Source organism: Dama dama, chromosome 12 (genome assembly GCF_033118175.1).
Source record: "Dama dama isolate Ldn47 chromosome 12, ASM3311817v1, whole genome shotgun sequence".
NCBI lineage: Eukaryota > Metazoa > Chordata > Mammalia > Artiodactyla > Cervidae > Dama > Dama dama.
In genome coordinates, this window is record NC_083692.1 from 69,622,032 (window position 1) to 69,694,120 (window position 72,089).

Here is a 72,089-nt window from a genome sequence, read left to right on the forward strand (position 1 = left end):
TTGTCCTAACTAGACAATAGGAAATGACACTACGCTGTTGTTTTCTATGCATTAAGATTTCCTTCTTAAACAAATGCAATTGAGGCGGTTTGTTTTCCGACAGCCCGGCATACACTGCCAGTGGCCAGAGTTTTGTCTCGTCTTCATCCAGAGGAGGATTAATCTTGGTGATGGTGCAAACAAAATGTATGTCTGGGGTCAAAGTGCAGACTGCCTTTTGGGATCTGCATTATATTAATGTCATTTTTGGGTTCCTGACGTTAATCAAAACCAACACCATAAAGCGTCACTTAGCTAATTTGTGTATTATTGTCAATGTTACCATTAATTATGCGTTTGTGAGGAAAAAGAGGATTAATGAGATGTCACAGGTAATTTACAATGATCAGGCTCCCCAGGACATTAAGAAAACACTAGCTGGGTAAGATTACCATGCAATCATAATAGTATTCAAGAAGAAAAAGTCTTTGTGGAGGGACCACACTAATAGTCCATCGTTATCAAAATCTCTCTTCACTAGAATAATACCCAGGATTTATAAATACCTGGCTTGAATTAAGCGTTTAGTTAGACTCTAATGTATTAACTGTGTGAATTACGTGGAGGTGTGTCTCTCTCCAAGTTCTGAGGATAAGCTAGTGTTTCTCTTGAAAGGTAGGCAAGTCACAGAGGATTAATTCTTTAGTGTGCCCCATGAACTTGAATTCACATGTGATAGGAAACCATTTTAGGTGGTTTGTGTAACTGTATTTAAATCAGGCTGGAAAAGGGATCTCTTAAATCACATCATTTTCTCTAGCGTCCTCACTCACAGCTATGTAAATAAATGGCTTCAGCTTTCTGCCATCCCGTTTCTGGAGTTCCCTCAGTGAGGAGAGACACAATAACTTGAGGGAAGAATTGTATCAGCGCAATACACCTGGGGACAGGGGCGCTGAGTGCAGTCCCCACTGAAGTCTGAAAGGCCGCAGAGCACAGGGCCCTGGGCCTCGGCTTCCCTCTGCTGCCCCCTCTTCGTGTGGTGGGGTAATCTGGGGGGGCTTTCTGCTCAGAGAACAATCTGGAGCTCCCAGCGAGGTATAAGAGAATGGGTTTTACAGCCTGTGAGTGAAGGATCAAGCCCAATACAGGTGCGCCCTGGGAGCCCGAGGGTCCAGTAGGGAGGCTCTGTGAGTTGAAGGTGAGGAAGGAGGCAGAGTTAGGAACCAGGATGTACCCTGAAGGAATCAGCAGACAGGAAGGTGAAGTGTTTTTTTTGAGAAAAGTGAAGTGTTCGTTGATCGGTGGTGTCGGACACTTTGCAATCCCCTGGTCTGTAGCCCGCCGGGCTCCTCTGTCCATTGAATTTTCCAGGCAAGAATACTGGAGTGGGTAACCATTCCCTCCAGGGATTGAACCTAGGTCCCCTGCATTGCAGGCAGATTCTTTACTGTCTGAGCCACCAAGAGAGCCCTCTTTCTGGTGATGTTTATTTATTTAATAGATATGTGGTGACGCCTCATCATGTCCTAGGCACCAAGACAGGGATGGGGAAAGACTGAGAAGCAAGATCCCAGGGAAGGCAGAGCTCAGGACCTGGGTAACTCAAATAGCTCACTGTTGAAACGATGACGTTTGCTGTAGGGTGGAGAGTAGATTGGGGAGGGTCAGAAGAGTTTCTAGTAGACCCTGCAGAGGGAGACTGTTTGGGAGTTCATGTGCTATTTTAATTATTTTAGTTTTGTCTTAGCCTTATTTTTATTTATTTGAAGAATTAGATAATAAAAATATACAATCACATATTTGCTTTCATACACATATATGCAATTTAGGTTTAAATCCCAGTTCTGGGAGACATTGAACAAGTTATTTAACCCTTTTATGTGTCAGTATCTTCACCTGTGAAATGGAAATAATTAAACTTACCCAACGGAGTTATGAAGATTCAATGAGTTGAGGAATATAAATCACTTAACTCAAGACTTAGCACACAGAAAGCATTTAATAAGGGGTTTTTAACCTTAAATTTGTGTCAGCAACAACTAAAACTTAAAAACAATAGTGTCCTGGGCCATCTTATATATGTCCTGGGCCCACATATCAAATCTGAATATCTGAGTACTATCTTGGTATAGCACAGATGAAAATTATTGCAATAAAATTCAATATTTATCACTGATTATTATCAGTTACTATTAACATTAACATATGCAGTGAAACAAAAAAAGTGTATCTGATTACCCTTAGTCTAGAGGCTATGTATGTGGGATAATGCTTTTTTTCAAGCATTTATATGTATAATTGTAATGTTTGGGGCTGTATGATTTGAATTGTGGTTTATAAAAATCTATGAAATAATGTTGTATTGCAATGGCTATTTGTGTGCATACACGTGTATGTGTGTATTTCCCTGGGGTGAATGCAGAAGTTTGAGATGGCTGGTATTATATGAAAGCTGTATTTAAGAAAAATTGTTCATGTACTAGAATAAGGTCAAACCACAAGTGAGCTGAACTTCACCATCTATTAACAAACGAAAATAAAACATTTATTACATTGTCCACTCTTGCTTTTTTTATATTTATGGTATATTCCAAGGAGATTTCCCTGTTGGGATAAAATTTCAGAAGCAGAGAGGGGAAAGCAGGGTGAAGTTTAAATAAAAAATGTTTTCTTATTGATTTGGTTGCTGCTGGAGATGACCATATAGATTGTGGAAATAATATAGCTTATTTTTTTCTTTTTTTATTGGCTCTACAAAGCAATAGCTTAGCATAGCTATTAGTTTATCCTGTAACTAACCTTTGAACTACTTTCTGAGTTGGTTGTTTTCCAGAAAGTACTATATTTGATAGAACAAACACTGAATGCATTTAAAATAACATTAAGTGCATTGAAGAAGATCCTAAAGAAAAGAACTGCTTTTCCTCTGGTCTATGACATTTTATGGATTTGAAATTTTTTACTTTATTATTGTAGTCCATGTAGTAACAAAATCCTCACTCTGACTAAAATTAGATATCTATCCATACATAGAGTTTATATTCTCAAATGGCTAGAGCGTTTTGTTTATTCATCATAATGGCATAGAAGGAAGAAAAAGCTTTATCAAAACAAAGTTTACAAAGGGATTAAATGTAATATGTAAAAGACTAGCCACTGTTATTTTTGTTTCTAATGTGAATTATGACATGTGGGACTGTGGATAAGATCCATTGAAATTACTTAAGACCACAGAAATGTGTATATGTTCATAGTCATATATTTTATATAAATGCATTATAGAGATCAGATAACTTGATAATAGGATTGCTAAGATATCCAAGTAAGGACTAGAAAATGTTCCTCAGGTGACCACAGAAAGTCTTCTTCAACTTAATTATGAACAAACTTCTTAGGATTGAGAAGTTTCCTTTTTCAGGTCAAAGAAAGTTGATTAAGTAACTGTCACAGCATTTCTATCTTCCCCACTGCTGATCAAAATATCATGGTAACCTTTTGGATCATTAGCGACCAATATTGTCAATCAAGCATCATCAAACCCATAATGTGTTTATGTAGTATAAAGTCCCACATGATTAACATTTCCAAAACAAGTTTTCCTTTAATACCAGTCCAAAAAAAGGAAGATGCTCTCACATTCAATGCCCTTGAAAAATAATGCATCTGTATTTTCCTTTTTGAGATTTATAATTTTTTTTGATTTATTAAAAGCTCTTCTTGTAAATAAAAATTAAAAAATTTTGAAATTGTTGAAAATAATTTATTCCAAGTAAAATATTAACATCACTCAAAATTTCCGCTCTACAGAACATACTCTGGTTCCTATGGAGCAAAATAATTACAGTGGCTCATGATATACACATAAGAAAAGGTATTTTATGGCTCCACCAGCTGGGCTAAGAAGAGCTCAGCAGGAGATGGGAATTTTTAGGAAGTGTGTGCAATCAAGTCAACTTGATATAGAAGAACCAGAGAAAACCCAGGGCTATAGCTGACTCATTGGTGCTTAGTGTCAGGCCTTCAGGGCTAGATGAAGGTCACAATGGGACAGTCAAAGGTGAGGGGATATATGTATACATCCAGCTGATTCACTTCTTGGTACAACAGAAACTAACATGACATTGTAAAGCAAATCTACCCCAATTAAAAAAAAAAAAAAAAAGAATGTGGCAAAACTTAGGAGTATTGAAGAGGTGGTGGTGGTGGTTTAGGCACTACACTGTGTTCAACTTTTGCGACCCCATGGACTGTAGCCCACCAGGCTCCTCTGTGGATTTCCCAGGCAAGCATACTGGGGTGGGCTGCCATTTCCTTCTCCAGGGGATCTTCCTGACCCAGGGATTGAACCTGTGTTTCCTGTATTGCAGGCAGTTTTGTTACCATTGAGCCACCAGGGAAGCCACAAGACTTAAATGTGGGAAACAGGAGTTGGTCAATTTTTAACAAGAAAAATCTCGCTGCAAGAGTGCTAGAAGGTCCTTTTTGATGTGATGTCTATTACTGAGTTTAGAAATGGTGTGGATAAAATCTTTAGGACTTAGCTGATAGAGCCTTACTTCACAAAGATTGAAGAAAATCATAGGAAATTGTGCTGTGATGTGTACATCCATGTCAACACCTCTAGTATTTCAAATTTTCAGTAGACAGAGGCTACGGTAGTTGCTGTGTAAGTTAGATGGCCCTAAGAAGTTCTCTAACACCTTTTGATGGCATGATTAGGGATCAAAATTGGTGGTGCTTCTGTTGCAATTTCCAAAGAATAAATAATATGATTGAAGTTAGTCAGTAGGTCTACAGAGTTATACTAGGAGACAGATAGGGTTGTGGAAGACTTTTGCAAAGTATGCCAACCAGAAAACTTTTAATAGAGCAAGGAACAGCAATGAAAATAGTCTAAATGGCTATCCATGAACTTCTATATAGTAGGAACAATGTTCTGAAGTATACATGCCAGGGTTACTGGAGATTTTCAACTGCTTTAACCAAGGGCAAAACTTCGTTGATGTTGGTATTTCATATATTTCAGAATGGCTCTGAAACAATAACTTAGTGATTATTTTCACTATCGGGAAATGGTCTGGACTTAAGGATATGATTTGGGTTCAGTTTATCTTTGCAGTCTCAGAATGTAACATTCTTAGCACATAATAGCCATAATCTAACATCAGTATATGTTTATGTGGATTAATGTTCAATTTATAAGGTTATCTGAAGTAATGCAATTTCGAGCAGGAAAGGTAAAATATTAATATGTGTTAGAATACCCTGAGATGTGTTTTAAACCTTATAACAAAACTGTGATTACTAAACAGTTCAGTTTGATAGATTTGTTGTATGCTTGTCAAAAACTTGTAGAGTTTTTTGACATCTGGCTTTGTTTCTGCGATCCTATACATATATATATCCTACATAAGATCCTATAAATAGTGACTATAACAACAAATTGAAGAGCAACCATAATGAGTTCACAATGTAATAAGACTGTTTTTAACCTTTTGATCTTTTCTATATATACATAAATTGGGTAGTTCCTTCTTTGAAAATGGAATACAGCAAGAAAGCAAATATATCCATAGCTTTCATGCATTAAGATGGCCTTTATGTAAGTGGGGATGAAAAGCCAGACTTTCAAATGTATGCATTCCCTTTTTAACCATATAGTCTCCTCCATTCAGAAATCTCTTTCTGTATCTTGAAACTCTGAATAAATAGGTGGCCTGGGTTGGAAGGATTTTAGCTGTGAACCACACTCATATGGAGACACCACCATAAACACAAAAAGCTGGTGCAGACAATTGTGTGTAAGACCTTCAGGCATTCCCTGACCCTTGGTGGGGCTGGAATCCCTGGGCACTCATTGTCCTATGCAACTTTTCCTTTTCTTTTGTCACTTGTCTTTTTTTGTTTGCTCGTTCTTGATCCTGGCTAGTCTTCATGTTCATTTTGGTTTTTCTTGTTTTTAGTTTCAGTCAGGAGTTTTGATTTTGATTTCTAATAGCTCTTTTATTGGATAGTTTGGTTTTATATTATTGACCATGAATTGGACTCAAATTTGACTGATGACTTTTTACCATGAAAATCTTTAATGCCTTTCCCTGAAAAGATTTCCTCACCCATCTGTAGAGTATCTCTCAGGAGAAAATATGGAGGAATTCACCCTTTTATTTCTTTCTATTGTCACTTCTTTCCATCATGGTATTCCTTCTTTCCCCCTTTCTCTGTCTCTTCCTTCTCATCCCCTGCTTCTTTCTCTCATTCTTCAAATCACTGGGGCTCCAAACTCACTACATTTTCAGTTTTTTATACTGAAGTGAATAAATCTGTTCTAAAATTAGTAGCCTCAGCTAACAGATCAAGGAACAAAAGAAGTACACAAGGAAGAAAAAGTCATCAGAGAAACAGATGGAGTTCTGAACATCATTCTATTTCTCTGCCTTTTTCTACATTAAACTCTTTCTTCCAGCATCTGGACCCTCACCCAGGCACAGCTAGCCACAGTATTCTTCAAGTAATGCTTTAAAAGTCATTTCTTCAGAGACATTTCCCCTTACCTTCTAGACTCTGACTTTTACATGACTGAATTACATTCTATAGATTGAATGCCTCAAATTCAATTAACAGTCTAGATGTATTGATAGAGAAAACAGTGGGCTCAAATGCCATTCTTCCAGAAATTTTGGGCAGTTCCCAGGCAATCAGAAATGTGTGGCAAGTTCCTTCAGTACAGAAGATGCTGTGGTAGGCAGCCTGTAAATCGGCTTCTAAGATCCTCGCCTTATGGAATTTGTGCCCCCACAAGCCTTGCGTGTGGGCTAGACATCGTGACTCACTTCTAAAGAATAGGATTCAGCAAAAGTGATGAGGTGTCTCTTCTGCAATTAGGTTACACAAAGACTGTGACTGTCATCTCACTGGCTCTCTCATGGTCTTCCTCTCATTATCTCTCCATGAGCCCTCGCCTTGAGGGAAGTCAGATGCTGTGAGAGGCCCTGTGGAGAGTGTGCACGACAGGAACTGATGTTTGTAGCCAACAGCGAGCAACATCTTGAGGCTTACCGCCAGCCACGTGAGTGGGCTTGAGAGACCTTCCCTTGGTTCATCCTTGAGATGCAACACTGTGAGAATCTTGAGCCATGGGACTCAGCTAAGCCAAGCCTGGATTTCTTAACCACAGAATCACTGAGATAAGAAGTGTTTGTTGTTTTAAGTCATGAAGTTTTGAGTTTGGGGATAAATTCTTACACAACTGTAGATAAACAATATAGATTTTTCTGGAAGTGGGTTGAAGCTGGAAGGATATTGAGAAGCAGGTTAGAGAAAGCCTAAGTTCCTTGAACACCCAGGACGATTTCATCTGTATCCTACAAATTACATCTAACAAGAAAGCATTAACAATAACCTCTATTAAATGTAACAAAGGACATTTGACAGTGTTTTCACACACACAAAAAATGCTGATATTAAGGGACCTTAAATATTGTGGATATTCAAGCTCGTGAATATCTGTGATTTCACATATTGGTAGCCTTTTATATATGTAATTTCATCCTTCTCAGACCATATAATGTACACCTCACATGACGGATGTGTATGGTGATTTGATGTAGGGCAGGATGCTCTTCTATAGCTTTTTATGAGGTTCTGAATCTTCCCATTAACTTTTTATGGATATATCTGGCTCAAATCTGTGCCTGTGAATAAATGATCACATTTTCTTTTCTCTCTAATGGAGGCAATGCAACTCACTTCAAATCTTGATTCTGTTTACTAAACAATTTCTATTATAAATAAATACCTTAGGTTATGCATAATGTTCTTGACAGTTTGACTATCTAATCATAGTACAAAGGTATATTCCTTTTGCAAAGTCTTGAACTAAATCCATCTAGTGTTTTTTCTTTACATTAGTGGGGGATAAAATTGTTACTTATCCTGAAGGAATTCTTACTCGTGGGTAAGGGAGAAAAGGACATTCATGGTTTAAGTGACTAAAGACATTTGAGTGGAGATATGATGTGTTATTTTATAGATGGCATTCCTTTGGAAGTAAGCATAATTAAATCTTTTAATGTATCATCAGGTAATGTATATATGTGTATATGTACATGTGTCTCTCTTTTTCTCTGTCCCCATCTCTCATATATATAGTAACATAATACATATCTAATAATATCTAGTTATTTAATCACATTTGGTGAAAAGAATAATGTTTTATCTAAATTTTGATATTTGAATAAGACATATTTATTTAGTATGACCTTTCCTTTTCCATGTGACTTGAGAAACAGAATCTCTGTAAATTGTTCAATTAAGGTCTAGTGGGACAAAAAGGTAAATATGAGGAAATGCTCTTGGTTCTACTGGCATGTGATTATTTAGTAGAATGTCAGTAACCTGGTAGCAACATGGTTCAACCTTCCAGCATCAATCATTCTGCTTCCATCACCACCAAGGACTTATATGTATACTTTAAAAATTACCTTTATGAAGGAAAATTACATACATAAACAATTTTACCAGTAGGTAAGGCAGAGTGCTATTTAGGTAATGTACTTTGAAGAAAAGTCTCTGATCAGAAATACCTTCCTCTATGGCATGCCACTAGTCCTAAATTTAAAATGTTTATGTAAACTTAAGGATCCTTCAAGAAACTGTACGTTTCAACTAGGTTAAGCTATCACTCTACAGGGAGTTATCCAACAATTAGCTTGTTGAAAGTGAATGTGAAAGCGAGGTCACTCAGTCATGTCTGACTCTTTGCGACCCCATGGACTGTAGCCTACCAGGTTCCTCTGTCCATGGCATTTTCCAGGCAAGAGTACTGGAATGGGTTGCCGTTTCCTTCTCCAGGGGATCGCCCCGACCCAGGGATCGAACCTGGGTCTCCTGCATTGCAGACAGATGCTTTACTGTCTGAGCCAGCAGGGAAGCCCAGTTAGCTTGTTAGCAGGAATTAATTAGTTTATGGGAACAATTGCTACTCATCGTTATGCTGTAGAAAAAGGACCTTGAGCAATTTGACGCAGACTGTCAAGTTTGATGGCAGTGGTTAGAACCAAGGAACTGTATTTAGGGTTACTGAGTCTTGTGACCCAGCTACCCCTGTTCTCCATTGCTCAGGGCCCTGGAAAGCTAGGAAGAGGACAATAATGGAGAACAAGGTGGTACTAAAAAAGTGGCATAGCATGTTTTAAAGACACAGTATCTTTTTATAAATCTTGCCTAGAGCTGAAATTTGTTACATTTTTCCTTTTGTGGTTAAATATAAACAACTTATAGATAAAGCCTTTATGAGGAAGGCCCCTGTAAGGAAAGACCCCATTGCCTTAATAAGTTAATTATAATGAAGAACTCATTTTTCAGATTAATTCTGATCATTTTCAAGTGCGTATTAAGTGGTTTCACTACTACTTTTAATGTTTTAGTAGACATCAAGTGCAAAAAGGGTTTCCCAGGTGGCTCAGTGGTAAAGAATTCACTTGCCAATGCAGATGACAGAGGAGACACAGTTTTGATCCCTGGGTCGAGAGGATCACCTGGAGGAGGAAATGGCAACCCACTCCAGTGCTCTTGCCTGGAGAATTCTATGGACAGGGGAGCCTGGTGGGCTACGGTCCATGGGGTGGCAAAGAACTGGACGTGACGAAGTGACAGAGCACACGTGTGCTCACACACATACACACAGGTGCATAAAACTGGATTATCCATAATCTTTGGTCACCTAGTGAATTCATGACTTCTTCTCTTCCTTCCTCTCTCCCTTCCTTCCTTTTTTCCTCCCTTTCTCCCTCCTCCCTGCCTTTCTCTCTCCCTCCCTCCTTCATTTATGTAATGAATTAGGCAACACAAAAGTTGAGACCTTGACAGCAACTCCTCTCTGGCTATGTGGTCATCTGCAGCATCCTCACTCTGTCTTTTCCTACCTAACATAATCACCATCCCAAGTCTTGTGTTTACTGTTTTCTTGCTTTGCTTTTTGTATCATTTTATCCCATTTAACTGTATTTCTAAAAAGAATATATCTATATTTTAATAATTTTAACTTTAAAGGGATCATGCTTTTATAGTCATTTGTGGCTTTTAAAATTTAATATAAAATTAAGATTATCCATATTGTTGCACTGTAAACAGCTGTAGAATGTAATCATTCATTTCGATTTCTGTATAATAGTTTGCAGATTAAAGAAATATCCAGTTGAATAATCTCCTTTCTCTACTCTTTGCCTCTTCTCCTTACCTCTCCTCTTGCTTTTCTTCTTTCTCTTGTTCTCCCTGTATTCCTGCTCTCTCTTCAATTCACAACTTTTTAATTGCAGCTGTTACATATTTCCATCTGCAAGTCCTGTAGACACCAACTACATTTCCAAAACAGATTTTCTCTTCACATTCCTTCTCTCCCCACAATTCCCCATCAGAGCCCTGAGACAAATGCCCAGCATTCCAAGAAAGAGAATTTGAAAATAACTGAATAAGGCAGTTACCAGATGCATGCATATATTAGAACTCTATTAGTTCACTTCAGTGGGTGTCAAACTTCATCAGAAACACCTGTGACTTGCTAAACCACAGGTTGCCAGACCCCACCCCAGAGTTTCTGATTCAGTGAATCTGGGGTGGAGTTTGATGATTTGCATTCCTAAGCTCCCAGGTGATGCTAATTTTGACAGGCTTCCCTGGTGGCTCAGACAGGAGACTCAGTTGGATCCCTGGGTTGGGAAGATCCCCTGGAGAAGGAAATGGCAACCCAGTCCAGTATTCTAGCCCAGAGACAGCCCAGGCAGTCAGTTACGACTAAAGTGTTAGCGTGCGTGTGTGTGTGTATATGCATGTATGTGTGCACCCTCATGCACGTGCACACACACACACACACTCTGTACATTTAAAACATTTTTTGAAGTGCTCCATGACCGAAACCTTGTATTAGTCTCATCGAATGATGCACCTTTCAGGATGGGTTTGAAAGCTGACCTCCAGTTGATCTGGCTAACAATCCAATAATCTTTCAATTATGCAAGACAAAATATATTGGTCCTTTCTTTGAACTTTATCAATTTAAATTTACACTTGCCTTTCTTGCATATTCATCAAAGATATTTCCTGAAACTAAAAAAAGAACAAGTTTTAAAACAGTGCCATTTATTTTCATACTTTTGTGGGACACATTCTGAATATCTTCTTTAAATTCTACCTACAGATATACCTCCCTAATTTACCTAACAGATATGATTCTGATGGATTGCATGTAGTACACAGTCCTATACACCTAAAAATATTTTAAATGCACTAAGCAAGCTACCTCTTTAAAAAACTTATGTTAAAAAGTCCTTCTGAATTGTGCATAATTATTCCTCAATTTTTATCTTCTGTAAATTTAGGATCTTGTGTATAATGTCTTCTTGAATGACAGCAAATATGCTCATGAGAAATACACCAATCTTATAGATGCATTAGGAAGGAATGTGGTAAGAGAAATAGTGACTCCCCTTAGATACCCATGTGCTGTTTTAATGACCAAAGTTGTCCATTTTCATTGTATGTCATGTGCAACTACAGGCCTATCTTTCCCCAGCTCATAAATGCTACTGATTTGCATCTTCCTGGCTGCTACAATATACCCATAAACCTCTCTTTGAAGAAACACAGCTTCCATCAAAACAAGTCTTTAAAAATATTTACCAAGCTGTAATAAACAACACTCCTCCAATGTGCTACATATAAAAAAATAACCTCTTGATGGACAATGTCAGTTTTATTTTCACTAATTAGGCTCTGCACATTTGCCAACACTAGTAAATTATATGGTCAACCCAGCTTATGCAAATAAAGCTTTTTTTTTTTTCAAATTTGAAGAGATGATCTATATTCTCTTCTTGGTTATTCTGATAGATAAAATATCATCTCTTCAAAACTGTTCCCTTGGCACTATGAGGATATATAGTTTAGTAAATAGAAATGTACCAGATCAAATTATATTGCCTTTAGCAAATAATAGCAATGTTAGCTTCTTGGTACAGACTAGGTCGTTCAATACATTTATTAATTTGTGCTATTCAAAGTAAGAATTCAAATAGCACAGTAAACATTTTGGCTGGAGTGGGAAATGGATTGCTGCTATACCAGGAATGAAGACAACGTGGGAAACTTGAGCAGTGTAGCCATGGGGCAGACATAGATTTGAGCCAGAATGAGTCTGCTAATAGCAATGGATGCATTGACTGTGTTTGGGAAATCCATCTTCTGATTGATCTATTTCATAAAAACAAAAGAAACAAACAACAGGAATAATCTTAATACAAATTAAGCATAAATAATAGAAATAACCATAGGGAACAATTTCTGATGATTTACCATACACGAGTAGGTGTTATTTCAATTATGGCTTTCTGAAAAATTCTTGATCTTTTCTAATTACCCACAAAAATATTTGTTGCCCTGTGTATTTTCCCCATGTATTTCTTTCTTGCTCATCTTTTCTTCTCTCTCATCTTTCTCACTTCTCTCTTTCTCCACTACATTTTCTCTTTTTTATCTTAAATTTCTTCTTTCCTTTCCCTTTTTACATCCCTCTCTGCACATCCCTTTTTATTGTTCTTCCCTTCATGTCAAGCATTGACCAAGTATTGAACAGAGGAAACAAAAGATGTGCTGGTTTCTGTCTTAGACTTCCTCAGTGAAGTATAACAAGAAAATATACAATAATGTTAAGGTAGAGAAACTATAAAAGAAATTCATTGTTGTTTAGTTATTAAGTTGTGTCTGATTCTTTTGTGACCCCATGGACTGTAGCCTACTAGGCCCCTCTGTCCATGGGATTTCCCAGGCAAGAACACTGGAGTGGGTTGCCATTTTTCCTTCTTCAGGGGATCTCCCTGACCCAGGGATTGAATCTGCATCTCCAGTCTTGGCAGGTGGATTCTTTACCGCTGAGTCACCAGGGAAGCCCATAAAGAACCAGGGGGACTGATATAATTCATCTTCAAGCGTGTGGCAGAGTAGTTGACTTAATTTTGTAGCTGGACTCACTCTTTCACAAAGCAGGCGTCACCACGTATTACCTGTGAAACAGTCTCCTAATGGTCTCTGCATAGACCCTACCAGTCCATGCTGTCCACGGCTGTTTGCACTTATCTTATTTCTCGCCAGGTTAATGTCCTTAATTTCAAGCAAATCACTCATTCATACCCCCAGTGATGAAAATATTGCTCTTTTCTGCCTGTGGGGGGAAGTTAAACTCTTAATGTAGCAAATATATCTATCACACTAGTCTACCCTGGCTTTCATTTTTAATCCCTTTTGTGCAGTGGCTTCCTCCTTTCACCTATTCATCTCTTGTTTATTCTTTGAATCACCTTAGATATTCTTTGTACTCTCCCTTTTAAGCCTTTTCTGATTTCTTGTTAATCTTCAATTTGTTGCTTCTTGCTCCTGAAGGTGTTTGATGTTTTTTTTTAAATTTTAATGTAATTTAACTTTGTTTAATGCTTTTTTTAAAGCACATTCTTGTCCTCAGTATAATGTAGTTATTTTATTTTGATTCAGTCTTCAGAAAATATTTTTCATCACAAAATTAATATATGCTTCTTATATCATTGTTCTAAAATGTTTTCTATGCATAAATTTTATAATTTATTACATCACTTTTAAAATAAACAAGCCTCTTCTTGAGAGATTTAATACATTTTAATATGTATATATATTTTAAGGTTCATATCTCTTTTCTTATTTTTTAACTTAAAATTTTTGTAATGCATATATTTTTCATAATATTCTATCTTTTTTATAGAGGTGAAATATATTTTAGATCCAAATTGATTATAGATTATAACTTCCAAAGAGCTAAACAATTCTGCTATAATATATGTTGATTTTTTCTTCATTGTCTGGGTATTGCACTATATTTTTCAAGTGGATTGCTTGGGATCCTTACAAAACCCTTCAAGACAGATGTTTTCAAGCTTATTGTACAGATGAGGAATCTCAAACTCTGAGAAGTTAACCATTTGTTCAAGGTCAAACAAGTTGTAGTGTTAAAATGGGGTTCATGTTTTATTACAGTGTCAATACTTATAGTTTCTTATTCACTAGGAAACCGATATGTAAGATTAGTCTTCTTTCCTTATTTCTTTCCAAAACTCTATTTTTGATTCTTACCTGATCTTTATTTCTTATCAACATTAGAAATATTGCTAAGTTTAAAAAAAAATCACAATATAATTCTGATTGGATTTTGTGTGTTATGTACATATGAATTAATTAGGGAAAGTAACTCGTTGCCTGCATATGAGAAGATACGGACTTTTAAATATATTTTTGTATACATGCTGAAGTTTTAGGAATCAAGTATCACAATATCTATAACACTCTTCTAAATGCCTTAACAAAAAATGGAAAAAATATACAATATATAGATGTAAGGACAAAATGAAAGAGAAAAATTGGGGCCAAAATTTTAAAATTGATGGACTTTGATTTAAAAAATGGAGATATTTATTGCATTATTCTGATAACTTTTTTTGTAGGTATAAAAGTTTCCAAAATGAACAGCTAAAAAAAGCTTATACTTGGTAATTTTATTGAGTTATCTTATGAATTCTAAGCTTTTGTGTTGAGTTTCTTTTGTGGTAAGATTCTAGGTATATAATCATATCAATTGTAAATCATCAAAATTTTGTCTTGTATCTTCTAATAGTAAATCTCTTATTACTGCTTTATATCTTTTTGAAATTAGACAAAAATTTTAAGAATGATGTTAAATGAAAACATCAGATATCATTTTAGTGCTATTCTTCCTAAGTTTAATTGACATACCTCTAAATTTACTTACAGTAAGATCTATTTATTCAGCTGTGTCTGTATCTATCATTTTTAAAATTTTGTTAAGCAACCTATTTCCTATTCTTTGTTCCCACTGAGGTTTCCTTCAGCATGGCTAATGAATTTTATCAATCTATTGATTAACACAGTTTTTTCTAAGTTACTAATATTTCATTTCCACTAGTTTCCCTTACCAGAGATTAGCACATGGTCACGGCAAAAATACTGGGGACAAATAAATGCACAATAAACTTTTGTTAAACAAGAGGAAGAAGCAAAGAGAAGCAATGAGAAGGATCACAAAAAAGAAAAGGAGAGTCAAAAATAATCTGCATTTTTCACTTTAGATGCTGTCACAGTTCTGATTTAAGGGGGATTTTGTTTGATAAGAATTTTAAATATTGCTTTCGTTGAACCATATTATGTACATGCTGGCACATGATGGGTACTCAATACACTTTCTTACCTTAACTTCTCTTCTGTTTTTCATATAGTTTCTTCTTCATAGGTAAATGCTCATTTAATCTGTCATAGGTAAAAATGACATGGTTACTGTTGAACAAAATGACAGCTAAAGAATCTGCCTTGGCTTTGCATAACTTTACAATCTCCTAGTCATCCATATAGAGCCCGTAAATAAAGCCTCAAGAGGTTGTCTAGTGGATTTCAACTACTTTTTCATTTCAATATACTTTAAAAAATGAGGTGGTACCTCTAACTCCCCAAAGACCCAAATTACATCCCCCCCCCCCCCCCCCCCCCCCCCCCCCCGGCCTTTAGTACACTTTTCATGATACACACTGTTGGAGGCAATTTAAGAGACCTTAATTTTTAGATAAGAAGTTAAAGCAAAATTAAAATGAGGACAAATAAAAATTAGATACAGGAATCTGAAAAACTGCATAGTTCCTGTAACATGGTGGATAATGAGGCTCTGTTTCCAAACACTGGAAAAGTAAGGAAGATGCCTTTTAATTTCTTTTTCCTTCCTTCCTCCCCCTTTCTCCTCCCTCCTTCCTCCCTCCTTCCTTTTCCTTTTAAATAAGCTGTATATTTTTCACAACCCCCTTCTCAGCAGCCCTTCTCTCCATCTTTTACAGGCTCTCCCCAGCAATAAGGAACAGGTGTGGCCTCCTACGCGTGCGCACCGAAGCGGTGTTGCACATGCGCAGAGCTCCCCGCCCCTGTGGCCGGCGCATCAGACCTGCTGAGCTATGGCGTGGGTGGCGCTGTTCACAGAGTGCAGATGAGAGTCTGTGACAGAGTTACGCAGGTTAATGCAGGACGCCTCTGTGAGGCTGGTGGTCATCCAGGGATCAGCACCCACTGGACGTCGGGCTCTCAGAAGGCTGCGTGGATCCAGTTAGGGAAGGTTCTAGGCCTGGAACGCCCACCACAGGAGTGGTTCCAGGGGCAGTGGCAAACTTCAGCCTGGCTTATGGGTCAGCATTGCTGGGGGATATGGCGCTGACCTCAGCAGTTTTCAAAGGCGACAATGGCAGGAACCTCCTTCAGAAGTTTCTTCCAGCTTCTCTTCAGGGTAATGAGGTAACGCTATCATTTTTCCCTTTGTAAATGAGTGTTGCTCTTGGAAATGAAGGTTGGTGCCACCTGAGTGGGTTCCAGCTGCTGCTAAGTCGCTTCAGTCGCGTCCGACTCTGTGCGACCCCATAGACGGCAGCCCACCAGGCCCCCCCGTCCCTGGGACTCTCCAGGCAAGAATTTACAAGAACACTAGAAATTACAGAAATTACTAGAAATTACAAGAACACTGGAGTGGGTTGCCATTTCCTTCTCCAATGCATTAAAGTGAAAGTGAAGTCGCTCAGTCGTGTCCGACTCTTAGCGACCCCATGGACTGCAGCCTACCAGGTTCCGCCGTCCTTGGGATTTTCCAGACAAGAGTACTGGAGTGGGGTGCCATTGTCTTCTCCGAGTGGGTTCCTACTGCAAGGCATTTGAGGACATCCTCTTCTTTCATTTGTAGGACATCAAGTGGTCTGTGCATTATCAATTTGCCCTTTAAATTATGATGGGAACACAGAACAACACCTTCCTGGGTAGGGTGGAAAGTCCTCTTTACTTTTGTCAGGTTTATTTTATTTGTCAAAGGAAAAGAGTAATTCTTTTAAAATTCATTTTTTGGGGTAGTGATTTGAAAGGGAATAAACAATATTTTACTGATAAGCTGATATCTAAAAATATAATTTCAGTTGAAATTATTTTTATTTAATATGTCAAGAATTATATTTGTAGAGAGTACAGTCTATTCTTAGAAACATTTATGTTAGTAAACATTGGAAAAAGACAATGCTGCCGTTAGATAGTATTCAGAATTAACTGATCAGTGCTGACTCTTCTAGCAAATATGTACTTTGATAAGACTTGCCAGGCAACTTACAAGTAAAACCTAATGAATGCAGGCCAAAGTACTGTTGATCAAAAAAAATAATACTGTAAACATTTTGGACATTATCTTTCATTCACCCCTCTATCCACTCCTCAATCTATCCATCCATGCAACCACTCATGCTTTCATAGTTCAAAAACAAATTATAAAATAATAATTTTCTACGCCTCTATTTTTACAACAATAAATCTACTTTTTCAGGCAAAGTTATTACTATTTTTTTTTCTGTTGAGAAATATACATGAGGCACAGGACAAAGTCCCTAACAAGTATTCTCTAAATATTGTATGAATAAATATCTAGGCAGTAGAAATGAGACAGATCAATTAGTTCATATTATCTACAAATAGCTATTTTAAAATGATTTTCATCTAAAATTTCCTTATATAGTTTCAAATTCCATATAATTGCTTACATCCATATAAAAATGAATCTACCTTGTGATAACATATTTTAGGAGGAATTTTACCATCTTGATGATACAGAGACATGAAGACTGAATGATGGTGTAGTTAGAGAATTTTCAGCTATTTCAACAGTGTTTTCAGAGTTTTGATTAATGGACCAATATCAGCCTAGAGATTGTATTTCCAGTGACAAGCCATCACAATATTGTAATTATCCTGCAATAAAATAAATAAAATTTAAAATGTCTATCATAGATTCTTCTTTCTCAAAGTTTATTTAGATAGTTGGAATGAAGACTTAGATACATTGTGTTCATAGAAGATACAGAATTGAGAGATATATATGTAAACATTGGACCCATGAAATCACTTTGGGATAAGACCAACACAATGAAGTTTAATAGTTACACACACAAAATGCAAAGTAAGATTTGTAAGTATGCAGTCTTGCATTTTGGTTAACAGTATCAACTAGAAGTATACACCTTAAGATTATCTCTTTTTTAAAAAAATCTGAGCTCTGTGCTAATAAAAATTGAAAACAAATATTTATTAATAAACATGTTTGTTATACAGTCATTTATAAAAGTCAATATTCAAAAGAGAAAAGTACTCTAATCATGATACAGTCACTTAATGAAATACCATGCATCATTAAAATGAAACTTACAAGGAGAGTTTCCAATAACATGGTAAGATGCTAATGTATATTAATAATACTAAAAACCCAGATTGCCAATTGGATGTCTTAACCTAAAGAAACAATTAAGATGCTGTGCAAATTAAAAATTGAACAAATATGCACCAAATACTGTCTTTGTCTTTCTAATATGCACTGTCTCTTAGTTCTACTTTTTGCCTCAATTTTTATACTGGATATATATTATTTATTACAATTATATGAAAATTTTAAAATCAGTTACAGAAGTAGCAGATTGAGGATACCTGGCTTGAAAGCAGTTAATTCTGATGGCTAATGACAGTCACAGTTTGTTGAAAATCCTGTGCTTTTCGTGCTTTAGCTAACTTAATCCTTACAACAAATGTGAATCCACTTAAGCCTCACAACAACTATATGAAGTATATATCATCTTCTTCATTTTAAAATTCAAGCTTAAAGGCCAAATTATTAATATATGGTAAAAATCATCCTCTGAAAGTTAAACATGAGCCCACAGTGAAATTAATAATAACATCATAAATTATGATGAGATAATATATGTAAAGTACTTGCCTCAGTACTAACAAGTATTAATAGAAAGTTCTTATGATTACATTGGACGCACACACACATAGGTGTTGGTGGTAGTGAGGTCTGACATACTCACTTTACAATATTTTAAAGAGTTGTATGGTAAAGAAAGAATATTTTTTGTGTGTGGTAGTTTCAAAAAATTGTACTGGGAGAAATGTGGAAATTAAAATTTCCATTCAATATAAAAATCCTAAGATATTGGCTTACTTAGCTCTTTTTTTCTTAGAAATATTAAAGCACAGTCTAAATGATCATGTATCAGAATATTACATAAAAGAAATTTTATGTTGTATAAAGGTTTTTGTGACTCCTATTTAAAAATTCTAGAGTTTTTTTAATCCCAACATCCTATAATTCAGTTATATTTTATCTTTCTTAATTCTTCATTATTTTCCACATTCTTCATATGTCCTGTCAAGAAGTGCATCTATTCCTCTACTGCTTTATTTCAATGTAGGCACTTGTTATAGGAACTAAATGAATATCCTCTTCACATTCACGGCTAGAAAGTTTTAAACCTTATTGCAGACTAGGTTTCAAATACCCATTACAAGCAAATCTGAGTTTTGGATGAACCTGATAAGATGGATGTTGTCCAAAGAAATCAAACATGATCTCCTTTCCATGTGATGGGGCAGGTGGTGTCTCAGAGGCCTGCTCTTGGGCAATGATTTGGATTTGGAGCCAAAGCAGGCGGAGACAATTAGCAGAGGCAAATCTTAGGGGTTTCCAAGGTCAGTACACAAGGTAAACAGTCTGGGAATAGCTGCCAAAGCCAAATGGAACAAAACAAGGAGGGTGAACCACTCTCAAAGCCAAGAGGGAAGAAAGCAAGAGCAGATAATTTCTGAAATGGCTTAGCGCAAAGGAATAAAGACAAGAGTGGAGAACTTCTCCAATCTGGATTTCAGATTATGTCGTATCCACAACCTTAGGAACTGTGGTAATGGCTGGGAGAGGCAGACACCAGAGTGCACACTAAATTTATACCATCAGGGAACATTAATTTATTAAAAAATATTTAATGAATGTGTCTTATGAGTAAGGCACTTTGCTAAGTACAGTGAAGAAAAAAAAAGCATAGATTTTGTCTCAAAGAGCTTAGTTTCTAAAGGAGTGGAAAGTGTGAAAATAGGTGTCATTCCTAAATTAAGTGGTAAGAGAAAAAAGGATTTATTATTGCCTGGTTGTGTAAATAGGTAAGTGGGCAAATATGGGGGAAGAATGCAAATAATTTGGGAAGAAAATTTCCAAAAGATGTTACATCATTTTAAAACTTGGTAGTTCAGTATAATTCTACTCTTAAAATGAATTTAATTTATGAAAGCAGATGCACTAAATAATAATCCAAAAGCATTAGTGTGAGAAGCGTACTGGCAACCAACCAATCCATGCCCTCTGTGTGAAGTTGCTAAGATCAGAGTGGTTGAAGGACTTGCCCAAATCACACAGCAGTTCTATTTGTGGGAGTTCTACTTGTCTGATAAATATTCTCAGAAAATGATTGTTCGTGTAAGTCTATATTAACTAGTGGTAAACCACTTTTTGTTAAGCATTTTTATATCCTCATTAAATTGCACATGACATAGTTTGATAAGTCTGTTGTTTGATGACTGAAAGCACCACCATGACTGATAAACTTACTCAAACTGATGCATGAAAATTTATACAACCCCCAAACCATGTGATGGCTGAGTGATGTACATGCTAACACTGCGTGAAAATGCATTTTGGATTCTATATTATTTCTTCTGGTTGTTCCCTCTGATGTAGTATTAGAACTTGCTTTATTACAAATGCTATATCCTTCTAATCAAACACTGGTATGGATCATGATAGCCAACTCCTTTCTACTGCCTTTACACCATGTTGTTAAGTGTTCTCCTGTGACTCAGTACTGATGCCACACAATGATGCTGAAGCTTTCATTCATCTGTGATGCTCTTTACATAGCTTTTTAAGAATCACTGAGGAACTAAAAACGAAAAATATGATCTACCTTTGGATATATCATGGCTTCCCTGGTGGCTCAGAGGTTAAAGCGTCTTCCTTCAATGCAAGAGACCCGGGTTCGATCCTTGGGTCGGGAAGATCCCCTGGAGAAGGTAATGGCAACCCCCTCCAGTATCCTTGCCTGGAGAATCTCATGGACAGTGGAGCTTGGTAGGCTACAGTCCACGGGGGTCACAAAGAGTCGGACATGACTGAATGACTTCACTTTCTTTCTTTCACACTTTGGATATATCATAGTTTTTGTTTTACAATATCTAATTTTATTTATAACTATTTTAAAAATTGAACTAAGAGGGCAAATAGCACCATTTTATCTGGGATTGTAAGAGAAATCTCAGACACAGAAAGGTCAGAGTGAGTTAATAACAGAAACACCAAAAAAATATGGCTTTTCCCCCCATAAGCTCCTTCTTTCCCAATAAGTATGAAATTTATAAAGTTCAATAAAGACATAAATTCTTTGTAGCCTTCATTTTAGTTAGTATAAATAACTATTTGCAGAACCAGCAAGGTTAGTTAAAGGAAAGGGGTTGTTAAAATGTCCAAATCTGCCAGTTCAAAATAATCTTGGGATTGAAGTTTTTTTTTTTCAGTAATTTTCGTAGACAACACTTGAATACTCAAAAACATATGGTGTTTACAGTTTTACCCACAGGCTATTTTTCCAAAATGACTTCAATGATGGGCACTCACAGGGTTTTCAGAATAGGTTTCATTTCTTAATTTTATTTCCTATATCCCTTTTCTCACTCTTAACTCTTTGCTACTATCATCGTACCATCTATCGCCAAGATAAGTTAATAAATTTATTAGGTTGTAGGAGTAGTAAAATTGCATGTTTTCTTCCACAATCTATATAAAGTGGAAGTGAGCTAATTATTTTATTCATACATATAAATACATAAACATATATATGCATATTATTATATATGAAGAATAGTTCTCTCTCCATCTGTATCTGTATTCCACATGAATCTATAAATGGATACTCGTTCGAGGATGTAGGACCAATTTTACTGAGTGTGAAAAATCTGGCACAACATTTTAGCTGTAACTACTTGCAACAATGGAGGGGTTTAACATAATAGTTCCACTTTCATATATTTTGAGCAATAGGTCACCTACCACACCAGTCTGCAGTACAAAGCATTATAATTAGCTAATGGACATGGGCTGAATGCCTTGCTGACAACTGAGGAGGAGTAGTTTCTAGCTATGATTTTGTGAGCACATACTATATGTCAGACACTTGAAATACATCTTCATTAAGGCCCTTTTGTATATTCTGCCGGCTCTTCATGTTGGACATTGATGGGAACTAAGTCACATGGAAGTAAAGCATTTGTCTGACATCATACAGATATGAAGTGCTTGGCCAGATTTTAAACCCTGATCTTTTTTGCTCCAAAGATCCAATATAGGAGACTGAAAGTGATAAGTTTGAAATGGTGTGTAGTAGTCTATTATGGCAAGATGTCGATCATTTCTTCTAAACCACAGTTGATTATTAGAGTGCTGCCATAACTTATTGGTGATTAAAGAGTTGGCAGATCATGTAATCTGTCCAGTTGCCTATAAAAGGAGAAGGGCATGCTCAGTCACTAAATCATTGACTCTTTGCGATCCCAAGGATTGTAGTCAGCCAGGCTCCTCTGTCCCTGGGATTTTTCAGGCGAGAATATTGGAGTGGGTTGCCATTTCCTTCTCCAAATGGAAGGGATTACAGTGCAATTGTGGAGTGCTAGTTCTAGAGTTATTCAGATCTAGACTGGGGCACAGGTCATATTGTATTTTAGTTATACAATCATGGGCAAGTTACTTTCTCCAGGTTTCAATTTTTCTCATCAGTAAAATAGGCTTAGTAATAGTACCTAACAAGTATAATTATTGAACTTTATGGAGATAACACATGTGAAGTCTGCTGTATATATTGGTTAGTATATATTAAGCACTCAATAGTGTGCTGCTTATTATTATTGATATAAAATTAAAAAGTTAGAATTTTTTCTTTATTATAGCATAGAAATTGTTGATCTAAAATATTCCTGAATGGTATAGGAACCCATTAGATTATCATAAAAGTTAATGATCATCAAAGATAAATGGGTGTTCAGGGTGGGAATACCAAAATGGCAAGTGATAGAGCAGAGCTTAAAATTCACATTTTGTGCTTTATTTTGTGCAAATGGCAAGTAGACTTCTGCTTTTAGAAGCCCTGACTAGTGAACTGGCACAATGGAAAATTACTTGATATTATATTTTAAGATTTTTATAGTGTTTGTGCAAAACATTTACAGTTTACTTCCATTTTTGATGAAAAACTGGAGTGCGAGGTTAACCTAATAGCCTGCCCAAAGTTTTGTAGGTGGCAGAGGCGTGGTTCACCCTCAGGTCTAACCTGCTTCTAAGCCTATGTTCTCTCCATGCCTTGAAGGTTACCTGAACATCTCTACCCAGGGCAGTTTGCAGAAGTGCTGAGTTGCTTAGGGATCCAGTGTCAGTAAGTTATGGAGAAGAAAATGGCAACCCACTCCAGTATTCTTGCCTGGAAGATTCCATGGACAAAGAGCCTGGTGGGTCACAGTCCATGGGGTCCAAAAGAGTCAGACAAGACCAAGTGAGCATGCACGCATGCACACAATAGTAAGTTAATATTCCACAATAGACCCTCAGTCACTGTGGTACAAGAGTTGGTGGATAAATAGTCCACCTTTCTCACAGGCTCACTGCAGTGAAGAGATTTTAGGATGTATTCCACAGTCTCTCAGACGGTTCCCATCCAAGTGGATCCCCATTTGTTTACAGACATCCTCCACACTGGCACACCTTTGTAAGTGTTCCTTCTCCCATTTTTTCTGCTCCCTCACAGTACTTCCTGGTTCATCTCTCAAATAAAATACTTGCATACAAATCCTAGTTTTCTTCTGGAGGGATCTAACCTGAGACCCACTATAGGAAGCAAATGAAAATGGCTCTGCTTTGGTGCAAGCAGCCGTGCATGCTCTGCGTCCTTTTTCTGCCCAATGAGGCTCCTCTGAACCACTGCTGCACTGATCATTCCATTGTATGTGACGTGGAAATCCCTGGGATACACCTGACTCTAATGGTATCACTTTATGGGTTTTTAGTATTTATCTCAGTTCTTAGAACTTGTCCTTGGTTACCAGAAGAAACTTGAAAGCTGTGGTGTGTGAGTAGAGGCCTTTGAAGTAGCACGTTCAGGCTTTCTTATGATAAGTAAATTGTATTTTCTTTTTCAGTTAAAAGAATAGGTGGAATCTTCAAACTCTTTGCTTAGATAAATCAATTAAGGTCTCTGGGCTTCATCTGAAAAACACATTAACTTTTAATAAAAAAAAAAAACTAGGCCAGATGGGATTTTTTTTTTTTTAGTTCCAAGATGCATGCTTTTTAAATTCTTCAGGATATTCAATTTAAAAAATTTTAACATACTTTTTTATATTTATTTTTTTCTAATTTTAACATCAATCTGTGTTCATTGTAGAAAATTTCAGAATAACAGGCAATATTAAAGTAGAGAACAAAATTAATATTTTTTCTTTCTCTCTTAGATTCTACTTGTATATATAGATATAAATCAGCATGTACATGTAAACACACACATATATAAATGGATACTTAAAACATTAAGATCAAGTTTATAGCTTGTATCATTTGAAAAACTGACCTCTCACAGTATTTTCCAATATTAATAAACATTCCTGAAACCATTTTATCCCATAATTGACATGATCTGTTTTTTCTCCTTTTGAACACTGACTCTGTTTCTTATGTGTCACCATTACATTCAAAAGTGGCAGAAATCTTTATATCTCTAATTTGGAATAAATCCCTGGACATAGGTTTGCTGTTTACAAGGTTAGAAGCAACTTTATTTCTCAAAACATTTTGTCTTCCAGAAAATCAGCATATTCCAACTATTATTAGAAGCATATGAGTGGACTTTAAAAAAAATCATTCTAATAGCTTTGAAGATAAAGATTAAAAAGTAAGCCCCGTAATTAATTGAGTTTTAGAAACTATGCCCAGTGCTTTCAGGAACTACCTATTCTAAAACAGTCACTGGAAATGCTGCTCAGAGCTGACTTTGCTTTGCTTTTGCTGTTGATGGAGGCCACAATTTAAATTTAGTGTTCTTTCCTGGAGAGGACCCAATTAGACTACACATCTTAAAAACATTCTGGGCCGATAAAACTGTGGTGAAGGGTTTCTTGTTCACAGGATTTTGTTCATGTAGGAGGAGACTGAGTTGGCATGCATTCTCCTTGACATAGAGAAAGAGAAATGGAAGGGTGACCCTTTGCTTTTGGGCAAAAGAAAAAAGAAACCTTAGTGTTTCAATAGCAGGTGGCTGAACATAAACCACAAATATGGAGTTAGAAATATTTCCTTCACTCTGTAGAAAAAATACTGTTATCTCATTTGGATGTTTTCTTTTTTTATTGCAGCATTATGCAAGGAAAGTGGTACTTGAAAAGCCATAATCCATTGCTAAAGGCATTAGTTTCCTCTTACAGTTCAGGTGCACATGCAGTATGCTGTGGAAGACATGCTACATTCTTTAATGTTTCTTCTAATAAATAGGGTAGGATTGTGGTCCACATGAATTTCAAATCCTAGAAATTTTCAGCTGAGACCTGCCGTGAAGATAGAGATTTAAAACTATGCCAGGAACTCAAAACCCAGCAAACACAGTCCATTATTAGAGACACTTTCCTACATGAGAATAAACTTACTAAATGAGTCTTTCCTTTCAGTTAGGTATTAAGAAACAGCTTAAGTGCATGAAAAAATATTTTGTGGTATAAAAAAACGTTTGAATGTTTCGGCTGAGACATTTAATAGTCACCTTTTCACAGACACTCAGGGATTTTCAGCATTTGGGGGAGAACCTATAGGTGCATGTCATGTGGTTACATAGACTCTGCAGGCCTCAAGCACTACCCTCTAAACCTCAGTATTTTGTTTCTCTGCCCTCCTTCCCGGGTCTGCTCTGTTTATGTATGTGGGAGAGGCCTGTTGAGTGTGGCTGATCTGTCCCAGCTGTGGCCTCTCCACTCACCCTAATTTCTTTCTCCATAGCTCATTTGGACCCAAGCAGTGGTGAAATTGCTGACTGGTGAGTGTGTCCTGCCACAAAAGACACAGGCAAGACACAGCCGCAACCAAAGGAGCATGAAGGATGGAAAACATCATCTGGACCGTGCAATTTAAAGAGCATAAACCCTTCTGGTTTTTTTTTTTTTCATTTAAGAAAAATCAGCCATGCAGCCTTTTGTTGCTTTCTGCTGTGGCCAGAAACCACTTTGGTTTCAATCCTCTGTCAGTGAAAGAAAAAGTCCGAAGGGACTACAGGATGTGCATTGCCCTCTTTTCAAGTTTTATGCACAGCTTTTTTTGGCTCACATCTCTGTGGACCTTTCCTCTGCTCAGAGCATAGAAAGTGGCTCCTGACTGTACATCTGTCATCGATCACCCTGAGAGTGCTCACTGTGCTCCTTGGGGATTTGTTTTCCAGTTGTTGGTAGACAGGAGAGTTTATTATTTTCTGTTTATATGCAGCCAGTATCTCCAAAATGAGCAGACCACTCCAGAGAGTCCGTGTTCTTGTACATTTAGGGAAAGAAGTACAAAAATGCCTCTTTTGGATTCTTAACAAAATTTAGTGATTCTTTGGCTTTTACTCAGTAATGAAGATCAGAGAGTTATGTTGTTACATTTGAATAACAGTATTTTATAACAGACAGCGATCTGGTTGCATTTATTTTAATTGACTATCAAGACTTACTCTCTAGCCATGAGGGAAACTAAATAGTAGTTTTCTGAGTGATGTAGGTTCACTACAAATAGTATTTGTCTATGTTAAGGGAGGTCAGTATAGTATGTACCATGCTATATCTGCTAGGGATAATGTGAGACTAGATCCAGCTCTGTCATTGATTAGCTCTGTGACTTTAGGCAAGCCACCTAGTCTCTCCAGCCTCAATGTCCTCATCTGTGAAAGGAGAATTGAGTTGCTCTGTATCTCTGCAAATCCAAACTTCTTCCTGAATCTTTAGAATGCAAGTGGAGGAGGAAAATAGAATTAAAAAGCTGTCAGTTAATGGTGCTTACTAAGTGCTAACAACAGGGAAGAATACATGAAATACTCTACATGTTCTGTTCATTGCAATAATTTGAAGAAGTTGTTCAGTTGCAAATTTGTGTCCAACTCTTTGTGACCCCATGGACCGCAGCATGCCAGGCTCCTCTATCCTCCACTGTCTTCCGGAGTTTGCTCAAATTCATGTCTGCTGAGTTGATGATGCTATCTAACCATTTCATCCTCTGTCACCCCCTTCTCCTGCCCTCAATCTTTCCCAAAATCAGAGTCTTTTCCATTTTGAGTCAGCTCTTTGTATCAGGTGGCCAAAGTATTGGAGCTTCAGCTTCAGCATCAGCCCTTCTAATGAATATTCAGGACTGATTTCCTTCAGGATGGACTGGTTGGATCTCCTTGGAGTCCAAGGCACTCTTAAGAGTCTGACCTCCAGCATCACAATTTGAAAGCATCAATTCTTTGGTGCTTAGCTTTCTTAATGGTCCAACTTTCATGTCTATACATGACTACTGGAAAAACCATAGTTTTGACTATACGTACCTTTGTTGGCAAAGAGATGTTTCTTTTTAATACGCAGTCTAGGTTTGTCATAGCTTTTCTTCCAAGGAGCAAGTGCCTTTTAATTTCATGGCTGTAGTCAAGTAGGTACTACTATTATGTCCATGTTATAGGTGATGAAATTGAGACTTAGAATATTTATGGAATTTCCCAATGCTGCAAGAGATAGAGCTGGAATGAAAGTTCAAGTTTCCCTGATACCAAAGTCTGAGTCTTCATAATTGTTGAGCTCTTGTTAAGTATACAGCAGTTTCTGTACATTATCCCATTTAATCTTCAATATAACACTGTAAAGCTGCTACCGTCATTCCCACTCTGCAGATAGAATTGTAGCTTAAAAATCTTTGAATCCTACCAAGGGTTACATGAGAGATGCTGAGCAGGAAAGCCAAGATTCATTCCTTAATCAGCTTAATTCCAGAAACCAAGTCCTTTCTACCACACCAGCTGGATGCCTGGATATACCTAACTGTTGGATAATTAAGTAGCACTTTGTTTAACATCAAAATTTTAGATTTGACTCTAGATTGGCACATTAGAATTCATTAGGCCAAATGTTAGATAATGATATGCAAAATGTTTATTTTCATAATCTTTGGATAAGGCAATAGAACAAGTTTGGGTTAAGCTCCAGATCCCAAACAAAATCTTGGAGGACCTGTAGGATTGATGGGGGAGAGTCACTAATATCAGATCCATACTGCTAATTTTTATAAAGTAGCCTTTTAAAAGATAATTTTACAGTTCAAAATTCTCTTTGGAAAAGAAGACACTATCTTGAAATCTGGAGAATATCATAAAACATCTGATTTCCCTTTTTTTAACAACATTTTTTGATAAAGTCATGAATATAAGTGGGTAGTGCATATTAGGATCTTTTCAACTGATTATTATCAAAGAGAGGTTGAAGATGAGGATAGAGTCCGTTAGTATCAAGTTGAACATGGCTAGTTTGTCAGTAAGTGGAGTGACACTTGACTAGTATTGTCCAGTGTTAAGTCACTTCAGTTGTGTCTGACTCTTTGTGACCTTATGGACTGTAGCTAACCACGCTCATCTGTCCATGGGTGATTTCCAAACCTGGTTGATCAGAATGATTTGGGAAGTGTTAGAAAAAATTCAGATTTCCTAGCCTCCCTCTAGTTGTATTAAGAATTGCTAGGATGTGTGTCCAGGGCATCTATATTTTTCAAAAGCTTCCCAGATAATACTGAGGTGAAGGCAGGTTTGGAGAACCACTGAGTTAGGTTAGAATCTGAGCTTTCAGCACTCTTTTGAAGAAAGTCTATGACTAGGAATAGTGATGCTATTTCTGGTTGTGTTCCTAGAACTTTGATGTTCTACGAAGGTAAAAGGAGAAAATTCACCAGGAAATGTTAAGATGCCACTTTGTAAAATGGAGGCCTGGGTCACAGAAAATCTCTGAAAGTTACTTATGATTTTCTTTTTTGCTTTACTGAAAAGCATAATTCTTCTCCCATTATTTTTTCTTTTGAGGGAATAGACACTATAACGATTTAGTCACTGCTTTATATTTTCTGTGTTTAAAGGAGAACTGGAACAAAGTAAATGTCTTGCTTTTCAATCTGAAAGTTTGGAGGATGCCTTTTATGAAAAAACTTGGGTCAAATGTACTGTAAGGAAAATAAAACATTAGTTTTCATGAATTCTCTTGAGAAATATGTTTTAGAAATGTGTGCACCATATATCAGGATATTTTAGTTCCTTTAAAATCATACCACATATTTTGACATGCTCTTAATGTAACAAAGCACATTGGTTCTAAAGGATAAACATTTTGGTATTATTAATTTGCTTTAGATTTATAATGTCTTTTCAATTATGAATTTAAGTTGGATTTTTTCCAATATTCTTCTCTTAGTTGCAATTAAATAGTTTTGCATGTGAATTTTTTTTTTCATTTTTGAAATGATGGGAAGGTCAAGAATTATACTTGGATCAGTGTGTGAAAAGAAAAAAATAAGAATTTCCCGTGGGCTACAAAAGAATGAATAAGTTTTAACAAAATGGAAGAGACCAATTGTATAGATATTTAGGATAAAATCAATTTCTGGAGAAAACCTTAAAGATTGTAAGTTCTATATATTTTTAAAAATAATAGTGCATTTCATTTGCAATAAAACTCTTTTACTCTCTAACTAGTTGTTTCTAAGATTACTTCTTATCAATTAAATTAGTCAAGAAAGTACCAAAGGCAGCTCTAAGACTTTTTGCCCACCACTTTTCTTGATGTGAAGAATTTGATTTAGTTGATATGTGGGTAGTTTTCTAATATCTATATATTCTAAGATTAGCATCTAATTTATGTGTGAGAAATGTACATTAGGCTTTTCTTTTTGTTTGTTTGTTTTAAGGCAAAGAGAAAATCAGAACGTTGTGAGTCTATTCCATTGATTTCAGGAAAAGAAACATACCTGCAGCCCACAATGCCCCCAGAAGGGTGTGGGCTAATGACTGTGGGTCTGTTTGCTTTTGGTCATTTAAGTTCCATCATGAAAGACTTTACTGGAAGGAGTATTAAAATCCGAACTGAAATTGTCATTTAAAATCAGGTTCTTGGGTAAGGTGGAAGGGTAGAGATCGAACTAAAAGTTGTGTATAATGTAACGTTGGTTTAAGGTTGAACTGTATTTTATGCTTTCCGTGAGGCCATTTGAATCAGAGCATTTCTTTGGATGGACTGTCCTTTGTTTCCAAGGCCTGCATCTGCTCACACTTGGTTTGTGTGGCAAGCACAGCACCGCTTCAGGCATTCTTCGGTATGTGTGTGAGAAATGTTGTCACTAGTCTGCTCCTGTCTTTCCAGTTCATTCACAAATGACCTCACTGCAGGGCCCTGAGTCAGGAAAGGAACTTTTACTCTGTTGGAGCCATTCTTGTCTCTATTCCTGAGCAAAGTGACCCAACGATAATGTTCTCCTTTGGCTCAACAAATTACGTCCCTTTGCATTATATAAGTTTCTTTCTCCAACCTTAAAATAATTTTTGATATGAGTTCCCGTGCAAACCAACTGGCCTCACTTTGTTCTAGGGTCACATGCACAAATACCATTACTAGCATTTTTGAAAATATTTAGGAAAATATTTACTAGTATTTTAAAAAATATTTACCAAGGGTTCGTAGTGTGTTCGTCTAAGAGAAAATTCATCTTAGCTACGAGTAAAATAACTTACTAATCTATGTTCTATGACTGCAAATAATATTTTCATATTTGGGGACAACCTGGAAAAAGAAATGATGCCTAATAAATTCTGATCAAACTTATAATAGTTTGATATAATATAATATAGTGAATTACTCACTGTAAGGAAGAGCACTGAATGAAATGAATGTAGGGTTACTTGGACTTTTCAAGGACAGTCTTTCCTGTGTGTTGTCTGGATGACCAGGCACCTTCTAATCTGTATACAAATTTCAGCCACAAGTGAGGAACCAGCACTTTCTTAACTCTCACCCTTTGGATATGTTCTAAGTCCCTATTGAGGACATGGTTATTAAGCTAATATCTCAGTGAAGTAAAACAAGCCTATAGATTGTGGGAATGACAAAATTAACAAGGGCACAATCCATCCAACTTTGAGTTGAGCTTGTTTTATTGAGTCATTTTGCACATGAAGAATCTTCTGGGCTGCAGTTACAGTAGTAGCATTTTGGTTTTCTATGAATTAATATTCCAACAAAATAAATAAAATTTCACTTTTTCTGGAAATATCACACATGTAAAAGGTCAAACCACTACCAGAAATATATATTGATAGAAGCTTACAGAGCTCTCTGCAGAGAGAAGTATTTGTCAGAAAAAAAAAAGATGAAAAAGGAACCTCAATGTTGTCTGTTACTTAGAACTCTGAGGAGGAGTTCAGGCAACAATTCAGGCAGTAGAACATTTTATTTTCTTACTTTATTCTTTATTTTCCCTTCCAGTTTCATTCAGATATAATTGATATACAACACTGTATAAGTTTAAAGTATACAGCATAGTGATTTTGACTTACATGGGTTATGAAATGATGATCACATTAAGTTTAGTGAACATCTATCTTATATAGATTCAAAGTAAAAGAAAAAGAAAAAAATTTCTTCCCCATGATTGGAACTCTTAGGATTTACTTTCTTAACAACTTTCACGTATAACATACAGCAGTGTTAATTATATTTATCATGTCATACATTACATCCCTAGTGCTTATAAGTGGGGGTTTATACCTTTTGACTGTCTGCTTCCAATTCCATCTACCCTTATCCCCACCTCTGGTAACCACAAATTTCATCTTTTTCTATGGGTTTGTTTATTTGTTTCTGAAGTATAATTGGGTGATTTGCTATTTATATGCATTACAAAATGATCACCACCATAAATCTGTCCTTTTATAATTGTGGTCTTGGTACATTCTAAATTATGTATCCTTTTCTTTATCTGCAAGAATAGACTTCAAGGGAGTTACTGTGTACATATATATATGTGTGTATGTGTGAATCTGTGTGTGTATTCATGCATCCCTGAGTATGTGTATTTAATTAGGTCTATTAAGAAGGGAGTCATCCTATACTAACTATAGAGTTATTAGGCAGTGAATGAGTCTGGAAAGTGGCTCTTAGACTTAATGGTTAGAAAAAGTTTTAAAAATTGTAAATCACCACAGAAATAAAAGTAGAGCATTGAGATGATTTGAAGTTTGTGAAAAATGTAGAAATTAATAAGTGTTAGGGAATCCTACCTCTTTAATGGAAACAAAGCAGATGGATAATGTGGCCAAAGATTCAGAACTCTATTTTTCACTTTCAGCATTTGATTTTCTTGTTTTTAGTGTAGCAAATTGTCGTGGTTGATGCTGGAGTGTTGATATTAATGTTTAATGAAACATTTTTTTTCTCCTTTAAGTATGTGATTTTAGAAGATTTACTACATGCTTAGGTATTATTGTACTTCATTGAGAAGCCAAAATTTTTTCCAACAGAATGCACCTGTGAATATTGTATAATGGGAAAAGAGTTTATTGGAAAAATTGTGTTCTTCAATAGGCCTTTACTGAACAGAACTTGTTGCTTGTATAGGTTCTTCTTTGGTAGAAGTTTTAGTGGGAAATCAACCATACTTTACTTGGCCTACTTATTTGAGCAAAAATATATTTTTTTAAATTATTACTGCTAAGAGGAAAACTTCTATAAATAGTGACCCTACTTGAAATTATATTCATAAATGTCATATATATATATATATATGAAAGAAAGTAGATGTTAAATACATTTCCAATCTGTTTCTGGAGGTGCTTGCCATATATATTATACCATATTCATATGATCCAACCCACAATAATCATAACTTCCCTTGTACTCACAGCAACAATGGATTTGTTTGGAAATCACAACCCACTCCATTCTTCTTGCCTGGAGAACCCCATGAAAAGAGAAGCCTAGTGGGCTATAGTCCATAGGATCACAAAAAGTTGAACACTTTGAGCAACTAACACTTTCACACTTTCAAAGGAAAGTTACAAAAAATTAACTTTCTCTTTGGGGCCTTGTACATTTGGTAATGTTCTTCAAGTCTGCTTTAGGTTTTGTGAAAGCATACCCTACTCTGCTTCTAAGTGATCACTTTCTCTTCTTGCTCCACAAAGCTCCACAAAACAGTTTAGTTTCCAAAACACTCTGAAATTAAAAATCAGATTGAAAATGAAATAATTATGGTCACCTTGTACAGGGCATTGGTTCTGAGGAGAAATAGCATGTAATTCTTTTAGGGGATTTAAACCAAAAATTTATATCTCCTTTTGAGGAGCAAATAGAAACACCAGAATACATGCCTAAACCTTGAGAGCTATAGTAGGCAAAGTCATGGACCCTAGCAATGTCCGTGTCCTAATTTCTACAAATTGTGAATGAGTTACCTTACATTGTGAAGGCACATTCAGGTTGCAAATAAAAGTAAAATTATTAGTCAGCTGGCCTTAAAAGAGGAAGAGTATTCTAGATTATCCATGTAGGTCCAAAGTAATCAAAGCAATTCTTACAAGTGGAAGGAGGAAGAAGAGGAGGTCAGAGTGATGTAATGTGGGAACTTGACCCACTGTTGCTGGCTTTGAAGATATAGAGGGAAGGGGCAAAAGCCAAGAAATGTGAGCAGCCTCTAGAAGCTGGAAAAGGCAAGGAAACAGACTCTCTTTTAAAGGAAATGAATTCTCTCTTAGCACCTCAAGAGGAACAGAATCCTGTTGACACAAATTTTAGCCCAGTTGGACCCATTTTAAACCTCTGACCTACAGAACTGTAAGATAATAAATCTGTGTTTCTTTATGCATTGTTCTTCATAATTTCTTACAGCAACAATAGAAAAAACATGTGAGGTGTTAGATTTCAGATCTGACTTTGTTGATTCATTTCTCTCAGGTGTGATATGAGTGGATTATGGTTTAGCCAAAAGCAAGGGTGCTAGAGTTCATCTTCACCACTCCAATAAACAGCACATTCTTAGCACAGAGGCATTCAGAGCTGATGAATATGTCTTTGAGATTTATGTGAGTTTTTCCTTAGCTACATGCTCATAAGATCGGTGGAACTGCATGTTCAATTTCTTAATAACTTTTGGAACTGTGTTTGGTAGTTTCACTTATACCAAATGGTAGGGACTAAGTGAATTATCAAAAAATGTATTTTAATTTTAAACAATGTTACCCTATTTTGTAAACTTACGGGTGGCTAATTGAAGATTAAAAGCAACTCACTTACAAGACCAGTAAGCTCTCTTTTTGTTGTGAGCTGTGTAAACATAATAAGGGAGGGAGAGAGAAGGAAAGAGAAAGAAACACTTTTTATAAGATTTGTCATTTAATGTCCTAACCCAGTCAATGTTAGTGGAAAAAGACTCAATCTTGCAGTATTGGTTGAAGAATAGTTTTGCTGTCAGAAACTTATATTTGTTCTCACTGACTGGTTTGGGTAACCCCAGTGGGAAGGTAAAGTCAGATAAAGTTGAGATTTGACTGGTTTTGCATGACCAATAATCTTTCCAATTTAATAAAATAAATAGTGTCTCTATGTGTGGTTAATATATTGACATTATCTATACCAGAATGAATTATTTTTGAAGGAACTGCAACATTATTCTGACATCATGGTAAGGAAGATTTGTGGGAAAAAAGCAGCATGTTATCATCTGGATTCATTATATTAAATGCATAGTGTAAAAAGCTGCCAGGATTAGCCCAGGTTGGGATGATAGTCCTGTCTTGCTGTTCTTGTATGATAACGATATCTCACTGTAAGCTTATGAAAGGAATCTAATGTAAAACTGTAAGGGTGTAGAAAAGCATGGTCCTTTAAAATTTTCTGAATTTTTAAGTCATTAGTTCATTATGTGCATCTAAATATATCTAAATAATTTTCTTATGGTAGTTTTGTAAATAAATAATATCAGACTTTTTAAAGTAGCTTTACAGAAAATGAAATAATTTTCAAGTTTTTCAAAGTTATATTTAGGAAAGTGTGTCAAGACCGTCAACAGTGGTGACTTGACATATGTCAGTATTTTAAAATATTTTTTTAAACATTGCAAACTACAAATTAAGAAAAAGAAAAAGATATATATTAATACTTGCCAAGAATTTTAGCTTTTTTAAATAGGCAAAGAAATACACCTGGGGCACTGACTATCTAGAGGGAATATGACTAATAGATCAGACAATTTACTTTGATACTTTGTGGCTCACTGACCTCTTAGAAATTTTAATGAAATCTATGGTACCTTTCTTGTAGCTTCCCAGTGGCTCAGCAGTAAAGAATCTGCCTGCCAGTGCAGGAGACGTGAGTTTGATCCTTGAGTTGGGAAGATCTCCTAGAGAAGGAAATGTCAACCCACACTAGTTTTCTTGCCTGGGAAATCCCAAGGACAAGGAAGCCTGTCCATGCTGGGCTATAGTCCATGAAGTCTCAGAGAGTCGGACGTGACTTAGTGACTAAACAACAACAATGGTATATTTCTTGGAAAAATGTAAATACACGCCCTCCATTTGTATATAATATACTATCTCAGAGAGTTTATAGAATCCATGAAGTCCATTCATGAACCTTCCAAGGTTAAGAACCTGTTCTTTAAAATATTGTGGCTTTCTTGTCTGGACTTAACACTAATACAGCCAACTTGAACTTTGATTTCTCAAGAGACTTCAAGAGGAGTGGCAGGGCGGGTGGGCAGGGGATGGATAAAAAGGGGAGAAACGGTAACTGTGAAGTAATGGATGCTAATTAGCTTGAATATGTTGATCATTTCACAATGTATATTTATATGAAATCATCATTTTCCCAACCAGATTCATGAGTGAAATTCGAAGTAGGTATGAAAGAGCAAGAGGAGTACCCAGTGGTATTTATTGCTGTGTCATCAAGGCTGGTGGGGTTACATGTACAGAGAATCTGGCAGGAGATTCCAGAGGTGCAGGAAGAGGTCTTGAGGACCTGAGTACTGAAGTACTGGGCAGTGGATCTAGAAGATGATTGGTCAAGTGGGGAGGGTGGGGAATAACTCAGTAATAGGCACTGTGGCTGACTTGATCTTGAACCTTGATTTTTGGAGGTAGGCAACTTTCATGCATTTTCACTAGCATTGGGACAAAAGGCAAGCTAGATTGAGCTCACAAGTGGGAACAAGCCTGCAATCTGGTACAGGTACAAGAGCAGTGTAATATAAGCCCCAAAGCATGGTAAATTTTTTAAGAAAATCACATGTATTTCTCTATGTAGTCTACGTGTATGTGCTGTGCTTAGTCACTCAGTCGTGTCAGTTCTTTGCAACCTCATGGAGTAGAGGTTGCCATCCAGAGTAGCCCTCCAGGCTCCTCTGTCCATGGGATCCTCCAGGCAAAAATACTAGAGTGGGTTGCTATGCCCTTCTCCAGGGGATCTTCCCAACCCAGGGATCAAACCGAGGTCTCCTGCATTGCAGATAGATTCTTTACCATCTGAGCCACCAGGGAAGCCCTAGTAGACAAGAGGTACCAAGAGATAAACAAGAGGAACCAAAATACATCTATATTAGCAGGCAAATTCTAGCATGATCTAAAGTCACTCTGTAGAAGTCTTCCAGATCACTCCTCTTTCCCTAATCAAAATCTTTAGTAATGTGATTGAGAAAGATTAGTTTGAATCCTGGTAAAATTTCTGATGGCTTTTCTAAATCTTTGAAGAAGATTTTCTGTGAATTCCTCAGAAGTTTCTTCAGGGATTCATGTTCTCAACTCTAAGACTTTGTGGCTGTCCTTTGATCTTATTCTGGCATCAACCCAAATGTGGAACTTCACCCATTTTTTTTTTAACTTCACATGGACGTGCTCACACATGCACACTCTAATATTCATAGAAGTCCACATATCAAACAAGGCTTTGTGGTATAGAGTTAACTTTACTGATGGTTTGGGGATATGAAGGTTTAATATACTTTAGCTATTCAGTTGAAAGCAAAAAATGTTCAAAGGTCGGTATGAGAGAGACAAATGAGCACTGAATCTAGTCATTTTGCTCATTAACCAGGCCACAGACTGGGACATGGGCTTGTGCTTGCCCACAGGAAGGGTCACCTTTTAAAACTCATACAGACACAATGCACCATTTACTTACCAACACTGTTACTGAGCTTATCTAGAAGAAGTATCTTTTCTGACATTATTAAGCCTTCATATAAGCTACTGGGCTTCCCAGGTGGTAAAGAATCTGCCTGCCAATGCAGGAGATGCAAGAGAGACAGGCTTGATCCCTAGGTCAAGAAGCTCTCCTAGAGAAGGAAATGGTGACCACTCCAATATTCTTGCCTGGAAAATTCCATGGAAAGAGAAGAGCCTGGCAGGCAGGCAGGCTACAATCCATGAGGTCAAAAAGTGTCAGATACAACTGAGCATGCATGCAAGCATACAGCAAGTAGCAGCGCTGCCTGTCTTAGAGTCCTTAGGCCACTCTGCCAAACTGCTCAGCCATTCTTGTGAAGAGTCCCAGAGGCAGACTGCCTGTATTTGAATCCTGTATCGGCCACATACAGGGCTTCCCTGGTGGCTCAGAGGTAAAGAATCTGCCAGCCATGCACGAGACCCAGGTTCTATCATTGGGTCAAGAAGATCCCCTGGAGAAGGGAATGGCTACCCACTCCAGTATTCTTGCTTGGAGAATTCCATGGACAAAGGAGCTGGGTGGGCTACAGTACATGGGGTCGCGAAGAGTCAGATACAACCAAGGTCTAACATTTTCTGCCACATACTTGTTGTGTGATGATGGGGAAGTTATTTAAACTATCTGTATCTTATTTTCCTCATTTGTAAAATAAGTATAATAAAGGTCCTACTTACTTTATAGGTTCATTATAAGGACTAAATGACACATACGCATGTAAAGTGCTTGGAAACATGTCTAGCACATAGTGCTCAATAAATGCTCATCACTAATATTCTCCTAAATATGTCATTTTATGCAATAAATGATAATATTTTATTCACATAGTAAAATTTCTGGTAGTTTCATGTTACTGACAGAATAAAGTTCCCATACCTCAACCTGACATTTAAAGTCCACTTACCACATCCATTTAGTGATATACCCTTTTTGACATATGATAAAGCCTTCACTTTAGCCACAGTGGTTTGCTCACAGACAGCCCTATCTTCCTATGTTCATTCACAACTCTAAGTCCCATCTCGTGTTGCTGAACACACCCAATAGTACAATTCAAAGATTCATTTGTCTGAAAAGACACTTGATAGATGCATATGAAGGTCAAAGAAACTCACTCCTCAGTGGTGAGTGAAAAAGTGAAGGAATAAAAGGGAGATCCACAACTTCTTTAACTGGTAGTAAATGAGAATTTAAATAAAAGATTTTTATTGGGACATTTATCACCCTTGAATACAATACATAGTATGTCTACTTGTAAATGAAACTACCTGGCAGATACCATATCCAGTTCCCTTTTCTAAACACTTTTCACCTAAATTAAAGTATCAATGTCTTTCCCAGAGATACATGATTAAAATGAGGATTAAAGCATCTAAAATATAAGATGTTACAAAGAGTGACATTTTAGGCTGTAACTGAGGTAGATTGTATAATTTTTTTCCAAGTTGCCTTCAAATATCACCCTTTGGGCTGTTGCTTAATTTGTCAGAATTTGAGTATAGTTTGAATATTAATTAATGAAAGAAGAAAATGTAAAAGATAAAAGGGGAAGGGCACCCTGACCCCTAGTGTTTATTTTTCTGCTCATCTTCACTGGTGGTGGTCACACTGCTACTTCCAACTATTTAATTGGTCTCTTTTCCATCATTATGACCTAGTTCTTTCTGCTTTGTAGGGAGGCTAAATGCCATTGATTTCTTTCTTTAATTTTGGTGATTATTTCCACGCCCAGAGGAAAAAGATCATCAGAGAAGCAAACTTAAAACTGCTAATAATCTCACAAGGTACTTACATGGAGATACAGCAATGGAGAAGGTTTTAGGTGCCCATGGGTAAATGAAATAGTTGGTTTAGCTGACCTTTTGCTTCTGAAGTTGGCATCCCAGCAAAGTGTCATAGAACTAAGCAGAAGGTCTTTTTGTTCTGATGGGAGAAATGCAAAGTTGTGCCACTCCTTGAAAAACACGGAGCTGGAGGGAGGAGATCTACTTTCCACTCTGAGCTCTATCATTAAGTCTCTATGGTGCTCTGCATCTTAGTTTATCATCTGTAAAATGAAGGGTCGTTCATTGAAATAGTTGCTGAACATGAGGCATGGTTTTAGGTGCTGGGGGTATAGCAGTGAGCCAAACTGACAAGATTCCTTCTCTTGGGGTGCTGAGATAGGAAGCATGCAAGAAACGGAGGCAGTCGAAAAACTCTTCATTTGATTCAATAGAAGATTCCAGCTACTGATAGTGGCTGTGAAGAGAATGAAACTGAGTGGAGTGTTAGAACGTGATTGAGGGTGGATTGAGGGAGGTCTCTCCATGGAGACTGGCATGTATGCTGTGTTTGAAGAATGAGGATGAGTTATGATATAGGGAAGCAGTTTTCAGAGAGAAGTCACAGTTGGTGCAAAGAAAGACTTGAAGGCCAAAGTTAGCTTAGTGTCTTTGAGAGACTGGTAAAATACCAGAGTGAAGAGAGAGTGGCAGAGAGATGGGATTAAAGAGATGCACAGGGGCCAAGGAAGGCCTTGTTGACACTGTAAGGTATTTGAATTTATTCTTATCATATAAACCCATTGAAGAAGGCTGTCCAATAGAAATATAATGCAAGACACATGTAATTTTAAATTGTCTAGTAACCACACTGAGTAAAAAGAAATAGATTCAATAATGTATTATTTAGCAGAATATATTAAAAAGACTATCAGTTAAACATCTAGCCACTTAAAATTATTAAAGAAATATTTGACACTCTCTTTTTGGATTAAGTCTTTGAAATTCAGTGTGTATGTTACATTTATAGTGCATCTCAGTTTGGATGCCAAATTTTCATTGCAGATAATTGATCTGCATTGAGATTTTACGAAATCTACAATTGAAATAGCAGATTCACATATCCAAGTTGTTCCAAACATACTTAAATGCTTTCCAATAATTGAATCAAGCACCAGTTTTTAAATTTAGAATGATTGAACTTAAATTAAAAATTCATTCTTCAGTTGCACTAGACACTAGTGATTAATAGATGTGTGTGGCTAGTGGCTGCAATATTGTACAGCTCAGCATTGGAGAGTTTTAAGCAGGGGGTGACAAGATATGCTTTGCTTTAAAAGGATCATTGGTTGCTATGTGAAGAACTGACTGTGGCAGAGAAAGCGTTGGTATAGGGAACCAATTACACAGAGGTCAGCAGACATTTTCCATGAAGGGCTCGATGGTAAAAACTGGCCACATAGGATAAATGTTTTAGACTTTGTGGGGCACATAGGCTCTGTGAGAGGGTTGTATAACTGCCATTGTGACATCAAAGCAGTCATGGGCTACACATAAAAGAAAGAGCATGACAGTGTTCCAATAAAACTTTATTGATGGACACCAGATTATGAATTTTATATAACTTTGTGTTATGAGGTATTATCAGTCTTACTTTTTATAATCATTTAAAGATGTGAAAACTATTCTTAGGTTGTAGGACATACAGAAAGAAGTGGCAAGTAGAATGTGAGTTGCAGTTTGCTGACCCTCAGCTCAGGGTTCTTTGGCAGAACCCAGGTGAGAGGGGTTGGTGCTTGGAAGCTGAAGGCGCAGCGGTGGGAGGAATATGGTTCCCATGGTTTTGGACTGGACTTTCTGATAGCTTGGATGTTGGGGAAAGGAAAGGGAAAAGTCTTAAGAATGAAGGCACCGGGCTTCATTTTGAGCCTGACCAGATGATTTCTAAAGTTCTCTTTAATTCCAACAACTTGTGATCTATGATTTTTAGGTGGAATCCTTTTTTGACCAGAGTTTGGAACGATATTCTTCCTCCTCCTTGAGTGGATGCATTCCAGTGTCTGGAAATTGTAAACCTGGGGATTTTCTGTGCTAAAGGAGTGTTAAATATTTTAGCTCTTCACTGACAGCCCCATTAAGCCATTTTATAACTTTTAATTTTTGTGTTGTGGAATTTCATGGATCTTAAGACTCACTTTTGTATGCATCAGCAGTATGTAGAGCTATGATCCTGTTTAAATGCATTAAACTTGCTTGTTTTAAAACAGGTTCTATGGGAATTCTAGATCACTTAGGTCCTTCCCTCTCCTCTTTTTGTTTCATCCTATTATAGTTATCTCCTAGTGAGGGTAGGTTTCATGGATTAAAACAGCAATTGATTTTGTTTTTAACTTTTATTTGAATGTATCCTTTCTCCTCAAACACATTGTGCATCTCCAAAGAAACTCATAAATTATAAACTAAGCAAAAGTTAAAATTAGATCTGAGTGTGGTATAATGCCCAAAGGAAACTATTTGAAAAGGTTACAAGCTGTCAAAAAACAATTTGTATGGTTAAAAGCCACACCGTTAGATGCTGTTAATGGAGTATCTGAAATGATTATTTAGGCATTGGTTGCTTATTATGTCTCTGTGGCAACTAATCAGTGTGTTTCTTTGGAAGCCTGAGAGACTCGGAATTCGGCACCTATAATACCAGGGAAGTGTGTGGTAGAATGTGTTTTTCCACATCAAACAAACCGCACCTCTTGTTTCTCCAGATTTTAATAATTCTCCACCCCTCCCAAATTGTCATTGGTGCTGATTGCAAGAATAAAGACTAGTTCCGTCAGTGAAAGGATCATAAAGTCAATCATGTGGATAAAATTACTGAGCCATCCAGCCAGCTGGTCTCTATTTCGCTCCACTTTGGTTCGTTAGTTTATGGGGTGAATTCACTCCATATTTAAGGAAAGCAAAAACGGCATCAAAACTAGTTTGTAATTAATTGCAGCTTTTTAGAAAGGAATGCATTGGCAAATGGAGAATATGCACTGTCAGATCCTGATTTCTGATTATGTTATGAATCTGTTTGAAATGTAGCTTTCTTTTGTGTTTATGTTAACGCTGGGTACAGGTTAGGCACTTTTTCAGACCCTTACCACTATAATCTGTGTTTTAAGAGTTTCTCTGCACAACTTCAAAAACTTAAAAATAACACATTATTGGTTAGATGGAGCCTGTACATTTCCAAACAATGTTAAGAGTCATTTGGTTGCCAGGCCATATAATCTTGGCACCTGTCTCATTGTATTGTCATTGAGGTGATTAGATGGGCTTGTGCAACTGTAAGCTGACATTGAAATGACTATACATCACAAAAACATCATGGTTTCCATGCTTTGTTAATGGCAAAATGGCTAATGTTAATTACTCAGGCATTTAATGGACCCAGAAATAACACATACATGATCCTCTTGATTTGGAAACCTTTTGTAAAAGGACATAAAAGCAGTCAAGCAACTCTGGAGCTGTGCCTCTGTGCTTCTAACTCCTTGTAATAATGGTCAAAGTAAGTGCAAAAGACACAGATGCTTTTAAACAAAGGGAACCCAGTAGGACAGAGCACTAATATTTAATGCTATCTCTCATAAACACAGAAAGGAAAAATCTGTTGGAATGAAGAAGCCAAATGTCATAAATATGCCTCCCCATGTCAAAGACTGGACTTAGTTCTCATACAGCACAACAGGCAAAGGCAAAACAGAACTTCACTTGGCTACTTATGGTGGAAACAATCCACTCCAGAGTAAGTCAAGCCACTGACAAGAGCATTGCTTTGGAAGTGATGGATATTCAGGATGTAAGCCCGAAGTGCATCAAGAGCATGAGCTCAGAATGTGTTTGGGGAGATGTCCAACCATGCAAATCTCTACCAGATGTCATGAGACCCAGGACTACAGAATTCACCAGGATCCTTGGACCTCCTTTGGAGCATCTCATCCCCTTTATCTCTCCAAATCCTACTCCATCTGAACTTGCAAAAAACAACCCATAAATTGAAAGTTAAAGAAAAAGTCAGTAACTTGGAAGCAAGCACTAGAAAAATGAATTTGTTATAAATGAGTTTTCAATTCCTTTGTCTGAGATCAGGAGACTGAGGTCTAGAAAAATGAAAATGGTGAAGTAAGTTGCTCAAATTATGTATTTACTTGGTTGGTTGGGGTCAACAGCAGAACATTTTACAAAATGCCTTTAATGAGTTTTAACTAACTCTCAAAAAAATTTTGCCAAGTAATTAGGAAAGGTGTTATCTTCAAAATATTACAGGTAAAAGGACTGAAATTCCAAGAGGTAAAATGATTTGCCCAAGACCATGTAGCTAGGAAGTCATGATTCCTTAGAATTAGCTCTTTTTGACTCTGTGAACTTTCCATCATTCCAGATTGTCTCCAGATTTAAGTTCCTTTTTCTTCCCAAGTAGAAACCAAACATAATAGAAAGCTGAAATTAAAAAAAAAAAATGAAGAAAGAGGAATGAAATAAAAAAAAAGGAAAGAGTAGAATTAGCTTTGTGTCTGATTCCTCAGATGATAGTTTTCTCAATTAGAGTTGATACATTGAATCCCACCTGAATAGACCAGTGGAGGAGAAAAGCCTAGGATTTGGGCAACAATACTTCATAGAGGGGCTACTGTTTATACTCTTAGAACTTATTTTTCTTCTCTTCTATTTCCTCAAAATTTCCCCTCAAAATTAATGGAGGCTCAAATAAAGTAAAAAATGAATTGTTGCTTTTAAAAAATGACGTAGATCCCTAAGAAATGTATCATGTCAGAATGCAATTTTAATGGCCTAAGTTATATAAATGACACATAATAAAACATTATAATTACCTGTTATTTACATATGTGGTCTAAGAATTACTTTAATTGGGAGCAGGATTAACAATTTTAATCACTTTATGAAATATTCATGAGCATTCATAAATCTCACAAGGTGTTTCTTTAAAGAATTAATGATATTTAATGTCTTTCCACAGAATTTAAGGACAGAAAAACCTGATTAGGTAGGTCAGTATAAGTTTTCTGAAGTTACTGTCATTCTCCCTAAAGAAATGCCTACTACACATTGCTTTTAACTGTCAGCTCTGTCTGTTGTTACACATGTGATTTTTTTCCCCTGCTTTTAATAATGAACCAGATTCTCCCATCATAGTCTATTGGACATGACAACAACAGTAACAAGAATATCTTTACAGATGGACAGCACTTATACTTTCCAAACATTGACTCTGAAATCAAGGGCAGGAAATGCACTGGTTGCTTTTCACAGCCACTGACTAGGCCACTCTGTGCTCCAGGTGGGGGGGACATGTAGAATCTTAGGGCAAGATTTGAAACTACTTCTCTCTGTAATGGAAGAATCAGGATGAAATAGTTGGAGTTAGAAACTTGCATGATGAGCGTGCCCCACACGTATGCAGTTGTGCTGAAGGATCTTCTTAAGTCTTAATTGTTTGTGTGTTTCACCCACCTGCCCCGCCCCTACAACTTCTCTGGAACCCAGGAGATACTGATTGAAATGACGACTAAAGTAAAATAAATGAGATAATTAAATTTTAACATGTTGTCAAGGAGGTATTACTAACAAAATGGGGAGAGGTAATAGATAGGGAATCTTAAGGATGGAGTAAAAGAAATGGTAAAGATGATCTAATGTATCCAATTAGGTACACAGGGTGCTCAACAAATATCAACTTTTATTATTCTTTTCAGCATATTTACAGACCTACTCAATGAAAGGTATTTGGTTCTGCTTTTGGAAACTTTGGCAGTTCTATTTTTGGAAGTACTGTTGCTTTGGATAATCTAGACCACTCTTGCTAGGCTAATAGGAATTGGTTACTTAGAATCCTGTTACTCCTGAGTGAGCTGGGAAATTGGATTCCCAAGTATATAAAGTAGAGGACAACAACTTGGACTAGTAAGGGCAGATACTTAATGAAACACTAGAGTGGTTGTTGTTCAGTTGCTCAGTCATGTCCGACTCTGCGACCCCATGGGCTGCAGCACACCAGGCTTCCCTGTCCTTCACCATATCCCAGAGCTTGCTCAAACTCATGTCCATTGAGTCGGTGATGCCATCCAACCATCTTGGCCTCTGTTATCCTCTTCTCCTCCTGCCTCTAATCTTTCCCAGCATCAGGGTCTTTTCCAGAGTCAGTTCTTTGCATCAGGTCGCCAAAGTATTGGAGTTGCAGCTTCAGCATCAGTCCTTCCAGTGAATATTCAGGACTGATTTCCTTTAGGATTGACTGGTTTGATCTCTTTGCTGTGCAAGGGACTCTTAAGAATCTTCTGCAACACCACAGTTTGAAGGTGTCAATTCTTTGGCGCTCAGTGTTCTTTATGGTCCAACTCTCACATCCATACATGACTGCTGGAAAAACCAAAGCTTTGACTAAATGGACTTTTGTTGGCAATGTAATGTCTCTGCTTTTTAATAGGCTGTCTAGGTTTGTCATAGCTTTTCTTCCAAGGAGCAAACGTCTTTTAATTTCATGGCTGCAGTCACCATCTGCAGTGATTTTGGAGCCCAAGAAAATAACTCTGTCACTCTTTCTATTGTTTCTCCATCTATTTGCCTTGAAGTGGTGGGACCAGATGTCATGATCTTAGTTTTTTGAATGTTGAGTTTTAAGCCAGCTTTTCCACTCTCCTCTTTCACCTTCATCAAGAGGTCAAGTAGGAACCACTAAGAGGAGATATTTAAACACCTGAGTGGACAGGGCTATTATTGGCTATTGCTGCTGATAAGTCACTTCAGTCATGTCTGACTCTGTGCGACCCCATAGACGGCAGCCCACTCTGTTCTGCCGTCCCTGGGATTCTCCAGGCAAGAACATTGGAGTGGGTTGCCATTTCCTTCTCCAATGCATGAAAGTGAAAAGAGAAAGTGAAGTAGCTCAGTCGTGTCCGACTCTTCGCCACCCCATGAACTGCAGCCTCCCAGGCTTCTCCGCCCATGGGATTTTTCCAGGCGAGAGTACTGGAGTGGGTTGCCATTGCCTTCTCCGATTATTGGCTATTAGTGGTAAAGAATCTACCTGCTAATGCAGGAGCTGCAGGAGCTGCAGGTTTTATCCCTGTGTCAGTAAGATCTCCTGGAGGAGGAAATGGCAACCCACTCCAGTATTCTTGTCTGGAAAATTCAATGGACAGAGGAGGCTGGCATGCTGCAGTCAATGGGGTTGCAAAGAGCTGGATGTGACTGAGCAAATGAACATGCATGTTCTATTACCTTTATGGTGGACAGAGACACTTTCTTTTGCTGCAGAGTTGGGGCATATGTAAACAGATACATTTTTGGAAAAACTTGTATGATTTATCCCAATTTCTTGCGGTCATGACCTTCAAAGTGCAAGTAAAAGATACATAAATCTATAAATCTTTGTATATATATATGTATAAAATATTACTGATTTTGAATTTTTAAAACCATGTTAGATGACTTTATCAGAGATTTAAAAATTAAAATTAGTGTATGCTTTCTGAAGAATATACAGGACATTTGGAAACCAGCAAAATATGAAAAAGTGATATGAAAAATTATCCAGAATTTCTCCCATTGAGAAAAAGGTCACTATTAATTTTATTGTGTTTTTCTGTTATGCTTTTTATGTTCTAAAATATGTTAAATTTTATAAAAAAGTTAAAATAATATCTAGACTATTGACTGAAATCCAACCCAGTTAGGTTTAGAATGGAAAGGATGGATCTCTTTTCGTATTGCAAGTTAAAAAAGCAAAACAAAAACTTGAACTGGTTCCATTTTTTGGTTATTTGGATAGTTATCATTATAAATGTTAAGTAATATATTTTGTCAATTTCTTTCTATCTTTATCAACTTTAAAAATACCTGATGACTCATCGGTATATTTTACCTCTGTGCTTGCTTTCTGGTAATTTGTGCTGTAATATTATATTTATAGCTTTTTTTGTGATTTACTAACTTCAGGCTTTGTCTAAGGAGACAAAATTTTGTAGCTTTTTTGGCTATATTATTACTTTTACCTTTGTAAGATTTATTACATTTATATTTTATTGTATGACATGAAAGTGAAAGTGTTAGTTGCTCAATTGTGTGCGACTCTGCGACCCCACAGGCTTTATCCTCTGTTCATGGAATTCTCCAGGCAAGAATACTGGAATGAGTTGCTATTCCTTTCTCAGGGGATCTTCCTCACCCAGGGATCACACCTGGGTCTCCCGCATTGCAGGAAGATTCTTTACCATCTGAGCTACCAGGGAAGCCCTTTCTATTTTACAGTTAACTGTTACTATGACTTCATGGTTTGTTTATAAGTTGAGACTAAGACTTTAACATTAATAAAACAGCCTTTATAATGTTATCATTATGTGAATATTACTCATTGTAAAATCAAATGATATAAATGGATGCATAGAAGAAGAAATTCAGTGAGTGTTAAAGTCATCAAACTCCTGTGAAGGAAAATGTTCTTAGCATAATTCAAGAATGGGCAGCAGAATCTCTTATAACACTTTTGAATTTTCTTCACTTCCTCTCATTCATACTCATTTGCTTCTGTTTCTTTTTATCTTGGGTAATCAGTTTGTATTCCTTTTCATTTTCCTGGGATATGCTTCTCAGTATATAGTTTTTATGGGAGTGGTTTGGGTAGTAAGTTTTCCTAGTTGTTGCCAGAGTTACAGTGTTTTTTTTTTTTTTAATTTTTTGTTTTGCTTTTATACTTGAGAATAAAATTATGGGTTCATTTCTTCTCAGACCGTTAGAAGAATTGCTCCATTGTTTTACAGCATTCAAAGAGAATTTGAACTATCATACTTTCATGCTGTTTTTTTTTTTAAGTCTCTTTGGTTCATAGAATTTTCTCTCTTTCTAAAAAGCTGCTTCCTTTACCCCTTTGCTCTTCTCTGCCTCTCAGTTTCCTGCTAGGTAGATGTCAGAAAGTCACATCTCTTAATATACTCTTTTTTGTTTTCCTCTTGGTCTAGAAAATTCTCTCAACTCTGTATTCCTGATCTCCAGTTTGGTTATTGCATCTTTTGTTTTTCTCCTTTAGTTTATAGAGCAAAGTTTTGTCATCCATATTTCTGATATCTTTTTACTGTCGAGAAAAGTTTAATTGCTCTTCTTGGGCTTCCCAGGTGGCGCTAGTGGTCATGAACCCATCTGCCAGTGCAGGAGACACAAGGGACACGAGTTCAATCCCTGGGTCAGGAAGATCCCTTGGAGGAGGAAATGGCAATTTATCCCAGTATTCTTGCCTGAAGAATTCCATGAACAGAGGAGCCTGGCAGGCTACACTCCACAGGGTCGCAAAGAGTTGGACATGACTGAAGTGACTTAGTATGCAGCACATGCATTATAGCCTATCCTGGTTTTATGGATATATTCACTTATTTAGTGTCTTTGAAGAAAGTAGTTAGAATTTTTAAAAAATTTTTTTCCAGTTTGTACAAAGGTCACATTTTTTGTTGTTTATTTTCATCCTTCCCTTTCATGTCATTGTCTTTCCTCAAATGGCTACTGGTCCTGGATTGTCAATTCATATTTATGAATGATGACCAATTTAATTGATGTAAATGAATTCCATTTACTCTGTAGCTGTAAAGTGTAAGCATACCTTGATATTATGATTTTGCTGTGTTTTCTTTAGTGAAATCCAGGAGGATACAAAGAGAAGGCAGGAACAAGATTTGCAGTAGACACAGATTCCTATAACTGGAGCAGACATGGAGCCACAGCCAGAACATCGCATCATACAAATGAGGAATAGGCAGATGGGTAAGAGATTGATCAAAAAACAATTCTGATTTTTCTTTCTCATCCACAGTTATATTTATAAAGGAGCATTTTAAATTTCTTTGAAACCACGTTGATTTGCCTTGCATATGAATTTGTCTTTATGGAAGGTAGTACTGAGGTGGCAAAATACTCTGGGGTTGATGTGACTTTTCACTGGCCACTGACATTTCTCACATCGTTTCATTCATTTTCTCAGAATCTGCAGTCTTGGCTGTTATTCTAATGGTAATCTCTGCCATGTTCTCCAATGTTTTTGTAAGAATACATTTTCAAAATAAAATTTAAGAGACATCAGTGTCTAAGGAAGAACACAGACATAGACAGAGCCTGAGCGATGACCATTGATTTCCCAACTTCTAAAACATAAAAATAAATTGCATATGGCAAAAGGCCAAGTTTTTTTTTTTCAAACTTATGTTGCATACTATTGTGGGTTTCCAGTCTCACTCTTATAAGTAGCAGTTAGGCATTTTATTTATAAATTTATGTGAATATTTCTCTTATCATTGGACAGCCCCCCAAAAAAGAGTCTCAAAGGCTTTGCATGAGGAACAGAGACTATAGATTTGAGTCCCGGCTTAGTCATGCATCAGCTGCTTTATTTTTCGTACGTTTTTAGCTATTATGAACTTCAGTTTCCTTACTTGTGAAATGATTATTTAACAGCACTTCTCTTATGTGCTGTGCGGTGTGCTTAGATCACTCAGTCTGGTTTGACTCTGCGACCCCCTGGGTTATGGCCTGCCAGGCTCCTTTGACCATGGAATTCTCCAGGCAAGAATACTGGAGCGCGTTGCCATGTCCTCCTCCAGGGGATCTTCCCAACCCATGGACTGAACCCAGGTCTCCTGCATTGCAGGCAGATCCTTTTACCATCTGAGCCATCAGGGAAGCCCAAGAATACTGGAGTGGGTAGCTTATCCCTTCTCCAGGGGAACTTCCAGACCTGGGGCTCCTGCACTGCAGGCAGATACTTGACTGTCAGAGCCACCAGAGAGGCCTTGAGTTTATTGTAAGACTAGCATTTAATTCTTCAATTGAAATATATAACCAACAGAGCTATGGAAACTGAATCACTTAAGAGGATCAATCAGTTCAGTTCAGCCACTCAGTCAGATCTGACTCTTTGTGACCCTATGAACCACAGCCCTCCAGGCCTGCCTGTCCATCACCAACTCCTGGAGTCCACCCAAACCTATGTCCATTGTGTCAGTGATACTATCCAACCATCTCATCCTCTGTCGTCCCCTTCTGCTCCTGCCCTCAATCTTTCCCAGCATCAGGGTCTTTTCAAATGAATCAGCTCTCTGCATCAGGTGGCCAAAGTATTGGAGTTTCAGCTTTAACATCAGTCCCTCCAATGAACACCCAGGACTAATCTCCTTTAGGATGGACTGGTTGGATCTCCTTGCTGTCCAAGGGACTCTCAAGAGTCTTCTCCAACACCACAGTTCAAAAGCATCAATTCTTCTCTGCTCAACTTTCTTTATAGTCAACTCTCACATCCATACATGACCACTGGAAAAATCATAGCACTGACTAGACGGACCTTTGTTGGCAAAGTAATGTCTCTGCTTTTTAATATGCTGTCTAGGTTAAGAGGATACTGCAGCCTATAAAATATATGTACCGTTCTGCAAAGTTTGGAAGTTTAATCATTATTCTGAAATTGGAGCATGAAGAAAAGTGAAATGCTATGAGTATTGTTTTAGATTTTTATTAATTTGACATGTTGTTAAATGAGATTTTCTTTCTATCCTGGTGTCTTGGTTGTAATCTGAAAGGTGAGGAAATCAGTGATAAATGTTTCACATTCTAAGGAAAGGTGTGAGGCTCAACTGTCCAGGACTAACTCTTCCAGTCTATAGAACAGAATTCTACAGACTTCTGAGAGACTGAGGATATGTTTATCAACATAGCTCTATGATTGAGATATAATTCACATAAACACAGTTCATCACAGTAAAGTGTACAATGCAGTGGCTTTTAATATAGTCAAATAGTTGAGAAACCATTACAAGAATCAATATTAAAACATTTTTCTTATCCACAAAAGAAACTCCTCACCCCTTAGCCATTACCTACTCCCTACTGCTCAATCCTAGGCAACCTCTAATCTACTTTCTGCCACTATAGATTTGCCTATTTTGGATTCATCGTACAAATGGAATCATACAATTTGTAATTTCTGACTACATTCTTTCACTTAGCATAATGGTTTCAAGTTTCATCCACATTGTAGCATGTATCAGTACCTCTTTTTGTTGTCTAATAATATTCCAGTGTATAGATATACTGTATTTTATTTATCCTTTCATTAATCGATGGACTTTTGTGTTGGTTTTACTTTTGGCTATTATGAATAGCGCTGCTATAAATATTTGAATACAAATTTTGCATGTACATATATTTTTATTTTCCCTTGGTCATATACCTCAAAGCAGAATTGCTGATTAGTATGGTATTAATAACTCTATATTTAACCTTTTTAGACTGTTTTCTGAAATGGCTGAACCGTTTTACACTCCCACTAACAGTATATGAGAATTCCAGTTCTTCCATATTCTTGCCAACACTTGTTATTAGCTGCTCCGTTGATGATAAATATCCTAGTAAGTATGAAGTCATATCTCATTTTTCAGTTTTGATATATATTTCCAAGATAGCTAGTGATGTTGAATATTTTTTCATGTGCTTATGAGTCATTTATATATCTTCTTTGAAAAACTGTCTATTGAGATTTGTTGCCTATTTTTTAATCAGTTGTCATTTTGTAGTTAAAAATGAGTTTGTGTTGTTCCCAGTTTCCCCTAGCCATGTGAAACAGCTTCAAAAGAATGATACAACAGACACTGGAGGTGTCTGTTGTATCATTCCCCAGCTTCTGAAACTTCCAGGTCCAGAACCAACATTGAGTTGGAAACGATCTTGGAGAGAGATCTGTGTTAGGACTGGTTTTTACTTGGAAAGTTTGAGGGGCACTGAGATTGAGTATTCCTCAGGGTCACTGTTGATGGCTGGAGCCGTTGAGAAAGTCCTCTGCACATGAGTGTTGCTTTGTAGTGTGTTATGGTCTGAATGTTTGTATTCCCCATCCTCCAAGATTCATATGTTGAAATCCTATTATAATCCCTGATGTAAAGTATTAGGAGGGCCTTTGGGAGCTGATTGGTCCTGAGGATAGAGCCCTCATGAATGAGATTAGTGCCTTATAAGAGAGGTCAGGAGAGTTCCCTTGCTGCTTGCATTGTGAAAGGTTAAAATGAGAAGTCTGCAACCCAGAAGAGGGCCCTCACCCAACCGTGCTGGTACCTGGTCCTGGACTTCTTAGCTTCCAGGACTGTGAAAAATAATGTTCTGTCATTTATAAGCCATGCATTCTAAGATACTTTGTTTCAGCAGCCTGAATGACTAAGACATAGGGGCAGGAGTCATAGGATATAGAATCAAATTAAAAGCTGAGGCAGAATCAGAAGCAGTTAGCCCAAGCATTGTTGCCTGTATAGTGATGAGGCAGTACTTACGTCCCTGTCTGGGGATATCCAGAGTCCCAAAAGCAGTCCATGAAATGGTGTGTAGAGAAAGGACCACATTATATAAGCACTGATCAAGAAAATCTTTGTCCTTTCCACTTGTTCCCCTCCTCAGACTGCTTCCTACCCTCATTTTCCCACTTCTTGTATTCAAGTTGCAAGTCTCGCATGGGCTAGGGAGAAGAGAAAGCTTTGAAATGATTCAAGTTTTGAGTTAAATTGGATTGGATATTTTCACACCTGAAAATAATACTGTTCGGATACCTAAAAGTGACCACAAAAGCCACAAGGGGACTGCCCGAGATATTTTCCAAGAAAGCAGAAAGATCTAACAGAGAATTTCTTACAATAGTAGTAGAAAAGGAGAAAACTAATTTTTGATTATAGCCCATCGTGTCTAGCCTGTTTAATATAAACACACATGCACACATATACATGTATCTACATATTTTCTCAGTGATGCATTCTTCCTGGGTTGATGAAATAGGTCTAAGCCCTTTGGTCTACACATCATAGTAAATAGTGAAATGAATGCAGTTGTATGGAATTTCCAATCATAGGACCCAGAGCAGTGGTAGAGTCAGGGAATAGAAACCAGGTTTCTGACTGGCAACTTATAACTGGATTGTGCAACATACGATTTGGAACTCTTTCTAGGGCTGTCAATATCATCAATGACTCTAATAATTGATTGGTTCATCTGTGTGTGTGCTCATTCGCTATGTTGTGTCCAACTCTGTGTGTCCACACAGACTGTAGCCTGCCAGGCTCCTCTGTTCATGGGACTTTCCAAGCAAGAATACTGGAGTGGGTTGCCATGCCCTTCTCCAGAGGATCTTTCTGGCCCAGGGATCAGACCTATGCCTCCTGCATCTCCTGCATTGGAAGATGGGTCTTTACCAATGAGTCACCTGGGAAGCCCTTGTTTGGTTTATATTATGGGATTAAAGATCTTCATTCTCCTGGGAGATCTCAGATCTTTTAGTAACAGTTAATTTGATAAGTGAAAACATTTAGTAAACAAAATGCTTCCTTGAAATAATAAGATATGCAGAAACTATTTTCAAATTCATGTTTTAAAATAAACAACATATTAATTGCAGGAAACCAATTGTCTGGGTAGCAGACTCTTAGATGACAGACTGGAGTGACAATAGGGGTCAGTCCCGGAGAGCTTGAGCTCTGGGTTTTGGTCACGTCAGGCCCAAGATCAAGAGAAAGTAAATGTACTGAAAAGCTTGGCATAACATCTTAGAGAGGCAGAGCACGGAGGCCCTTCACACAAACAGAACAAATCCTTTTCAGTGCTTTTAGACCTTAACAAACATGGGGTGATGTGTAAAACTTCACCCCCACCCCGCCACGGAGCTAGCTCCCACCCTGCAAGCCGCTGAACTCTTTTCAGCATTTCTTAAATCTGCCCTATTGAACAATCTGCATTCATTTTAACAAATACAATCTTATTGAATTAGGTTCTGAAGAGACTTTACAGCAAGCAAAAAGAGGACTGATCCTGTAGTTTCTTTAATTTAAACAAGGGACAGAGCCCAGCAAATGAGAAATTTTGGGCTAAGTTCACTGAAATGGGTGGGGAGGGACAGAGAAAGGGTAAAAACGGGATGGACTTGTACTGGGTAAGGAATCTATTTCTAGAGTGTTCTGGGAATAGAAAATCAATGTTAAAGTTGGTCCTTTAATTGTGTGACTGTTCAGTGGTACTGGGTACCTTTTCTTTTCCCTATCATAATGTAATACATTTAATTGAAATTTCCTTGAATGTAAGGTAGGGCTTAGAGTCAAAATCATCAAAATTATAAAGTGAGGGAGGGAAAACTAGCCAGTAGCTATCTGCAGATGTAATAAAGATTTGACTAATCTGCATGTCTATAGTTTATGTTAGCTTGCTGACCATCGCAGTCTGATAAAACTTGCCCTATCACACACGATTCATTGCCTAGCATCATTATGGTTATCTTTGCTCCTCTCATTACTCACCCATTCCTTCGATTGTATCAGGAGTAAAAATAATAAGCCATATTCCTCCCTGCTGTTTAAATAAACAACAAATCATTCCCAATTCCAAGTCCAGTGTCAATTATACAAAGCAAAGCAGGATCACACAGACAAATTTCTTCTTCCTCCACTGGGCATCTGACCTCTCTCCCCTGAAACTGTTGACCCATCAAGTGCTAAATTTAGGAATTATTCTTGGTTTTCAGGAGCTCCAGATCCCTAATAACTTAACAAGCAAAACATAGACTCAGCCTTGAAATGTGTCAGCACACAAATTAGCTAGACAAATAAAAAATCTTGAAAATAGCACTTATCATCAGTCTCCCATTCAGAAATAATGAAGGAAGATGGTTTATACAGATTTAATAATAAGACATGACATAAATTAAATATAACATGTTACAACCTTTCTTCTGGTAAACAATAGCATTTTGTTCATTATTCAGAGCCTCTTTGTTTACAATGAATGTGGTGATGAATCGAACTTATGACATCAATTAAATCACAAGTTTATATTATTTTCAAACAGATAAAATACAGATATTCTAAGGCAGGTAGCAAGAAAGATGAGTTACTGTTTATCATTGTTCCCTAAATGAGTTATACATATTCAAAAAAGGAACGTTAAAGATGTTGTACAAAGCCAGCATCATATATTACTTTTTCTCTGAACAAAGATAACATTTGTAGAATCCTATTAGCAATAAATCTTTTGGATTTTTTTCCCTTAAAACCTTATCCCAAAGGGAAGAAGTATAATCAGTAAATAGAACTCTGATATTTGTCAGGAATTTGCCTGAATTAGAGTTGAATTGACAGAGAGATCAAGAAAAAAAATTATCTTTGAATATATTTGAATTTTTCTTCAAAGATATCACTAAAATGGAAACAAAAATACTTACCTTGTCATATTTGAAAAACACAGGATATATAATATGTAATCATCAATAATAACAAGTAAATATCCTGGGGCAAAATGGTATTCACAGAACATAGAATAGTTTCAAAGAATATTGAACTATAATATTTTTCTAGAAAGTACAAATAGTTTAGTATTATGTATTCTCTTTTCAGTGCTTTCAACATCAGAAATTAGATAAATATTATAGATTCTCTCTTTTTCTTACTCGACCAATGGTTGTACCAGGAAAGAAAAAGCAAAACAAAACACGGTGAGAGAGAATTAAAAACATTCTGGAATATTGTACTTGGTATATTCAGTAACACATGGTTATCACTGACTATTTGGAGCATTGCAGTGTCTGGCACTGAATGTGATTTTGTTATAAGGCCCCAATGGGTTAAATACCTATTTCCTAGTGCTGTAGAGTTAGGATCTTTCTATCACTGTATTTCTCTGGAAGGAAGAGGTTCCCCAAAATGGGGACTATCCCATGAAATAGGACTTTTATTGAGATTGCCTCATTAGGATCTCTCTGCAGAACTCCACTTGCATTTCCCTTTAAAAAGTGCATTGTCCGTGAACTTGAATTGGAGGATGTCCCACATTCACATCATAGGCTCCCCTGGAAGTTATCAGAAGATGGTGGGATGCAGAAGCAAGAGTACTGGTGGTTGCAACATCAAAGAACAATTCTGTCTCTCAAACCAGCATCTAGATGGTACCAAAAAAGACAACTTCTTGTGAATTTACTTAAAATTGAGATGAACATTTTATAGACCATGATGGAAAAGGAAAGGCTTAGTTGGGACTTTATCTAGATAATATAAAATTAAAAATAATGAAGATATTTTAAGAACAAAATTTAGGTTATATAGAAACTATTCTGTAATCCTTCGAACAAATGAAGAAGTAACCAACTCTTAGATTTTTGAGTAATCTTTTCTTATGAAAGGAATCAATTTTACAAAAATATTCTTATGGCTTTATTTTCAAATGTTTTCCTAAATCATTTGGTTTTCAAGTTATTTTTTAATCACCTCTATTTTCCTTTTTTTCATTTGTTTGATCTTGATAGATCCACATCTTTGCCTGTGACGTGAGCTGTCTCCAATATCACTTTAATAAACTTTATGAAATCCTGCATTTTGTAAAGATTTTCAGTTTAACTTTAAAATTTTTATTCATTTGCATAGGAAGTTGTAGACATCATTTTTGCAGCAGGATTATACCTGATCAATACAAGATGTTGATTCTATTGATTTAAACAGGTGGTATGCTAAATGCAATGGGAGTGTAACTCACAACTAATCTTAAAAGTGGTCAGTTCACTGCTAATAATTTTCATGTTATGACAACTTTTGATTTCCTTGGACAATTTTTTAACTGTTGAGACTCACAGAATAAACAGTCAGAAGAGGAATCAGATACCTGGGTCTATTTGACAATTTATTGACGATTCAGAGAAAACTATGTAGGTGTTAATAATAGGTAGGCAGATAATACTTTTTAAAAATGTGAACTATGTTATAAACAGCAAGTATGGATTTGTGTGTTAGAATTCTTACTGCCCTCTGTAAGAAGGAGGGGCAATTTGACTTCTGTTTGCTTATTTTACTCTTAAACCCCTTAGATTCCATTATTGCAGATTTGTTGCATCTATCACACAAGCATATACAATGCTTGGGGCTTCCCGGTGGCTCAGATGGTAAAGAATCTGCCTGCAATGCAGAAGACCAGGGTTCAGTTCCTGGGTTGGGAAGACACCTTGGAGAAGGGATGGCTACCCATCCCAGTATTCTTGCCTGGAGAATTCCATAGACAGAGGAGTCTGGTGGGCTATAGTCTACGGGGTCGCAAAGAATCAGACACAACTGAGCGACTAACTTTCACTTTTTACAATGCTTACTGTCTGTCAGACACTGTGTCAGGCTTTGGAGATACAAGGATGGACTATGTGTCTCTTTACACAGTGAACTCAGGATCTAATAAGAGAACTACCTGAAGAAACAAGTATAGCACAGTATAATTTAAAAAAACTATCTAATTATTATGATACATTTATAATATCAGGCACTGCACCAGATGCTTTGCCATTGTTTCATTTGGATCCTAACAACCTCGTTGGTGGCTGACTCTAGGTCTTCCTCAGGCCAGCGCATGTTCTGTACCACCGTATTCCACTGCTTCCTCACATAAGTGCAAGACAAAGTTTTATGCCCAGGTACTTTGAGAACATCAGGAAGGCTTCTAAACTAGACTGGGGTGCCAGAGGAAGGCCCTCTGGGGGTGTTGTGTGAGCTACAATGCTAGAGGACAAGCTCATAGACCTTGGCAAGGAAGAGCCAAATGGAGATGAGGTTGGAGGGATGGAGAAATTACCCTTTGTTTTCTTCAGTATTCTAAGCATAGTTATAATATAGACCATTTTACAGTACATTACCTGGAATATAACAACATAATTTCATTTACAATCATGCTTAGTGTTCCCAATACCAGAAAATTTCAAATAAAACCTTATGTCTAATCATTGTCCCCATTTTTGTGTAAAAGATTTCCAAAGCCGGCTGCCTCAGGCGGTGTACTTGAGAGACTGTTACTCAGCTGATGACTGCTGCTTCTGATTCCTTCTACTATGTATATTTACCCAGAAATGTCACATGGGATTTTACATTTATATAATGCTTTTTAGGGCAATGAAAACCCAATAAAATCGGCTGGCTTATTTAATGTTCAAAGTGTTTAATAAGCTTTTTTTTTTTTGAATGAACCATTTAAATGAGTTTTTTTTTCATTAATTAACTCACTAGTGCACCAAATACGTATCAGATAAATGAGTTGATAGGGTCCCCAGTTTAGTTGAAGATGCAATACGGAAAGCACTAATTAGGCAGGCAAGAGCTCCAGATAATTAAATAGTGATTAATAGATTTTTGTGCTACCAAAATTAAAAGTAACTAATTGGTTGAAAAAATATTTAAAATTGTGTGCTTGGAACTTACATGTTGAATGTGATTCTGAGAGATACTAAGACTCTGTTGGTTTTGTTAAGAGTGAAAGTTTTATTTTTTTCTTTTACTCGATTTTCTCCCCCTTCTGACATCTTGTGTCAAAGTGTTCCCATGTTAATAGTAGAATATAATGGAAGTTTATGCAATTAAATACAGCAAGAGAGTTTATAGACCATTTATCATTGGACATGGGTCATATACTGTGAATTTCAGAAAATAAAAGGGAATTCCATTTGTAGTTCACTCTTGCCTGAAGCTCACCTAATGAAATCTTTCTCACTCATAGAATTAACAGTGTATCCAGCTGAAAAGTATTTAACATTCTTTGTGCATACTAAGCATGCAAAAGTAGAATAAAACCTTGCATACTTACAGGGGATTTTTGTTGCTTTTTCTTCAGCCCAAATTAGGCAGTTCTTGTTCATTTAGCGCATTTGAAAGGAGCTGAACTTTTAAAATTCTGAACTGTCAGTCTCCATCGTTTTCATCTGACAGCTGACACTTTGAGAGTAAAGAATACACAAATCATGGGAGTGGAGTGAAATACTGCTAATAAATGCTATTGTTTTTCCTGATGGAAAAGGAACACCCTATACAACTGTTTGCAGATCCAATGGGTTTGTTATGATGCAAAATGCATGTTTGGCTGTCACCATTTTTGTTTACTACCTGCAGAGCATAAAACTGCTGATAAAGAAAAAATTGAAGAAACATAAGGTGAGATTCTTTAAGAATAGAACCATGCTTTTCTCCTCCCTGCCTGCCTTTATCACCCCGCCCTCTCATTGTAATATGATAAATAGTGAGTCTTCCTTCATTAAGGCATGAAACTAAATAAATAACTTATGGTTCTTGAGATAATTACAAGATTTCTGTATTTATGGAAAACTGGAACTCTGAAACATTTGCTTGTCTGCTTGCTAAGTGAGGGAACTTGTGAATATTCATTTTGCTATTTTGGAATTTCGTTTAAGAAGGTCCATGATAGTTTTGGGCTTCCCTAGTGGCTCAGCAGGTAAAGAATCTTCCTGCAGTGCAGGAGACACAGGATATGGGGGTTCAATCCCTGGGTTGGGAAAGGGAGAATGGAAAAGGCAACCACTCCAATATTCTTGCCTAGAGAATTCCATGGACAGAGGAGCCTGGTAGGCTACAGTCCATGGGGTCTCAAAGAGTTGGACACGACTGAGAAACTAACTAACATTTTGACTTTCATGATAGGTTTAGAGACTGTATACCTTTGTTTTCCACCACCAAAACTCTGAGGTCAAAGTGTTTGTGGGTAAGTTGGAAGGAACCACCTTGCTGATGCAGAAAATCTCAGACCTATTGACCTGAACACACTACACAGAATAATGTATCATATTTTATTGAAACCTTCCTTTGTTAACATTAATTAAGATATATTCAGCAGGAAGATCATTCCTATTTTGTTTTATATGTATCTACTGTAGAGAGGCTTCCCTGGTACCTCAGACAGTAAAGAATCTGCCTGCAGTGCAGGAGACCTGGGTTTGATCCCTGGATTGGGAAGATCCCTGGGAGAAGGGAATGATAAACCACTTCAGTATTCTTACCTAGAGAATTCCATGGATAGAGGAGCCTGGCAGTCTATAGCCCATGGGGTTACAAAGATTCAGACACGACTGAGTGACTAACACACACTCACATACACACACACTGTCAGTTCAGTTCAGTTCAGTCGCTCAGTGGTGTCCAGCTGTTTGCAACTGCATGGACTGCAGCACACGAGGCTTCCCTGTCCATCACCAACTCCCAGAGCTTACTCAAACTCATGGCCATAGAATCAGTGATGCCATCCAACCATCTCATCCTCTGTCATCCCCTTCTCCTCCTGCCTTCAATCTTTCCCAGCATCAGGGTCTTTTCCAGTGAGTCAGTTCTTCCCATCAAGTGGCCAAAGTATTAGACTTTCAGCTTCAGCATCAGTCAGTCCAATGAATATTCAGGACTGATTTCCTTTACGATGGACAGGTTGGATCTTCTTGCTGTCCAAGGGACTCTCAAGAGTCTTCTTCAACACCACAGTTCAAAAGCATCAATTCTTCATCACTCAGCTTTCTTTAAGTCCAACTCTTGCATCCATACATGACTACCAGAAAAACCATAGCTTTGAGAAGATGGACCCTTGTTGGCAAAGTAGTGTTTCTGCTTTTTAATATGCTGTCTAGGTTGGTCATAACTTTTCTTCCAAGGAGAAAGCATCTTTTAATTTCATGGCTGCAATCACAATCTGCAATGATTTGGAGCCCCCCAATATAAAGTTTCCCACTGTTTCCATTGTTTCACCATCTATTTGTCATGAAGTGATGGGACCGGATGCCATGATTTTAGTTTTCTGAATGTTGAGATTTAAGCCCGCTTTTCCACTCTCCTCTTTTACTTTCATCAAGAGGCTCTGTAGTTCTTCTTCACTTTCTGCCATAAGGGTGGTGTCATCTGCATATCTGAGGTTATTGATATTTCTCCCAGCAATCTTGATTCCAGCTTGTGCTTCATCCAGCCTGCATTTTGCATGATGTACTCTGCATATAAGTTAACTAAGCAAGGTGACAATATACAGCCTTGACATGCTTCTTTCCTGATTTGGATCCAGTCTATTGTTCCATGTCCAGTTCTAACTGGTGCTTCTTGACCTGCATACAGATTTCTCCGGAGGCAGGTCAGGTGATCTGACCATCTTTAAGAATTTTCCATCTTTAAGAATTTGCCACAGTTTGTTGTAATCCACCCAGTCAAAGGCTTTGGTGTAATCAATAAAGCAGAAGTAGATATTTTTCTGGAAATCTTTTGCTTTTTCAATGATCCAACAGATGTTGGAAATTTGATCTCTGGCCTTTTCTAAATTCAGCTTGAACATGGTTCACATACTGTTGAAACCTGGCTTGGAGAATTTTGGGCATTACTTTGCTAGTGTGTGAGATGAGTACAATTGTGCAGTAGTTTGAGCATTCTTTGGGATTGCCTTTCTTTGGTATTGAAATGAAAACAGACCTTTTCCAGTCCTGTGGCCACTGCTGAGGTTTCCACATTTTCTGGCATATTGAAGGCAGCACTTTCACAGCATCATATTTTAGGATTTGAAATAGCTCAACTGGAATTCCATCACACACAGTATAGAGAAAGATAAATTAATGACTTGGGATAGAATGTATTTTGCCTCCCTCATGATATATTAACTTTCAAAGCACTTTTACATCCTAAATATTTCATAAATATTGCTATTAAACTTAGTAAATATCTTCAACTATCTTAGTAAACCTCTGAAAGATTTCAGATAGAATAAAACTAGATCTGATCCAAATAGAGAACTAGAAAAGTTATAGTATGAGATGTGACAGTTAATTTTAAGTGTCAACTTGATGGGGCCATGGGTTGCTCAGATTTTCAATTATTATTCTGGGTGTGTAAGTTTGTTTTTGGATAAGATTAATATTTGAATGTGTAGACTGAATAAAGCAGAATGCTCTCCCTAATGTGGATGGACCTCATCTAATCAGTCGAAGGCTTGACTTGAACAAGAAGTCTGACCCTCCCTTAAGTAAGAGAGAACTTCTCCTGCCTCACTGCTTAATATGAGACTTTGGTCTTTTTCTGACTTCAGACTCAAACTAAAACATCGACTCATACTATCACCACTCCTGGTTTTCAGGCCTTTAAATTCAGACTGAAACAATACCACTGGCTACTCTGGCTATTCAATTTTCAAATGCAGATCCTGGATCTTCTCAGCCTCCATAATCACTTGAGCCAATTTGTTATAGTAAAGCCAATTCTCTTTTCTATGTATGTACATCCTGTTGGTTCTGTCTCTCTGGAGAACTCTCATTAATTCTTGGGGTTTTAATTGTGAAAAGAAAAAGTGGAGCTTAATGTGAAAAGTTCAGGAGTGACTGGTATTTCTTTTTTCTTTCTATACAATGACTTTTAGTTTTCAATGCAAATAATAGGAAAAGGAAATTATGTTCTATATTGTTTCTTGCTGATGAACTGACAGAGATAACTCACTTAACTGTCTAGACAGGAAACATACATGCATACCTATGAAAACATTAAAAAGCTCATTACCACATGGCCTTGAACAATGTTAACATCTTATGCACACATTTACACATGTATATACAAAGTGTAATTGATTGAGAAAGGGGAGAGTCCAGTAAATTATTTCTACTGATATTCTACACATAATTCTTTTAGTGCCTCAGTGTATCGTGAAACAAGAAAATGCTTTGGACTTTGATGGAAAAATGCCCTTTCTTCAATTCAAGGAAATGTGCACACAAATATCAAGCATGTAATTCACGTGGTTTCATGGGAGATTTGGGAAGTCTATTTGCCCCACTGGAAAACTGAAAGTTCCTTCTGGAGAAGCCATTGGTCTGCTTTCTAGTTCCAGTGCTCTGACTGCTCCTCCAGATTTTCTCTGAAATATGCTTAACTTTGAGTCACCATCTCTACTGTTTGCTTACTCACCTTCTCAAAATCAACAGGTCAGAAGTCAATGGGTACTTTTTAAAATTCATGACTGTCTTAGGATGTATGATTCCCAAGACGGCTGTGGCAAATCACCAGTCCTACAGATCGGTAATGTCCAGAATGTTATTCTGTGGCTGAGATTTAACCGGAGTTGCCCCTCATGCCCACAAACAGGCAGTTTGCTTGGTTTGTCATTCCTTTCTGAAGGTACTTAGGAGGGGCAGAAGCCTAGAGTGGGCAGTTACGTCCTTCCATGTGAGAGCACAAGTGAATTAAAGTTCCAGTGCCTCAAGTCTCTGAGGCAATTACATAGGTTTTCAGTAGTTAAACCAAGGTAACTAGCAGAGAGCCCAGTTCCATTGCTGACTTGGTCTTTAAATCAATATGTTTCCACAGACGTTATATATGATAGCATATGTGGCTGGGAAACAAGGAATTGAGACCCTGGAACAGATTTAAAGGGGAGAGAGCGACTCTTTATATGAGGCTGGATTTTCAAGTATTATCTAGGGTAAAAGTTTTTTAAAATCTTAAATTACCTGTCACTCTGTAGCAGCGAACAGTTCCAGAGACTTGACTTTGCTCTTACGTAGTCACTCCACATAATGTCAGAGACCCCTGAAAGGGTACTTGGAAAGATATATTGCAAATTGTTATGCAATTCCCTATTCCTCTGGCCAGGAGAATTAGGAATTGGGCAGGATTTTTATGTTGGTTAGGGGAAAGAGGGGGTAAAAATTGACATGGAAATTTATTTTTAAGAGTACTAAAACCTGGGCAGTTTTTACTGCATAGCCCACAGGATACTGGCTACAATAATTTGAAGGAAGGCAGCAGAGAGACTGAACTGATGGCTACAGAATAGGTTCTGGAAAGTCCCTTTTGCTACAGTTTTCATGGAGGAGGACATTCCTGATCTCACATTCTTTCAAATTTCACTGGAAGGTCTGAGGAGTGAGAGGTCAGACATGGCACTGGCCAGTGTAGTTGGTGTGACTATTGCATGGAGTGTGCACAAAAGAGGTTCAGAAAAACCTCTGAATCCTGACTGGGACAGAATGCTCATCTTATAGACTGAGTCATCATCTTTATAAGTAGTTCATGTGATTAAAAGTTTGGGCTTGGAGGCAGACACATCTCGGTTCAAATCCCAGCTCCACACTCACTAGATGGGTGCCCTGAAAAACTTACTAAACCTCCTTAGGTTCAATTTCTTCTCCTGTAAAATGAGTTCAGTAGTAGTATCCATCTCCTACAAATGAGATTCTATATGGAACCTGCTTAGCAGAGAGGTCCTGGCACTTAGCATGTGCAGAGTACAGTTTAGATAATTAGTTACAAGAGAAGCTAATTATGGCAGCTGATATGATTGTGGTAAACATAAACAAAGTATTTAGAGTGAGGCAGTCCAGAAAATCAGACTTGGCTCCATATAACTGAAACACCCTATTGGTAGCACAATGGATTGAAAAAAACCCTGGATTCATTCTTATTTTCATCATCTGTGAAAACAGTGCAGAGGGGAGACATTTTAAATGTTTTCTAGCAGTGGAAGCTGAAATTTATTATTTATTATATACCAACCTGGATGGGAAGGGAGTCTGGGGAAGAATCGATACATGTGTATGTATGGCTGAGTTCCTTTGCTGTTCATCTGAAACTACCACAACATTGTTAATGGCTATACCCCAATACAAAATAAAAAGTTTAAAGTTAAAAAAATGGACATATATAAAAAATTGAATATTCTGGGATAGAAGTGATTCACTGAGTATTTCTCTTATGTGAACATGCATTTCAGTCTTAGCAAATTTGACAGAATTGATAACAATACTTGAAGATAAGACATCATGAAGAGTCATTGTCAAATGACTTTAGTTTGTGTGAATGAACCCTTTGTCAGTGAAAGAACAAGAAGGATGTCACATCACCTTGCCACTCACAAAGCCTAGGGGGAAAACCCTCAAATATCAGAAACATATGGTTTTAAAGTTCTGTGTCTGAGCTTGCAACACTGATGGAGTTTTATGTAAAGAGATAAAAATCTGTGCATGGACTGTCACAAGCTGTTTGGGAGAACAGCGTCCCTGTTGCTAAACCCCTGTTGATGTTCTTAAATGGGTTGCAATGAGAACCACCTGTAAGGCAGACAGGTTTGGGAGTGGTGAAAATCATCAAGGGATCCAGGTCAAAATAACATAAATAAGATGGGTAAAATGTCAGTGAGTCACATGGCGATGAAAACCTGAAGAACAAAGAATGCAGAAACAGGTGTGACTTCATCAGAAGCATGGCAGAAGTGTGTACCTGAGGGATGAGAATATGATGCACTGCATGGTAGTCTGGAAAACTAGGATTTCTGGATTCATTCACCTTTCATATAAATTTACCCTGATTATATTAGGTATTAGGTGGTCAGGGGACCTCACAGATTCAGAAGACATATACAGTATTAAGAAAGAGAGTACCCACATTTCATGGGGAAGAGGGTCTTGGAACAGATGTTGCTGTTGTTCAGTCACTAAGTTGTGTCTGACTCTTCGCGACCCCATGGACTGTAGCACACCAGGCTTCCCTATACTTTACTATCTCCTGGAGTTTGCTCACACTCATTTCCATTGAGTTGGTGATGCCATCCAACCATCTCATCCTCTGCCATCCCCTTCTCCTCCTGCCCTCAGTCTTTCCCAGCATCAGGGTCTTTTCTAATGAGTCAGCCTTTCTCATCTGGTGGCCAAAGGATTGGAGCTTCAGCTTCAGCATCAGTCCTTCCAGTGAATATCCAGGGTTGATTTCCTTTAGGATTGACTGAATATGATCTTGCTGTCCAAGGGACACTCAGGAGTCTTCTTGAGTGCCACAGCTCAAAAGCAACAGTTCTTTGGTACTTAGCCTTCTTTATGGTCAAACTCTCAGATATTTGACTCTTGTTGGAATGTGATATGTTGAGTGGGCTACACACATTTGTCAGCTGGTTCATATTTGCCTAGGTGAATTTCCATAACTTACCTCACTTGACCATCACATGGTAGGCAGGGTGAAAGAAAATTTGACCAGCAAAAAATTTTCATGAAATGTTTTGTTCTAGATGAATTGATGAATCACCATGAACATTAAGGTAAATCAATATCAAATGAAATAAGATTGAATCTCTTCTAAGCATCTGATTCTCACAGATTCTAGTCTCATCCTTGGCAGACTCACATAACAATTTTTCCAGATATTTATCAAATGGTTGAAGTACCGTGGATGTTTATATAGTGGTGGTGGTTGGTTGTAATCTGAGACAGTTCCTAAACCCAGTGATTTTGAGAGTGCAGAGGAGACATGCATGTTGATAATTAGTCTTAAAGCAAGTAAAACGAAATAATGGCCAGGTAGAGAGGGAGGATTGCATAAGGGTTGAGCGCATGAACTTTTTAATCAATGGCCTGGCTCTGCCACATATTAGCTGGATAAGCTGGAGAAAGTTTTTTCAGCTCTCTACACCAGTCTCCTCCTTAGTAAAGCAGCACCTTTGATGCTATGCTGTAATATATCTGCAACCCTTATTATAATGCCTGGCATACATTGAGTATTCAAAAATGGAGGTTATCATTATTAATCATTATAAGTGCTATGGTTAGGGATATTACAGAATATTTGATGGTATGTCATTGGATATGTTTTCTGAAAAATTAAGATTTCAATGTTGGGAAGCAGTGTGGTATAGGTGAATAAAACAAAATGAAACAAAAAATGCTGGACTTTGATGTGAAGATGCTTGGGTCAGTTTCCTGTTTTCAGTCAATTTTAACTGACATTCTCCTACATGTGAGGCTTCCCCTGTGGCTCAGCTGGTAAAGAATCTGCCTGCAGTGTGGGAGACCTGGGTTCGATCCCTGGGTTGGGAAGATCCCCTGGAGAAGGGAAGGGCTACCCACTCCAATATTCTGGCCTGGAGAATTCCACAGGCTGTATAGTCCATGGGGTAGCAGAGTCAGACACGACTGAGCGACTTTCACTTTCACTTTCACATGTGAGGCACTGGTTATGTCACCTTAACCTCTGTGAGCTTCAGTCTGTGGGTCAGAAGTTGAGATAAAAAGTCTATTTTTCATGATTGCTGCTGTAAGGAGGACATAACAATAGCTGAGAAAAGCATAATGTGATCTGAAAATCGTTATTGCTTTTACAATGATTACTTAGAAAGTAAAGGATGGGAGGGTTATTTAGGCTGAGAGACAGCATGAATTAAAGGCATGGAAATATAATGACACAGAATGTTCAGGAAATGACCAGAAGGTGGGTGTGACTGGAATAGAAGGTGTGGAAAGAAGTGCTTGGAGTCCTTCATGCAGGGCCTGAATCCCGGGCAGGTTTGGGCTTTATTCTTTGCACAGTAGGGAGTCAGTGAAGGTTTTGAAAGAGTTTCATATGAGTTCTGGAAAGATTATCCTGCCCTCTATTACAATGGGTTGGAAAAATGTCCATTGATCCGATTACTGATGCGATCACCATCTTACTTTTGTTCTCTCCCTTTTCTTGGCTCTGGCCTATGCCATTCTTTCATTATCCTTCAATATCTCTCTCCTGTGAAACTTTAGAAATATATTAAAGTCTAAATTTTGCTCCAGACTTTTAAGTTAGCATCTGGATGGTAGGGCCCAGGCCATACATTAAAAAAAATCAGTCCAGGTGATTCCGATGTCCAGGAAGGACTGAAAGTTTTCTTTTGAATTTTCTCTATACACAACTCCTTATGATTTAGAGGAGTCTATTTAAGTTGCAAGAAATGTCCATACATTACAGTGGCTTAGTGTTAAGATATACCTGGAAATAAGAAAGACAGTAATCTTGCCACTTGGTTATGGCTCCGGGAAATCAACAACAGCAGGGCCCTGAGCAGTATGGGACAGAGAGCATGCTCCGAAGCTTGGGGACGGGATCACAGTTCAGAGACAGGAAGGTGACTCTGGTTTAGCTGTGGAGCTGAGTGATCAGCAGGGACCCAGGGATCCCTTCTCATGTTGTGCTATGACTGTGACTCAGCTACTTTCCCAGTCGGGGCTTCCCTGGTGGCTCAGTGGTAAAGAATCCATCTGCAATGCAGGAGATGTGGGTTTGATCCCTGGGTTGGGAAGCTCCCCGGGAGGAGGAAATTGCAACCCACTCCAGTATTCTTGCCTGGAAAATCCTCCTGGACAGAGAAGCCTGGCGGGATACAATCCGTGGAGTCACTAAGAGTCAGCTATGTGTGAGTGACTAAACGATAACAACTATGAGGTTGCTATAACAACTATGTTATAGCAATAACAGTATCAACTATGAAGTTACTAGTTACTATTATTATCTCGTTTTATGGACAAAGAGAGTCATGGAGAGTCATGGAGGTCATATGGCTAAGAGCTGCAAAACTGAGATTTGAACCCAGGTACTCTGGGTACATGCTTACCCGTTGTGTCATTTATGGAATCTGTTTCTTTACATGGTTAGATAGCCCAAGGTAATAAACCTATGTTTGATCTCATTATGCACTCCAGGCTGATCTCCAGAGTGGTGTGAGGATGGGCAGGCAGCCTGGTATCTGCTTCTCAGTGAACTATGTCTTCCAAGTCTAGATTCAGTGCCCCCTCCCCCTACCTCCCTTTTTCCTTTGAAGTTCTGTGTCTGGCCCCAGGGACCCAGTACATATCATTCAAGTAACTGTGGAATGAATAAACGAATTCATGAATACATAAGGAAGTGAGATTTCAGAAATAAACTCAAGAATAATCAAATTGGAGTTTGAAAGAAGATGGGAAGAACCTTTGTTGGAGTGTGATCATTTGAGAATTTCACTATTAAGAAAGAATGGTACCACTTGACTTTGCCTGCTACCCCATTCTGAGACCCGATGAAGTGTTTTAAAGATGTTCTTAATCTTCTTAGTTTGTAAAATTTGAGAAATCTGAGTGCACTTTGCTGCACTCGTTGCTGCTTTTCCAGAGAGACCATTATGAGAATCAGTTATCATTTAGTATTTTGTTACAAGTCTTGAGCCATAGCAAAAAAGAAGAACTAAAGGAGAAAAAGTTAAGTGTGAGCTGCAACTACTGAAGCCCATGCATTCTAGAGCCCGCACACCACAACTACTGAGCCCGTGTGCCTGGAAATCTGCAACAAGAGAAGCCACTGCAATGAGAAGCCCGCACACTGCAACCATGAGTAGCCCCCGCTCTATGCAAGTAGAGAAAGCCTGTGTGCAGCAGTGAAGACCCAGCATAGCCAAAAATAAGTAAATATAAATAAAATTTTAAAAAGTCATCCTTAAATTTCACTTAAGAAAATCTCATCAACTTTGCAACACTAGGCATATTGGCATTTCATTTGGTTTTTCTTTTACTCATTAAAAAGTAATAATTGAAAGGAAATCTCAGGGACTCTTTTTTGGAACTTCTTATTCAAAAATATGTTAAGAAGAAAATATTATTTTAGTTACGCAGCAGAGTAAGGATAGTTCATCAGTGAAAATGGGGCACACACTGAAGGGGGAAATCAAGAGCAGTGAAAGCCAGCAGGTTGTGGAGGAAGCAGCAGGCAGAGCAGAGAAAGGAACAGCTGCAGATGAGCAATAAACAAGCGCAGGGGCCCAAGTGGGAGCTCCATGCCAAATGAAACCTGTGCAGGAACCTTATTTGTTTCCTTGCAGTTAAGGGGAGACACCACCAGTTAAGGGGAAACACCACCATTCAAATAGACAATACACAGAAGGAAGGCTGTGTACAAACGGGAATCAGGGTTTCCCATCAGAAAAGGTTGTTGTGTCTTTTCCAGTTAAGAACTTGGTAGATAGCTCTGTTCCATTACAGACATTGGCTCTAGTCAGTTAGAAAGGGAGAGCCTAAGAAATGGTCACACAGGATATTCTGACAATGTCACAGGGTGCCTGCAGCTTATGCCCTCGTTTTAAATGAGAGAAAGAAGGTATTTCCTCTCTTAGGAACTGCTTCTGATGATCCCATGATATGTGCAATCTTATGAATACAATATATATAGGGTAATAAGATACTCATGCAACAGACATGTTATATAACACCCTGTGTTGTCTATATTCTCATTCTTTTTTAGTAAATCAAGTTTTACTTTTAATTCTGTGAAATGGTGTCATTTCAATTTATTTTCACACATTCCCTCTAAGGAAATAAACTCATTCTTTAATATCCTATAAAATTTAACCCTATTATTTTTCTCCTCTCAATTTCCTTTATCCCCCAACCTAGTTCCCAGCTGTGGCCAAAACATAGAATATGACAAAATAAAAATATGCAATAAATCTGATTTGTAATTGAGAATCTAAAGAGATAAATGTTCTTGGAACTCTTAGCAAGATCATAATAACAAAATACATATTAGGTACTATGGGAAAAGACTAGAGGAAGAGATATCTTCAATTAGAGTTCCTCAAAACCTATCTTTAGAAATGAATACAAGTAAAAAGTTACTTAGCTTGACTGATTTGCTGTTACATTTTATAAAGATATTATACTTATTATCTAATGATTTTTATAGTCTTCGGTAGTATGGTGAAAAACACTAGCTTTTCTAACCACTTTATAATATGGGGAATGGAGACAGAAATAACTTAAATGATAAGTTTAATTTTTTGAGGCAAAAGAAATAGATGATTTTGGCTAATTCAGTATTTTAGTGGTTCCTGTAAGCCAGTATCTTATGAATCAGTATCAAGTCTCCTTTCTCTGATAAATTTGTTAATTGAAAACCATTATCTATCTGTCTGTAAATACAGAGCAAGAATGATTTTCTTGGTAATTTTTGAACAATTTTGTGAGATAAAGCTAGTTTAAATTTTCAGTAGTCATCTTTATATTATTGCTGAGGTGGTTGGATGTGGTATTGGCGTTAAATCCCCAAATCTGGACGTGACACTGATAAGACATGAAGTGAGGAAGGCATTTGGAAGTTTCAGTTATAGCGGGAGTTCTGGTTCTCTTCCTTTTGGAAACTTGGGAAACTTCAGAGAGCAAGATTTGTTAGTACCTTTGTGCAGACGGAACATCAGCTCAGCAGACTTGCTTCCTACTGGCAGATCCCAGTCTGCTTTGGTTTAGTAATGTGTCCTTTACAACACTTCCAGGTATTTTGGTACTTGATTTAAACAGAAAATATCCTTATGGCATAACCAAATAACCCAGTCAGGTTAATAAAGCAGAATACAATAGTAGAAAAGAAATAATATTGGTGAATTTTGCTTTAAATTCTCAATGAAGAGTCCTTAATGGCAAAAATCAAACTAAACCAAGCAAACATTAACAATAGCCACAACAACATACTCAGAAAAAAACAAAAAAGAGAGAGAGAGAGAGATAGGCTTTTGGCTGTCATTAAAAACAAACTGAAAATTTCAATTTCAAGGTTTTGAGCTTTAGGATAATTTTACAAAGCTAGAAAAACTACTAATGTTTTTCATTGGCATCTGTTTGTTTCTTTGTTCATTTTAAAAGCTTGTTTGTGTGTGTTTGTGTTTAGAATTGGTGGTGGTAAACAATTTCTGAGCTATGGGTTCTGAAAAACCATTATTGATAGGGTCAAAGGAAAATATAAGAAAGACTTTTCTGCTCATGTGGCAGCTTCAGTTCAGCAGAAACGAGATAAGAAAGCTAAACACAGCTGTGAAGACAGAAGGCTGAGAAGCAACGTCCTCTTAGTGTCTTAGACTGGCTCTCAGCCACTGTTCCCAGTGACAGTGGGGCAATGTAATTCTTCCATTCTTTAGCATGGAAACAGTATCACCAGCCCTCAAAGATATCTGAATTTGAAATGAACAAACAAAACGATTGGTCAGGTTTGGCAAAATAAAAGGGAAAATATTAACCTTCTGTGAGGTGGGGGGAGTTGAGAAAGACAGAGACAGAAAAGTGGTAACCACCAGTGGGAGATTTCTAAAGGCATAGCCACCTTAATCCTCACGTGGCTTTTTCTTTTTTCCCTTTCAATAACTATATTTAGCAAGATTCTCTGTTTTCTCCCCTTTACTAAATATGGCATTTAAAGTGACTAGCCCTTTTGATGTTCCTGAATTAGAACTTGTAGGTTGAGGTGAGATTTTTTTTCTCTCTTATTTAACATGATGGAAAATGATTTTTTTGAAGGTATGAGAAAAAAATTATGTTACGAAAACATGGTCCCTGTACTTCACCCCTGGTTAGCCTGATTTTTTCGTTCTGTTCCTCCCTCCCTCACTGTCTTTTTTCTTTCCTTTTTTCCTTTACACTCTTCTTTCTTTCTGTCTTTTTATTACAAAATATTTATATTAAGTGTACAA